General features: G+C 54.5%; 1 protein-coding gene across 2 annotated transcripts; it reads left to right on the forward strand.

The window, feature by feature from the left end:
* The first annotated feature begins 3,972 nt into the window (after window positions 1–3,972).
* NCLN (nicalin) lies at window positions 3,973–28,558 on the forward strand. Of its 2 annotated transcripts, none has more exons than XM_063110595.1 (15): window positions 3,973–4,235; window positions 11,331–11,521; window positions 12,058–12,202; window positions 12,997–13,091; window positions 16,444–16,524; window positions 18,177–18,280; window positions 22,944–23,032; window positions 23,137–23,276; window positions 23,621–23,799; window positions 24,834–24,921; window positions 25,002–25,040; window positions 25,125–25,288; window positions 26,234–26,287; window positions 26,391–26,469; window positions 26,611–28,558. In XM_063110595.1, the coding sequence occupies exons 1-15, from the start codon at window positions 4,052–4,054 to the stop codon at window positions 26,668–26,670; spliced, it is 1,692 nt and encodes a 563-aa protein (XP_062966665.1). In that variant the 5' UTR covers window positions 3,973–4,051; the 3' UTR covers window positions 26,671–28,558. The 2 variants fall into 2 exon arrangements, with proteins under 2 accessions (XP_062966665.1, XP_062966666.1); XM_063110596.1 differs by having other exon boundaries at window positions 25,128–25,288.
* Window positions 28,559–69,606: the final 41,048 nt, after the last annotated feature.

A 69,606-nucleotide genomic window follows, 5' to 3' on the forward strand; every position in this document is an offset into this window, starting at 1 on the left:
ACACACTAGCTATGTGTGCCTACTTAAAATTCGTTACAATTAAATGAAATTTAAAAATTCAGTTCCTCAGCGTGTTGGCTTCCTAGGGCTGCCGTAATAAAGTCCTATAGACCGGGTGGCTTAAATGACAGAAAGGTATGCTCTCTTGGCTCTGGAGGCTGCAAGTCCAAGATCAAGGCGGGGCAGGGCTGTTTCCTTCTGAAGCTGAGGAGAGACTGTCCCGGGCCTCTCCCCACCTTCTGGTGGCTGCAGCACTCTTTGGGGTTCCTTGGCTTGTGGAAGCATCACCCCAATCTCTGCCTCCATCTTCACACGGCCTTCTCCATGTGTGCGTGTCTGTGTCCAAATGTCCCCTTTTTATAAGGACACCAGTCATTAGATAAGGGCCCACCCTACCCCAGTATGACCTCTTCTTAACTAATTTCGTCTGCAATGACTCTATTTCCAAATAAGGTCACATTCCGAGGCCATGGAGGTTAAGACTTCAACATATGGATTTGGGGGGGGCGGGGGCATAGGTCACGCATAATACCCACACTAGTCACATCGCAAGTACTTGATAGCCACAGGTGACTCCTGCCTACGGTTTGGGATGACCTCGACACAGAACATTTCCATCACCACAGACAGCTCTATTGGACAGGGCTGAATAAAGTTCCAAGCACTTATCCAGGAGCACGATACGCTTCTGTTTTCCTGATTCCTGTTCTCTGTGTGTTTATCTGGGACCGCAGCCGGCAGAGCAGGGTCTTGGTGGGATTTGGGGTGAGTGGGGTCTGGGCCAGCCCCCAGCTCTCAGTCTAGGACCTGGGCTTGTGTGAGCCAGGCCTGTCGCCCCCTCTGCCCCTCAGGGCATCACCAGGTTTGCTTGGACTGAGCTGGGCTGCTCATTGCCCCCTCCAGAGTGGCCTGCCCGGCAAGTGCCTTCCCTCATCCTTCACTTGACATCCGCTTGCCTGTCCTTTGTGCCTTAGCTTTAGCATCACCTCCTCCAGGAAGCCTCCCCTGATTTCCCCTCTTCCCAAGGTTTCCTCCAGGTGCCCACAGCTGCCCATGTGTCCCCCATTACAGCCCTGCCTCTGCCTGGCACGTGCTTTCCCTCCTTCGTTATTCGACTGACCTCCTGCCCGTCCTTTGGGTCTCAGCTGTTGTATCACCTCCTCCAGGGAGCCTCCCTTGATTTCCTGTCCTCCCTAGGCTACCCCTGGGCTCCCACAACTGATTGTGTGTCCCCCATCATGGCTCTGATCACCCCTGTTCACGCACCCATCTACTCCTCTGGACCTCCAGCTCCGTGACAGTGGATATTGTGGTTTTGTCTGGATCATGGCTCTGGCCCCCAGCTCTCAGCACAGGGCCCAATGCATAGTAGGCACTCGATGACCCAGAGCCCTGGGAGAACTTCTGCTCAGCCTTAGAAACCTGCCTTTCCTCCTTTTCCACCCCAGCTGTCCTTCCTGACAGCGGCGGAACAGTCCCCAAGAATCCTGACTTCAACTCACGGGACGGCTCAGAGGTTAATGACAACCCATTTGCCAGTGTCCATAACTCATTAGCATCCCCAGATCTGCCGTGCACTGCAAGCCTCAGCTTTCTCATCTGTAAAATGAGGATACTGAGCCCTTCTGGGATGCTGTAAGGATTCAAACTATCATTTATATATTTTTTCTTCATGTGTACGTTTTTAAATGAATAATATTAACAACAAAGCCTTATATATCACTCAGTGCTGGGTGTTGTTCTAATCACTGGTGTATTAACCCATTTAATCCTCACAAAACCTCTAGGAGGCAGTTACCACCGTTAACTCCATTTTACAGATGGGCCAACTGAGGCCCGCAGTGGTTAGGTCACTTATCCAAGGTCACACGGCTGGGATTCAAACCCAGGCAGGTGGCTTCTTGGTTCCTGCTTCTCACTTCCTCTCTGACAAATGAACAAGTGCTTGAGTGAATGAATGAATATCAGTTCTTTCCTCCTTGGAATAGTCAGAACGCTCCGTTTCAGGCCATGGTTTCATCTCCGCAGAGCAGGATTAGTTGAACCTCCATTTGACAGACAGAAAAACCAAGGCTCAGGAGAGATGGCATGAGCAATGATACGGTCTGAGTCCTGTTATCTGATCCAAGCCCAGGCCCCCTTCTCGGCCTGACTCTGATGAGAGTGTGTGTATCTTGTGTGTTCGTGCCCCTGGTTTGGGAGAAAGGGTGGCAGATGGAAGAAATTGGTAATAAGCATTCGCTTATAAAGAGCACGCGGGCCAGAATTAGTTCTCATCCCTTGCCCTGTTCTGCCAGGTCACTCTTAACTCCTCTGGCCTAGGACCTCCCTGCGGAGGCGTGGGGATGTCCAGGAGCATGGGTCACAGCTGGGAGAGGTTGGCTGGTCTGTTGGGGCTTTCATTACTCATTCATTCATTCATTCATCCACTCACTTAACCATTGTGTGCCAGACTCTATTCTGGGCACTAGGGTTACAGCCATAAGCAGGCACAGGCTGGGTCCCTGCTCTCACAAAGCCACACTCTGCGGGGATGAGAATTAGCAAATGCCTCACTAAGAAATGCCCAACATCATTTCAGGAAGTGGGACATGTCAGGCCTTGAAGGATAAAAAGGGAGCCAGCCACGCAGAGAGGTGCCAGAAGCATGTTCCAGCAGGAAAATAAATGTAACAGCCCCGAGGCTGTGTGAGCTTGGTACATTGTCATGACAGCAACTCTTATTGAGTGCTTACTGTATGCCTAGCTCTTTCCAAGTCAGTTCTTGCAGATTATCTTGTTGAATTCACACACCCCTGTTGAGGGGTGAGCATGTTTGATGATTTGTCATCCTATTGGGTGGCTGAGGAAACCGAGGCTCAGAGAGTTGAAGTGAAAGTGACTTGCCCAAGGTCACACAGCTGGGAAAAGGAGGAGTTGGGATTAGGCTCTGTGGTCTTAATCAGCACAAATGACACTTCTCACTTGGAATAGAAAGGAGGCCCTAAGTCCTTAGGCAACCGTATTGGAGTCTTGGGATGTCAACTAGGTGAGAGCCAGGGCCATTGCCTTCTGCACCCTCCGACCTCAGTCTTTCCATCTGTACAAGGGGGTGAGAGTTATTGACGCTCATTAGGTAACTCTGGGTTCTCAGGGATGTCAGATTAGGAAATACAATATGGGACACCCAGAAATTAAATTTGAGTTTCTGATGAACGCCAAATAATTAAAAATTTTATTTTAAGTATAGATATGCCCCCAATACAAATAAGGATGAATAGAAATTCACCTGACGCATGAACTCCAGGCCCCAGACTACAAATCCCATAACCCACTGCGTCATCACTTTAAAAACTATCATGATTTTTTAATTCTGTTTTCATTCATTCATCTAAAAATTGTATAGACCACTCACAGTGTGCAGGGCCTTGTGCTAGGTTCTGAGGATACAGCAAGGCACCAAGCTGACAAAAGTCTTCGCCCTCATAGAGTTTAACATTTATATCCTGGGGAGTTTTAAGTGATTTTTCCCACGGAAACTTCTGCCTGGAAGACTACAACTCCCGTGAGCCTTTGTGCCTGTTCTGGGACTACAGTTCCCAGGAGACCTAGCGCAGAAAGCCGGATACTTCCTAATTCCTTCGTTCTCAACTTCCTTCCGGGTCGCAAGGTCACGTCCTGCCCCCGCCTGGCACCAAAAACGGGGTTTAAAAAAGTTCTGTTACAAATTGGTGTTTTGAAGTCTCTGTATTTCCTAAGTTGGAGTTTATGCGATATTTCAGCAGTGTCATCCAAACAATCCTCAGCGATTTCTTCTGAGGGTCCCCGAGTGTGGGCCTACAACTCCCAGGTGGCGCCGCGAGCGCCGGGCGGACTACAACTCCCAAGAGACAGCGCGGCAGCAGGGGCGGTCCGCGGCGGTGCCCGCAGGACCCCCGGGGCGGGTTCGGGCTGCCCGGCGCGGCGCCCGAAGGACCCCGGCGGCTACCCATGCTGAAGTGAGTCCGCGGGAGCTGCCGCCGTCGTCCCGTCCCCTTCGCCGCCGCCCCGCGCGGCCCCGCCGTCGGCCAGGATGCTAGAGGAAGCGGGCGAGGTGCTGGAGAACATGCTGAAGGCGTCGTGCCTGCCGCTCGGCTTCATCGTCTTCCTGCCCGCCGTGCTGCTGCTGGTGGCGCAGCCGCTGCCCGCCGCCGACGCCGCGCACGAGTTCACCGTGTACCGCATGCAGCAGTACGACCTGCAGGGCCAGCCCTACGGTGCGTGGACCCCCGGCCGGGCCCCGGGCAGGTCGGAGCCCGGCTGTCCTGCACCCCCGGGTCTCCCCGGCCCGCGCCCCGGGGACCCCCGCCCCCCGCAGCCCCCGGCCTTGGCTCTTGGTCCGGTGCCCGAAGTCGACCCCCCGTCGAGGCCCTGTTTCTTCTCGGGCTCTGGGCTCTGTCTGGTCCTTGCATCCCCCTAACCAAGCCTCCCTGGCCGCCTCCCACCTCCCAGTTCAGTCCCCTCGCCTTTGGACCCCACTTCTTGTCCCCTTCTTTGATGCATTCCTGCCCCCCTCAGCTCAGCCTCCGCACCCCCTGCTTCCCAGAACCCAGGATTTCTTGACTGCCTCTGACCCTGGGTCAGCACCCTCCAAGTTACAGTCCCCAGAACCCTCGGGCCTGGGTCCTGTCCAGCTCCCCAGCGCAGTCCTGACTCCGGCGCCCAAGTCATTCTAGATTCCCTTGTCTCCTCTTGGCTGGAGCTGTCTCTGGGATTCCAGAACCTTCTGGTCTCTGGTTTTTCTTCCTTGCAGCCTGACTCTGGTAGGTTCCTGAAAGTCAAGGCCTGACCTCCCTATGAAGGAGCCCCCCTCATTTCTGAGCCCCAGTTCTCTTGGGCTGGTTCCTCTTACTGGAATGTCTCAGGCCCAGCCTCTGTCCCCTGGACCTTGAGCCTCTGCCAGGCCGTTGGGGAGCCCCAGTTTCTGGAGACATACCCACACTTCCCCTAAGATCTCATTTCGCTCCAAAGTTATGTTGTTTCCATTTAGGGCAGTGGTTGTCAACCCAGGGGACATTGGGTGATGTCTGGAGACATTTGTGGTTGTCATGACTAGGAGGAGAGGGGGTGCTCCTGGCATGGAGTGGGTGGAAGCCAGGGGCGCTGCTCAGCACCTGCAGTCCCAGGACGCCCCACCCCAGGAAGTGATTCGGCCGCAAATGTCTCAAGTAGTGTCAAGGGGGAGAGACCCTGGGTTAGGGTGATGGTCTAGACCCAAGGCCCCAGGCTCTGGGGGGTGGGAGTAGAAGGCTAGGAGCCCCTAAAGTCGTGAGCACATTTTATGCGTTGTTTTGGCATTTTTCTGGGGAAAGGGTCAGTGCCGTCAGTAGAACTGTCTGCCCTGTGGATGTGGACGGGTTTGGTATCATCGCTGTTCGATATGGAGCCACCAGCCACAGGCAGCCTCTGAACCCTAGAAATGGGGCCTGTGCAGCTGAGGAATGGAATTTTTAGTGCTGTTAATTGTAATGAACCCAAATTGCCATGTGTTGCTAGCAACCACCAAGAGGGGCAGCACAGATGTAGAGCTTTTGTGGGACTTCCAGATGAGTCTGGAGTCCAGAGGGCCCAGCTCTGAGAACTTGAGATAACCTGTTTCTCCAGATCCTGTTCCAGTCTCTCACCCCCTCTGGTTCACACCCTCGAGACATTGCTTAAAGTCTCCTGTCCAGCCTCCCCAGCACACCCCGCTTCTCTTGGGCCCCGTGGGTGAGTGGGAGCTCCAGCCTGGACACCCTGAGATGCTCCTGGCTGGCTCAGACACTGTCCTGCGTGCAGCTGAAGCAGCCCCTTTCTCTCCCGCTCCAAACCTGCCCGTGGGTGTTGGCTGAATTTGTTGAGCAGACAGCACTCCTGCCTGTCTCCAGCGGGACAGGCTTCCCAATTTGTAGAAGTCGCAATTTCCCTCTGTTGGGATCCTCATGGGACCTTCCCTTCTGTTTCCCAGTCCCAATATGATGACCCGATTGCCTTCCCCTGTCCCTGGGCCCTTTTTTCTCAGCTCCTTCCCTTCTTTTCCCTAAAACTTTCTCTTTCCATCCTTTCTCTTGAGTCCTTTGCCCGTAATTCTCTCTCCCTTTCCTTCCCTGTTTCTGTTTCTGTGTCTCTCTGTGTCTCTCTCTCTTCTCTCTCTCATCTTTCCACATGGTTTCTCTACTTGGCATCTGCAGAATCCAGATTCTTTTCCTGACCTGGCGTCTTTCCCCACGGGCCCTCCTCCCTGGCCCCTAGAAACCCAGATGCTGCCTCCCCACATGGAGACCAGCTTCATCCAGCCAGTCCATAAAGACCATGGGCTCCGGGGGTGAGCAGAGGGGTCCTCGTGGGGTGACTAACCTTCCCAGCCTTAGTATTTCCCATCTTCAACTCTAAGAGGCAAAGGTCCAGCCCTTGAAGGTCAGACCAGGCCCCACGCGTGCAGTGGGGAGTGTGGCTTCCTGGGAGGGGCCGCACCTCCACAATGCTTCCATGTCCTCTGACAGCAGCCCAAAAACACCCAGTGTGGCACGGGCCACAGCCCTGGAGAGAAGAGCTGTTCTGCTCCATCACTCTGGGTCAGTTGCAAACTCCTGATGTCTTAAGCACCCTCTCTCCCGTACCCTGCCGCCCCTGGGCTCCCCCGCTGCCAGCCTCAACCCTTCCTGGCTGGGAACAACTTTCCCAACTTCCTTCTTGCCCCTGTTGAGAAATGCAGGGCCAGGAGGGTGCTCTTTGTACTTGGGTGAGGGCTGGGTCTGAGGATGATTAGGCTGCAGGGAGCCTTACCTTGCCCCCCCCCCAGGTGGACTCTGGTCCTTTTTAGGTGATCTGCTTTCTCTGTGAGTCTTTCTGGCTGTTCACAATAGGAGGCATTTGTTGAGCGCTTACTGTGTGTCCTGCTGTGTTTAGTGCTTCACGTGCCCCAGCCCTGTTAATCCCCACAGGGACCCACAAGGTGAGCCCTGCTTGGGAGCCCTGGCTCCTGGGACCCATGCTGACCAGACTTTTCCCAAGCCCCTTCATCTAGGAGCCCAGCTAGCCATAAGTCAAATCTGGCCCACCGCCTGCTGCTGTAAATAAAGTTTTATTGGCATGCAGTTACACCCACCCGTTGATGGCTGTCTCTGGCTGCTTTGTGCTGAAACGACAATCGCTGACTCCTGTTCAGGTGTGGGCCTGTTACTGGAACCAGTGACATCTGTCCAGGTGCCCAGTGCCCACCTTTGTGGCACCCACCAAGTGTAACTTCTACCTGTCCAGACGCAAGCTGATGGGGGTGGTGCTGATTGCAGCCTCATGCCTGCTGAGGGCTGTGTTTACACCCCTCCCAACCCTGGCGCCGGCTCTCGAGGTTGTACCCATGGGGTGCTCAGAGAGGGTGGAGAGACAGACCTTGTTATAGAAAGCCCACTGGGCCCTGAGCAGGGGAGGGGAGCGTGATCTCAGCTGGTACTGGTGTGAGGGGGTCTCATGGGGGTTGGTCTTCATCCTACAGACGAAACCCATGACCTTCAGGAAGTTCTAGGGGTGCTGACATGCACCCTTTCTGCCTCCGACATGCTGGGTGCTGCGGGCACCTCCCTTCCTGGGGAGCGGGGTCCTCAGTCCTACTCTGTAGAAGCTCTAGGCCCAATGAGACCCAGTGAGAGGATGCTCAGGCCTCTAGCTGGGCACACAGTAGGCTGGACGGGTGTTCCTCACCTCCCCACCCACATGAGGTGATATTTGAGCTGCCCTTGGGAGGCCAAGGGTGCCTGGGGGAGGGACACTCTGGGCATTCCAGGAACTCAAGGACTTCCCCGAGGTCTCCTCTGCCTTCTCCCTGCTGGGCCTCCCAGGGGACCCTGGAAGGGGAGCAGGGGCGGGGCCTGGCCTTGGGAGCTGGTTCTCTGCCACCACTTCCCGGTTGCACCTGGGACCACCTGCATCCCCGCCAGGGATAGGTGTCCCTTCCATGTCCTTCCTGCCCTCCCCCATCAGAACGCTGCCCTGGAGCCGGCCCCTCTGCCTGCCTCTCTGCCTGCCTCTCTGCCTGCCCCTCTGCCTGCCTCTCTGCCTGCCTGCTTCCCCAGATGGAACATTCCTGGAAAGCAGAAATGGGTTTGTGCTCCTGGCCCCCAGCCTGAGGCTCAGCACAGGCCTAGGTGAGGGTCTGCGTCTGTGAGGGAGTGAACTTCCTGCCCCTGGCAGCTCCCCCAGCCTCGACCTTGGTCGTTGGGCGGGCAGGCTGGCTCCCACAGGGAAGCACGATGGCTCTTTGTGTCGTTATTTTTGAGCGCTTCCTGCGTGGGTCCAAACTGGAGGCCCTGAGGGCCATGTCCACGCACGTGCGCTGGGGGTTGCCTGCTGGCTCCACACTGGCTTGCGTGGCACTGCACGTGGTTTGGACCCGATGCTTTCCTTTCACGTGTGGGTGATTTGACGTAAGGGTTAGGGTTTCTGGTGTCCCGATGTGGCCACCCGGGCCTGCATCCCAGTTGAGTGCTGGTGGCCCCAGGGAGGGCCCTGTGCTCTTGGGTGTCCTTCCAGTGCCACTTGGGTGGAGGTGGAGGCAGCTCAGTATGTGGCACAAGATCCATATGCAGAGTTACGAGGACGGTCCCTGCCCCACTGCCGTCTGGGGCGGAAGGTAAGGAGGACCTGCAGTTCATTGACGAGTGGATTCAGCCATTCATGAAGCCCCTGCTGTGTGCCGTGTCCCCCTCATGGGGAAGTAAGGCGGTCCCAGAGCTTAGGAGACTTTGTTTTGGAGGAAGCTGTCCTGATGGACACCAGAAGCAGACAGTGCACAGTGAGAGTTTTGTATTTGTTCGTTTATGCAGCCTTTGGGGGCCTTAAGTGGGTTAGATCCTGACATGAGCCCTGGAGGCCCAGGAGCATCCGGCTAGATCTGTACAGCCAAGGAGCTCCTGCAGGACCAGGGAGCCTGTGTCTCCAGAGCTGTGAGCTCTGATTCACTTCCTAGCCCCTAGAGGCCCCAGGGGACAGGCATGTTCTGGGTCCATCCGTTTAAGAGCTGAAGCTGACGTGGGGGAGGCTGTTATTCTGAAATAGCCAGGCATTCCCTGCCCTGTCATTGGGGGGCTGCCTGAGCCCATTTCCCACCCATCCACGGGGACAAATGGCCCCTGAGGGCCGGTCGCTTGCACCCCTTCAAGATGTCACGTACTTTAACAAAAAAAAAAAAAAATAAGAAAAAAGAGAAGGAAGCAAAAGACATCACATACTTTTAGGTTTTGGCTCCTCTCTCATGGCTCTTGTATTCCGCGTTCAGCATGGTGTCTTCCAGGTGACTTTCTCCAGCACAGTGTCCTCTTTTGTCCTCAAGGAAATCTCTCAGGCAGCCAGTGCTCACGTGCTCTGTGTCCCACCATCCTTACAGAGAAAAGTTCTGTGTGGTTCTGATTCCAGCCTGCCCCTTCTTTCTGGGTGGGGGCCTGAGATCGCACTCGAAAAGCTGGCGAGCTGGGGGTCCAGCAGCCTCTCGCTCCCTCTGATTGTCTGGGTCATTCTTAGGAGAGAGGTGGGAGATGGCACTTGGGCAGAGGGTGGTGGGTCTCACCTGGGGCGATTCTGCTCCCAGGGGACACTGGGTCATGTTTGGGGACATCTGTGGTTGTCACAACTGGGAGGAGCTCCTGGCATGGAGGGGTGGAGGTCAGGGACATTGCTCAGCACCAGCAGTGTCCAGGACGGCCCCATTACAGAGCGTGATCTGACCTTGAACGTCCAGTGCTGATGGGGAGACCCTGGTGTGTCTGGAGCTTTCTGAGGGGCCATGGGAGGGGCTTTGGCTTTTGTTCATTCGCTCAGCTGATGGTCGGTGCTGGGGACATACAGCTGGGAACAGAATCCCTGCCCATGGGAACCCCCAGTCTAGTTAGGGAGGTCAACACCAAGGAAACAAACCTGTTCTAGGTGATGTTGAGACCGGCCAAGGAGGCGAACAGTCCGAGCGAGCCCCGGCTGGTCAGGGAGGATGCACCAGGTGTCTGCATGGTGCCTGGGGCCGTGCCAAGGGCCAAACACAGCCTGGTCAGGGAGGAGGGCTGGGATTTGGTCAGCTGGCTGCCGTGGGGCCGATGCCACACCAGGCCCTGTGTCCGGGAGCCTGGAAGACTCCGATGGAGAGAGAGAAGGAGCTGGTCGCATTGGCTGCGGCCTTCCAGTCCCCATACTGCCCACTACTGACATTCTGCATGTCACATGTGGCCTGACCATGCGGGTGACGGTAGCAGCCCCGTAGAGAGGAATGAAAGCAGCTGGTCACCAGTAAAGAACTTGGCTCCAAAGCTGCCACGTCCCATCCCTCTCAGAGGGGAGTCATGCCGGTGAAGCCAGTGCCCCATAGCACCCAGAGCTTGGCAGCAGCCGGTGGATTCTCACAGGGTGCTGAGATGGATGGGGACAGACACACGTGAGGGATGATGGCTTTGATGGGGGAGGCCCAAGTGCACCTGAGCAGTGTCCTGCACACCAAGAAATGGGGGACCAGCATGCCAGGGGAAATGCCACAGCAATGAAAGCGGGAGCCCCGTGCTGGTTTGCAGAGCTGCAGCCAGTTCCGCCCAGTGAGGCAGTGGCACCTGGGCCTTTCCCCTGCGACTCTGTCCCCCATCCCCGCCTCAGAGACACATCACAGTGGGGGCTACTGGGCTTGTGCTGCCCCTGGATTTCAAAAAAACTTCAATTTCTGAGGTCATTAGGGTGGTGTCAGCGAGAACAGGTCCAAGGGGGCTCCGTTGTGATGTGGCTGCTTAGTGCAGGGGTTTTAACCTGGGGTCCAGGAGCAAGCTTCAGTGGGACTTCACAGGCTGAGAACACTCTAGAACAAGGGTTACAGAGTAAGTGCAGCCTGGGGGCAAGTCCAGCCCTCTCCTGTCTTTATAAATCAGGTACTGCTGGCACACGGCCACACCTGTCAGTTGACCTGCTGTCTGTGGCTGCTGGTGTCCTGCAAAGCTGGAGATATTTGTCCCCTGACCCTTTACAGAGAAAGTTTGCTGCCCTGGTATAGGATTGCAGGCGAACTTTTGCATGGGTCGGTAGGAGTGTGATTTCTCCAGAAGGTCTGTGACTCATTAGGGTTAAAAGTGTCATTAGACCCATGGGCAGTGGGGTGTGTGGGCTGTAACAGGACATGCACGTGACAGGCTGGGGTCACCTGGGAGGCTCCCGAGTCGGTGGTCCCCCAGGTGAGGGCCCCGTATCCAGGGAAGACCCATGTCTCGATCCGGGGCTGGGGCTGGATCCAGATGGATGCCTGGTCCTGGATCTGCCCCTCCCCTGCCTGGCCTGCCCGTCTGCTGAGGGTGACCCTGCCTCTCCCACAGGCACTCGGAACGCAGTGCTCAACACGGAGGCGCGCACCGTAGACGCAGACGTGCTGAGCCGGCGCTGCGTCCTCATGCGGCTGGTGGACTTCTCCTACGAGCAGTACCAGAAGGCCCTGCGGCAGTCAGCAGGTGCCGTGGTCATCATCCTGCCGCGGGCCATGGCTGCCGTGCCCCAGGACGTCGTCCGGGTGAGCCCCTGCCCCTTCGCCGCACAGGCTGGGGACCCCCGGCACAGGGTCCAGAAGCTCATGTTGGATTTGATGTCAGCTGTGTGACCTTGGGCAGGTCACTTCACCTCTCTGAGCCCTTCAGAAAGTGGGATGGTTGTTCCTTATCATTACTGGTCCTCTTCAGGGGTCAATTCTGTCCCCAGAGGGGCATTTGGAGAGGGGGTGCTCCTGGCGTGGAGTGGGTGGAGGCCAGGGACGCTGCTCAGCACCTGCAGTACCCAGGACACCCACCACATAGAAGGAGCTGGTCCAAATGTCAATGGTGCCAGGCAGGAGAGAGCCTGCTCTGAATGAACAGGCTGATAGGATCACACGGGAGACCCTGGGTTGGGGACGCTCTTGCAGATGACAGGGGCTTGGGGTAGGGGAAGCTCACGCTCTCCTGAGGCCGGCTTAGTGATGGGTGGTTCACTGGTGCCTGTGTGCCCTCCAAGTACAGCCGGGGGGCGCCCTGCCCTCCCGTGCCCTGGCCTAAATATGTGTCTTGTCTGCAGCAATTCATGGAGATCGAGCCTGAGATGTTGGCCATGGAGACAATCGTGCCTGTGTACTTTGCCATGGAAGATGAGGCCCTGCTGTCCATCTATGAGCAGACCCAGGCTGCTTCTGCCTCCCAGGGTTCTGCCTCAGCCGCAGAAGGTGGGCTGCAGGGACAGGGTGATGGGTGTCAGGGAGATTTCCTGTGCCAAGAACCATAGTCACCCAGTGTCCCAAAAGCCATGTCTCACTGTGTCACTCAGAGTGAGTGTGTGGCATCCCATCACCTGTGTTTCGTGGTGGAGATCTCTGGGCCCTGCCTTGGACCTGCTGTGTCATCATGTCAGGCTGGGGGCTGGGACCTGGGACTCTGCATTTTCACAGCCCTTCCTCTTCCACCCTGCCACTGATTCCTGTGCGCACAGTTCAGAACCGGTAATTTAGAGGAGACATTTCCCAGATTGTCATGTGGTTTACAAAAAACAAAGACATCTATCCATTTTTCTCTCTTGTCCATTCCACCTGCCAAGTAAATTCTGTGTCCCCAGCTTGCTCGAGCCCTCAGGGAGGATCAGCGACATTCTGAGAGAAAAGGACCAAACATTTCCTCCCCCAATGCATAAAGAACAGACGTGCAGACTCAAACTGGGGTGAACTCTGACATTCTCAGGGAGTCCCTGGCCCAAATGAAAAGTGCAGGGCTGTTGTTTAGTGCCCAAGAGCAGAGGATCACAGTGACACCGAGGAAGGATTTCAAGCAGAAACTCAGCTGCTCGTTGTATCTGAGTCTGTGTGGTCAGATCTGAGCACTGCCCAGTTGGTTTTCTGTGATTGAATCCCCAGAGTCTGGGGTGTTAGGGTGTTGGGGTGTGAGGGATGCTCTGGTCCGGGAAGACCCTGGTGGCTGGAGTGCAGACCCTGGGGCTCGGGCTCACCATTTCCTCTCTTGTCATTAGTGCTGCTCCACACGGCCACTGCCAATGGCTTCCAGATGGTCACCAGTGGAGTCCAGAGCAAGGCCGTGAGCGACTGGCTTATCACCAGCGTGGAGGTGAGTGTCCGCCCCGCTGACTGCTTTGGACCCACTTCTGTCCCCTGACCTGCCCAGTCCCTGCAGTTCAGTCCCACACCCAGCCAGGCCGCCGGCGCCTCCCTGACAGCAGGCCGGCTGCCTCACCACTGGTGCCCACTAGAGGGAGCTCCTGGCAGGGAGATGGGATGGAACCATCCGCCTGCTTTGCAAAGCGCTCAGTGCGGCGGGCCGGGAAGCCACTGCAGGGTGGTTGGGCCCCTGCTGGCTGCCCTGGCCGCCTCCTGCCTCCTGTCGCTGGCCAGGCCACACACCTTGCTGCCAGCTCGTTCCCCCCCCCCCCAGGGCCTTTGCACTGTCATCCCCTCCTCACAGGAAGCTCTCCCTCCAGGCCCTAGAGTGGCTGCCCCTTGTTGTCACGTAATGCTTAGACACCTTGTCCCCACAGACCCTTCCATGGCCACCCCATCTCCCCGTTGTCAGGAGCTCAGCCGAGCTGGGAGAGAGCACTGAGCTGCCAGGTGTCGAAGTGGCTGATCGAAGCTACAGGGCGGGAGTGAAAGAGTTAAGCCAAATCCCTTACTGCCTTCTGTGAGCACCTTAAAGACAGAGAAGGTGGCTTAAGTGCCTCAGGGTCTCCCCGTCTGTGAGCACCTTAAAGACAGAGAAGGTGGCTCAGGTGCCTCAGGGTCTCCCCGCTGGGGACGGCACACGAGCAAAAAGCGCCTGCGATTTTATGGACCTGGGGTGGTGGAGGGCTCAGGGCAGGAACATCCTGGGTACTGAGTCAGGGTGGGGACAGCGTGCTATGGTCCCCTCCTCCGCAGCCCCACAAGGAGGCCTTGGCCCCAGGCCCCAGATAGAGAGACTGAGGATTCAAATACACCAGTGCATCCAGTCACGAACAAGCTCTCTACCACAGCCCACTCCAGAGGCCATGGCGCATGTCACTGGACCCCAAGTGGCCTGCGGGGGCAGCTTCCCCCAAGTGCCGGCCAGGCAGAGCCTTGGTAGTTGCCCCTGGTCAGGCCTGAAGAACCACACACGGGTTTTAACCAGGAGGTGAACCCCCCACAGCACGCTGGATCTGTCACCAGCTTGAGTTTCTCCACAGTCATTGTCACCGTGTGCAATGGTCAGAACTCCTGACCTGCAACCATGTTCACCCTGGCCTCTGCCATGTCCTCAGATCCCCGCCCAGTGCCTGGCACACAGTGGCCCTCAGCACTTGTAGCTGACCACGGTGCCCCCCACCCGCCCTGTGCTGGAGCAGGTGTCACCGTCAGTGTTCATCAGGCTTCTGGGGCCACATCCTCGAGGGCTCACGGCACAGGGAACACTGCCGCCCCCTGGCGTCAGCACACAGGCTCGTTCCCAGCCGCCTTCCCCTCCAGGGCTGAGTGCCTCTGGGCTGGAGCGCTGTTTGGAGCAGGTCAGAATCCTGTGGTTTGGGGTGAGTGCTCTTGAAGCCCCTGCTGTGCAGGAGGCAGTGGGGAGCTAGATGCCACCCCTCCCTTGCAGAGCTCACTTCCAGCTGGGGGAGGTTGGAGGATGAGGAGCAACACGTGGAGTGACACAGGAGGAGGACTTGCTGGGGAGCCCTGCCTGGTGGGATGTCCCTGCCAAGAGGCCTGAGACCTGGCAAGGGGGCAGCAAGGAGGGGCCGCCATGCAGAGACCGGGTGGACGAGGCAGGACAGGTGGTCGGCAGAGCAGACGGGCCCGAGTGAGGAGGAGGGAAGCTGGCTGCAGTGTTAGAAAATAAGTTAAATAAGGTGAATGAGCTTAGGGTAAAGGACCGTCATTGAAAGCCGCACAAGGGATCACAGAGTTTGGGCATAGGAGCCGCACAAGATGGAGTCCTTCTCTGTCCCGCTCCCGCAGACCAGGGTGAACCACAGGTCGTCCAGTTTGCTGTGGTTGAGAGCAGGTGCGGTCCATGAGGGCCTGTTAGCCCCCTCTCACCATTTAAGGGTCTGTTGTGACCTGCCAGCCCTGCCTTTGGTTCTAGAAGCTTCTGTGTTACAGAGTGCCCTCTGCCATCCCCGTCACTCATGGGGCTGGGGGGCTGGGCAGGGCACGGAGGATGCAGAAGCCACTGGGGTGGGCCCGCTTCTCGTGGGAGGAGGCTAAGGCCACGGGGTCAGGGGTTAGGCAGCTCATGCATGGTCACGTGCCAGGATCCGCACCCACGTCCGACTCCCCAGACTTTGCCCCTCTTGCAGGAAGCTTGCTGTGGGTGGCAGCCAGGGAGTGCAGGTCCCCAGCAGCCTCCACCAGCAGGACAGGGCCTTGGGTGTAGGCAAGGGAGCCCCAGGAGTCCGATGAGGGGTGTGGCCCCCGCTCCTGCCGAGCTTGCGGCCTGTGGCTGTGTGCCGCAGGGACCAGCTCTGTGAATGGCCTCAGGCAGGGCGTGTCTGCTATCTCTGCACCCAGGCACCCAAGGGCAGTGCTCCAGACAGGAGAAGCGGAGGCCATGGAGTGTTGAAGGAGCGTCTGTCCCATCAGTTATCCCATTTGACTGTGGTGTGGGCCCGTGCAGCAGGTCCTGTTGACAGTGGCAGTTTATACATGATGAGACCCAGGGCTTGGCCTGCGTCACCCAGAATGGCGTGGGTGTGGGCCCTGGATCCCATGGGGCTCTTCAACTCCTGTCTTTGTGACTGTGCCATTTCTCCCCATGACCAGTCCCCTGGCTTCCGGACTTTGAGCTCAGCCTTCAAAGTATGGGTTTGATTTCCAAGTGGAAAAGCAACTTGGCTAGGCCAGGAGTCAGCCAAATGTGGCCCTTCACCTGCTTCTGTAAATAAAGTTTCATTGCACATGGCTTCACCTGTACATGCACCTCTTGCGCGTGGCAGCTGTGCTGAGTAGTCGCGACAGACGGTCTGGTTCCCACACTGAAAATACTCCCTCTCTGGCCCTTTATGGGAAGTTTATTGGCCCCCCAGCTAGAGCAGAATAGGGTGGGCACAGACCTTGGAGGGCCCAAGTGCTGGGGTGAGGGGCCTGATCTCTTTCCTACAGGAAAGTTGTTTTCATCACATCTCCCCCCGCTTTTGTTAACACTTTGTGAGTAGAACAGGGGGCCTGGGTGGGTTCCTCCCTGGCATCCACCTCTTCCCTGGGGGAGTTCCCTGGGGCTCCCAGAGTCTGCGGCAAGAGCTTCACGTGGGGATCTGGTGCCCCAAAAGGTGTCAGAACAAGGGCAGTCCTTGCTCCATGTGGCCGCTGCAGGAGGGGTCTTCCAGACCCACACTCGGGTCACTCCCTGCTCTGTCTTCCCACCGGGTGGGAACCAGGAGTGGCAAGGCCTGGGGGCAGCCCGGGCAGCCTCAGGCCCTGCTGGCCATTCACAGGCTGTGTCTCCACAGGGGCGGCTGACGGGGCTGGGTGGAGAGGACCTTCCCACCATCGTCATCGTGGCCCACTACGACGCGTTCGGAGTGGCCCCGGTATGTATGTGTGTCCCCCACGGGGCCGGACCCCATCTCGGTTCAGTCTGCAGATGCACCCACAGCGAGGGCCCTTGACCCGCCTTCTCAGGTCCCATGAGGACCCCCTGGATGGGTGTCATCGTGTCACTGACATGGAGGCTGAGCTACACGGGGGTTCTCTTGGCCAGGGTCCCACAGCAAATAGCTGGCCAGGCCAGGTAGTGAGCCCAGGGTGCCTGTGTCGGGGTCCCAGGCCCACCCCAGATGTAGAGATCCATAAGCAGGGGCACTCCTAGGATTCAGCTCAGTTTTCCCCTGGCTGTGGCTTATTACAGGGAAAGGACACAGAGCAGAGTCAGCACAGGGAAAAGGCGCGTGGGGTCGACTCGGGTGTCGGGGGTGGGGGTGTTCAGGTTCAGCTTCCAGAATCCTCCCCCAGAGGAGTCGCACAGGACGAATCCTGAGCAACACGTGTGAGGTGTCGTCCCAGGGAAGCGCACGGAGACCCAGGACCCGGGAGTCTTATGGGGGTGGGTCACGCAGCCCCCCTGCCTGACAGGTGCGAGATTCCAGACTCCTGAAAGAAGGCAGGTTGAGCTTAAACCACACTGTGTGCATGGACAGTGTCGGCCCAGGAGCCCCTCCTGCCAGACAGGGTGGGCCCCAAGGTCCAGGTTCCCCACACCAGGCAGCACCGGTCTCGTGGCCACTGTTCTGAATACACAGCTTCGGGCCTTCAGGGCCAGCTCTGTTCTGCAGAGCACCAGGTATAGTGAGGTCGGGGGCTCGTGCCGGAATGTAAATCAACATGTCCTGCTTCCGTCTTCCTGAAAATCTTGCTTTGAAAAAATCAGCTAGACCAAGCCCGTTCGTGCCGTGGACGGGTAAGAGGGACAAGCTTACAGTGAACAATTCAGTGACATTTATTTAGTACATTCACAAGGTTGTACAACCACCACCCCCTCTAGTTCCAGAACATTCTATTATCCAAAAGGTAGCCCATCAGAAGTCACTCCCCACCCCTTTCCCCCACCCCGGGCAACCACGAATCCACTTTCTGCCTCTGTGGATTGGCCTGTTCTGGACATTTCCTATAAATTGAGCGACACTCTGTATGGCCTTTTGTGTCTGGCATCTTCTACTAAGCACGAGGCTCTCCCATGAATTTTGATGCCACCATTACACCCCTTTGTACACTGTGACCTTGCGACAGTCCCAAGCCATCGCAGGATCCAGTTATATCTCCCTACGAATCATCATCACCCCATTGAGAATGTTGCTCTGAGACACGGTGGGGACTGAGGTGTCAGGCTGGAGGGATGACTGGGTCCCCACAGCCAGGGGCGCAAGGGTGGAGGGGCTGGTCCTGCAGGTGACCCCTTGCAGATGCTGGCACTGGGGGGACACTGCCCTTGGTGACCGCATCCACCTGCTGGGTGCTCAGCTCCAGGCTCTGGGCAGAGTCGCTGTGAGTGAGGGACCAGCCCTGCAGACCAGGGGTTCGAACAGAGGAGGGGAACGATCCCAGCCATGTCCTGGACAAGTTCTGGAGGCGAGATGGGGGTGGCAGTTCAGAGTTGACCACAGCCACCGTCAGGGACAGCAGGTCTTGGGGGCGTGGGATGCAGCACACAGGCGTGACAGCCGGCTCTGTCTCTCCCATCCTGCAGTGGCTGTCACTTGGCGCAGACTCCAATGGGAGCGGCGTCTCCGTGCTGCTGGAGCTGGCCCGCCTCTTCTCCAGGCTGTACACCTACAAGCGCACCCACGCCGCGTGAGTGCCACCGGGCGGGCGGGGGCCACGGGCAGCTCGGCACCAGCACGGTTATACCTGTTTTCTTCAGAGCCAGGGCCCCAGGGGGTTCTGACCCCAGGAATCAGGGAGTCTGTTAAGGGCTAGCAACGTGCTAGGCCTGCCACCAAGCTCCCCAGACTCTTATCTCTTCCAGTCCCACCACAAGACTGGGACAGCTGTCAGGCCTAGGAACTGGTTAGGGACACGTTCACCTGCGAGTAATGTTAACGCCCAACAGTTGCTGAAACCGTGTTCCTGCCTCTTGGCACCATGAGCATTGGGCTGGATCCTTCTCTGTGGTGGGGCGTCCTGGGCACAGCAGGTCCTGAGCAGCATCCCTGCCTCCACCCACTCTGTGCCATGAGCACCCCCCAGTTGTGACAACCTCAAATGTCCCCAGACATGGCCCAGTGTGCCCTGGAGGCAGAATCTCCCAGGGTGACACCTTCTGGGTTAGGGGATTCCATGGACCCCCAAGAGACTCTGCGTCCCATAATCACCTGCCCTACTGAGGTCCAGGAGGCTGCACACATTTAAATCCACACACCGATGGGGAGGGAGAGAGGAGGTGAGTCCCAGAAGCTGGGGTCACCTGGTTTGTACCGTCTGCCCCATCGGGAGTTTATCCTGGTGTCTGTTGTGAGCACGGATGTAAGTTGATTTTTTTCCACAATAACTAACCCAGGCTCTCCCCCTCGGCGCTGCTGACATGCAGGGTCTGATCACCCTCTGTGGCGGGTCTGTCCTGGGCACTGCAGGTGCTGAGCAGCGTCCCTGGCCTTCACCCACTCCATGCCAGCAGCACCCCCCAGTCATGACAATCACAGATGTCCCCAGGTATGGCTAAGTGTCCCCTGGGGGACAGAATCACCCAGGTGAGACCCTAGCTTAAAAAAAGGCAGCCGTGCACTTCTCAAAGACAAGGTCGCTGTGGGCATCGTTGGTCAGCAGTTCAGGGCTCAGGGGTGCTGTGTCAGATCTTTTTGGGCCTCCTTATGGTCACCAGTGACTGCCCAGCACCAGTAGTCACGTCCAAGTTGAGGCAGGGTGAAGGTGGGGGCGGGGGCAGCGAGTTCCCTCCTAAAAAGTGCCAAAGCAGAAGCTTTCTCCTCCGTCCTGTGTATACAGACCTCACAGCCCGCACAGTGTCCCGTGACCCTGCATGTCTGGCTGTCCCAGCCCCTGTGGCAGCACAGTCAGCAAGAGGGGCTGGGAATGACTCGGGTCCAGCCAGCTGCCAGTGCCTGCCACTGTCCACGATGCACAGGTGGGGTAGCCAAAGTGAACAAGTAATAATACAGGCTGCCTAGTGAAATGTGAGTTCCGTGTATACGTAGATATCAGTGTAAGTATGTCCTATGTGATATTTGGGATATACTTACATGACAGACCTTCCCAGGGTCTCTGCTCTGAGCTGCAGTCTCATCTGAAGTCACGTCTGGGCAAGAAATCTGTCTCTGGACTCCCTTGCAGGTGGTTGGAATGCGAGTCTCGCCTTCTTGCTGGCCGGCAGCTGGGGCTGCTCTCAGTTCCTGGAGGCCACTCTCTGTCCCCTGCCACATGGCCTGCTCTGTGGCTCGGTGTTTGTGCCTTGTAGGCCAGCAGGGGAATCTCACACTTGACCTGTCCATCTTCTTTGAGGGACCCACCTGACTAGGTCAGGCCCACCCAGGGTCACCTCCCTTCTGATGAACTCAGAGTTACCGCATTCGTCACCTGAACTCAGGGAGGGGACTACACAGGTTGTCTACACAGGGGGTGGGAGTCACGGGGCCAGCCTAGAATGAATTCTGCCTGCCACAGTGTATGTTGCAGGAAGCCCCCTCCTTTGATCCCCAGCACAATGCTGAGGGCAGGTGTACTGGGGAATGGCCCCAGCTGTCTGGTGTGTTTGTGGGGTGGGAGGGGGAGCCTGTTCCCAGAGGATTAAAAGCTACTTAGAAATTTTGAGGCCGTCTCCTGCTGCCTGCTCCAGCGCTTTGGAGCGAGCTTGCTGAGTCCAGGGCATGCTGATTGCCCCGCAGCGCCTGGTCTCGGGAAACTGGCCTCTGGCACTAGCATTTGTGTTTCCCCACTGATTTTCCTAAATCGTTTTTTGGTCGGTTGGTTGGTGTTTTTTTGGCTGATTGTTTTTTGGCAGCTGGCCACTACTGGAATCTGAACCCTTGACCTTGGTGTTATAACACCATGCTCTAACCACTGAGCTAACTGTCAGCCCTGATTTGTATAAATCTTGAATGGGAAAAATTTGCTTTCATTCTTTTTTTTTTTTTTAACTGCAGACACTCCCCTCCCTCCCCCTTCACCCAATAAAACCTTTTGAGAAGTCCATGACATCAGTCAGGTGTGAGCAGGACCAGTTGCTGCCAAGGTCAGGGACTTCTGGGCAGTTTGGGGAAAAGGCACCAGGGAGGGGTTGGGGAGAGTCGGGGGTCCAAATGTCAGACATTTGAAGGCTGGCGGAATCCAATGGCCAATGACCCAAGTGGTCATCTTAGGGATGTGCCCAGGCAGCTTCCTTCTTTCTTGCTTGCTTTCTTTTTAATTATTCATGTTTTTTGTGGCACTGGCCAGTATGGGGATCCGAACCCTGGACCTTGGTGTTACAAGGCGGTGCCCTGACCAGCTGAACTAACCGGCCAGCACATATTTATTCTTTCTTTCTTTTTTTTTTTAACATACCGGATTTGTGCAGACGGTATTGATCGATTATTAGTTTGAGTCCATAGTGTACGTTTGGGTTCATTCCGGGTGTGGGACATCCTATGTCTTTGGACAAACATGTAGTGACATGTGCCCACTGTTATAGGATCATACAGAGAAGTTTCACTGCCCTAAAAGTCCCCGGTGCCCCACCTGTTCCTCCAAACCCCACCGCTGGTGACCGCGGGTCCGTTCCCTTCTGCACAGCGTAGCCTCTTCCAGAGTGTTCTGCAGCTGGACTTTCACAGTGTGAAGGCTTTCCACGTGGGCTGTTTTCTCTCAGCGATGTCGTATGTGTTCCCCACGTCTGCCTGTGGCCTGAGGTCTCACTCAGCACAATGTGACATCCCCTGGTCAGGCTGCCCTGTGGTCGCCCCTGTGCAGTCCTGTTGGGGCTGTTCACGTCATGCCAGTCTCACACCCTCAACCCCTTGGGGGCAGGGGCAGGGGTCAGCTCTGAGGAGCTCCCTCCTGTCACTCACTCATGCCCTGTGGCCTGCCCATACCAGGCCTGTCCCTGCAGACGCAGTGCAAGGGTGACCACAAGGCGCACCAGCCCTGGCAGAGCAGGCATCGGGCAGGGTGTGGGCTGGTCCCAGCAAGATGAGGTGTAGCAGGGTGTCCAGGCTGCGGGCAAGAGCGGGACAAAGTGTGAGAGGACACTGTGGGGGCCACCCGTGTGAGGAGGGGTCGGTGACCTGCAGCCTGAGGAACAGCTGAAGTCGTCGTGGGAAAGAAGCAGGGGGCAGGGACAGCCCGGGCAATGTCCCCAGGACAGAAAGGGGCTCAGTGGGCATGTCAGTGTCCTGGCCTAAAACAGCAGAAGTGTGTTCTCCTGCAGCCCGTGAGCCAGAAGTCTAAAATGTAGGTGTGGCAGGGCCGCACTCTCTCCAGTGGCTCCAGGGGAGGGTCCTTTCTGCCTCTTCTAGCTTCTGGGGGCCCCAGGCGTCCCTTGGCTGTGGCTGTGTCCCTCTAGTCTCTGCTCCCGTCTTCATGTGGTTTTTTCCCTGGTGTATCCCTATATCGCCTCTCCTCTTCTGAGGACACACTCACTGGATCTAGGGCCCACACTACTCCAGTACCATCTCATCCTAACTAATGACATCTTCAAAGACCATTTCCAAGGAAGGTCACCTTCTTAGAGGTTCCGAGTGGACGTGATTTTGGCGGGGCACCGTTCACCCCAGTACAACCTCAGATGTCAAGCAGGGGGGACTCTGAGGGGGGAGTGACGTCTGGGGCCGGCGAGGAGCCTGCATGGTGGGGCCTTGCTGGAGAGCTGCAGGCAGGGCGGCCGAGGCTCCTGAGCCCCCGTCACAAGCTCCCGTGCACCCATGACCACGTCCAGCTGCTGCAGAAATGGCAGGGCCGTCAGAAAAGCATGCTGTTGCCCTGGCAGGCTGGGAGGACTCAGGGGCCAGGCAGGTTTGGGGCCCTTCAGGACAGCCCTGGCTTCAGTCCTGTCGGGGGAGGTGGTGTTGAGGTCCTTCCACTTTTTGTAAAGAGGGTCCCGTTTATCTTCCTGGTGTCTGTTTCCTGATCGCTTCCTCCTGGTTTCCAGAGAACTCGGAAAAGCCTCTAGAGCAGGGGTCTCACCAGGGGGATCCTGCCCCCAGTGCACACTGGGCCATGTCTGGAGACATCTGGGGTTGTCACGACTGGGGGAGCTCCTGGCACAGAGTGGGTGGAGGCCAGGGACGCTGCTCAGCACCTGCAGTGCCCAGGATGGCCCCAACACAGAGTGACCCGTCCCCAGTGTGCACAGTGCTGAGGGGAGAGACCCCACCCTGAGGGGCTGGTCACAACTTTGTGCTTTTGAGGAGACTGTTTCTGAGCTTGCCGTGCCCCTCTTTGTGGACCTACGACCTGGCCCTTGTCTCTCCTTCATCCCAGGACACTCTTCTGTCAAAGCTAACGCCCCGGTCCTCCCCCCCGCCAGGTACAACCTGCTGTTCTTTGCTTCTGGAGGGGGCAAGTTTAACTACCAGGGCACGAAGCGCTGGCTGGAAGACAACCTGGACCACACAGGTGAGCGGCCCGTGGGGCTGGGGAATGAGGGGTCAGGGGGCACCGAGGGGTGGGGCCACCTCCCCGTTCTGGCTGCTCCCCCAACAGCTCTCGATGTCCTACAGACTCCAGCCTGCTGCAGGACAATGTAGCCTTCGTCCTGTGCCTGGACACCGTGGGCCGGGGGAGCAGCCTGAACCTGCACGTGTCCAAGCCGCCCCGGGAGGGGACCCTGCAGCATGCCTTCCTGAGGGAGCTCGAGACGGTGGGTGTCCCCGGGGCCGGGCAGGGGGACTAGGCATGTGCCCACTCTGCAGACAGGCCCCCGAGGCTCTGAGGGTCTCCAGCGGGCTCTCTATAAACTCAGGGTCCTTGAGCAAGCCTCAGAGTGGGCTTCCAGGGGGCAGGTGGGTTCCCCTGCTTTCTGGCAGGCCTCCAGGCATTTGCGGTGACACACCTGGTCCTAAAGGCCGTGTGGGAGCGTTCGGGGAATGAGCCAGGGCCTGTAGGGGCCAGCTCTACAGAGTCTTGCAGGGAGCTCAGCTGGAACTTCAGGGTAGGTGGACAGACTGCTGCCCCTCTGGGTCCTGACTGTGTACTCGGCCGCAGGTGGCCGCCCACCAGTTCCCCGAGGTGCGGTTCTCCATGGTACACAAGAAGATCAACCTGGCCGAGGACGCGCTGGCCTGGGAGCATGAGCGCTTTGCCATCCGCCGGCTGCCTGCCTTTACCCTGTCCCACCTGGAGAGCCACCGCGACAGCCAGCGCAGCAGCATCATGGACGTGCGGTGAGGCCTGGGAACAAGCCGCCTTCAGGACCTTTCTTAGGGGGCAGGGTCAGAAGTAGACGTGGTGTGGCTCCAGTGGGCCACACCAGCAGTGGGCAAGTGCCCGGTGACACAGGAGGGATGGGGGCGGGGGTGCCCATCCAGCGTAGCCCTCACCAAGTGGGGGCATCGAGCAAGCTGCTCTGCCTGTAATGGTGCCATGTGCCTGTAAGAGGCCGGCCGGAGGCCTGGGGGCACAGCCCTCAGTGTTGTGTCCTGGGGCTGGCACAACAAAGCTCCATTGACTAGGGGACTTCAAACAATAGGAAATGATTCTCTGTCCATCTGGAGGCCGGAAGTCTGAGGTCCAGCTGTACCAGGGCCACGCTGCCTGCTGAGGCTCCAGGGAAGGGTCCCTCTTACCTCTTCCAGCTTCTGGGACTCCAGGTGTCCCTCGGCTTGTGGTCATCCCTGTAGTCTCTGCCTCCACCTTCTCATGGCTTCTCTGTGTCTGTGTCCAAACTTCCCTCTTACAAGGACACCTGTCATTGTACTTAGGGTCCACCCCCATCCAGTATGACCTCATCGTAATTATGTCTGCAAAGCCCCTCTTTCCAAGGAGGGTTCCATTCTGAGATTCCAGGTGGACGTGAGTTTGGGGTAGGGGACCCCACTCACTCCACTATGGAGGGTTCCAGCCACTGGGCCCTCAGCAACCCTGGGAGGCGGGGGCTGTGGTCACCCCATTTTCCAGGTGGAAAACCGGGGTGCAGGGCATCCCCGTCGTTGAAGGTGGATGCAGGGCAGGGGAACAGCATGCCAGGCCAGATCCTTCATGCTGCACAGATGACCCAGTCAGGGCGCTGGGTAGCCCGTGAGGAGGGACACCGGGGCCCCCATTTTAAAGAATCCGAGGCATGGAGAGGCGCCTGCCCATGCCTGGGAGAGATGTTGCTTTTCCTGTTTTTATTATTAGAGATTCAGAAGATTCTTTACTTTTTGATTGTTGTACATAATGCTGATTCCCTAAAAAAAATTTTTTTTTAATCTTGAAGGTCCCGGGTTGATTCTAAGACCCTGACCCGCAACACGAGGATCATCGCAGAGGCCCTGACCCGGGTCATCTACAACCTGACGGAGAAGGTAAGCCCTGCCGTGGCCGTGAGTCCCCCAGCCCTTTGGCAGGCCTGGGCTCAGGGCCGTGTCCCCTCGTCTCTCTGCAGGGGACGCCCCCGGATATGCCGGTGTTCACAGAGCAGATGGTAAGGGGTCGGGTGGGCAGGAGGGAGGGGTGTCTGGGAAGGCGGGTGGAGACTGGCCTGTGACCGCGGCCGCCGTCCCTGCAGCAGATCCAGCAGGAGCAGCTGGACTCGGTGATGGACTGGCTCACCTACCAGCCGCGGGCCGCACAGCTGCTGGACAAGGACGGCACGTTCCTCAGCACGCTGGGCCACTACCTGAGCCGCTACCTGAAGGACGTGAAGCAGCACCACGTCAAAGCCGACAAGCGGTGGGTCCGGGCCCCACCCCTGTCCTCAGGGCACTGCGTGTGGTCCCCTTCCAGTCCCGGGTTCACTATGGCAGACGGGACTCGCCTGCACTGGGTCTTCTAGAATCTTCTCGCCCCACTCCACCCCCGGGGTGTCAGATGGAGCAAATAAAAATACAGGACAAAAAATAGAACAATAACTGGAAAGTATGGGTGCCCGTTCAATTTGAGTTTCAGATAAGTGACACGTCGTTTTCAGTGTAAGTGTCCTATGCGGTATTTGGGATGTACTTATGCTTAAGATGTATTTGTTGTTTATCGAAATTCACAGGTCGTGGACGTCCTGTGTTTCATCTGGCTGCCCTGCACCCCCACCCGCTGTCGGTGGCCCTTTCACGCTCTATGCATCCCCTGAATGCCCTCGGGATGTTCCTCCCGTCTGCAGGCCCCTGGGTTTTATCTTTTGGGTGTTTGGGGCTCCTGAGCTCCTCCCCAATTGGGCCGAGCAAGCATGTTGGGCCTTGTAGGAGAGGCGCCCACAGCTGTCTGCAGGCAGGAAACGTCCCCTGAGGCTGCTCAGTGCCTTCCTCCTGACTTACCAGTGCTCACAGCTGGTCCAGGAGACAAAGATCTTGGACAGAAGAAGAAACCGAGGCTCAGAGTGGACCCACAGCTGTGGAGCCAGGGTCTCATACCCATGCTGAGGTTGCCCTCCCTCTGTAGATAGAAGCCCTTCCCAGTCTAGTATAATTGCTACAGTCATCCTATTTCATTTTTAAAGAGGTTTAACATCCAAAAAAGTAACAGGGAGGTCACTTCAGTATAGATGACAGTCCTTTCCCAAAAGGGGCACTTGACAGCTGTGGGAGTTCCTGGTAGCAGCTGCCCTGCCCATCACAGTCTCTGCAGAGGGGCTGTGGGGACAGGACGTGCGGCGAGCCCCCTGAGAAAGTGCTTTCTCCCCAGGGACCCCGAGTTTGTCTTCTATGACCAGCTCAAGCAGGTGATGAACGCCTACAGGTGAGTTGAGTGGCAGGCATGGGACCAGGAGCCCCTGTACCCCTGGGGGATGGCCGTGCGGCCCACGCTACCCTGACCACACGGGTCCCCACGTCTTCCCCAGGGTCAAGCCGGCCATTTTCGACCTCCTCCTGGCCGTCTGCATCGGCGCCTACCTCGGGATGGCCTACACGGCAGTCCAGGTGAGCAGGTGCCTGGGGGAGAGGGCTGTGGGCTGGGGCAGATGCAGCATCTCCCCCAGGCCCCCAGTCCCGGCCTAGTAGCAGGTTCTGCAGGTGGCCTCCTAGTGTCCCCCGGGCTCACCCAGCCCCCGCTGTCCACAGCACTTCGACCTCCTCTACAAGACAGTTCAGAGGCTGCTCGTGAAGGCCAAGACACAGTGACATGGTCCCCCAGGGCCCCCGCTGCCTGTCGCCCCCACCACCCCAGCCGGCAGGCGCTCTAGTGAGTGGACGCATCCCCACCGCCACCTCTGCAGGACCTGGCCTCCCCTCCCCCGCGGTGGCCGAAACACTGAATTACAGAGGTGTCCTGTGTTGCTTTTTAGGACTTGGGGGATTCTTGCTTTTTTCTTTTCTTTAACTTCCTTGGAGGGGAGCTTGGGGGAGGTCCTGGGGTCAGGACACGGACTTGGGGACAAGTCAAGTCCGCGGATGAGCCCCCAGCCCTAGAGACGCCTCGGCTCGCCTAAGGGAACGTTCATACTAAGGAGGAAATGCCAGGATTCCCCTGCTGGTGACAGCCTTGGCCGTGAGCCCTGCACCCAGGGACTGCAGTCCTCAGACATGTGGGACCAGCCCTCAGATGTCCCTGTCCTGATTCCTGCCCCTGTGACTTATTTATCTTTTTCCTCTTGCCTGAAGAGGATAGCGCCAGCCTCTGGGTTTCCAGGTTCTGTCCCCTCCAAAGCCCTTGTCCCTCTCCAGTGTGGAATCCCCCTCCCTGGGAGGTCTGCTCAGAGTGTAGCCTGAGTGTCCCGTCTCCCCCTGAGCCTGGGGCAAGCATGACCAGCCCTGGAGACACAGGGTACTCCCCTGCCACGTTGGGAGGTCACGCTGCCCAGCCTTCCCCTTTTCCCACCACCGGGATCTGTCAGTGGCAAGCAAACGTGATTGTCACCAGGGTGTACTGGTGGGGCCATTCCCTGAGCACGTGTTCCTGCCCCCACACCACACTCTCCTGGTCATTCCTGCATCTCTCCTCCTCTGCCTGTTCCCTCATGTCCCTTGGGGGTGGCAGAGCCCAGGCTTTCTCCCCAGGCTGTGTCTCCAGCTTCTTCACCGTGGCCCCTGGCTCCCTGCCCAGTTTTTGGCATTAAGTTTTCCCACGGCTGGCCTGTCCTCTTGGGGACGTGGCAGAAGGCAGCCGTGGAGGCCTCCCAGCCCCAGACTCCTCCCCTAATGCACTTCCCAACCCGGGCACAGTTTCCTCATCTTTAGAAAGGAGGGTGCCTTCCGGGGGGACGTCCAGGTGGGCGTCCAACGAGAGTGTTTGCTGTGGCCTGGGGGCTGCTCTTCCCAGGACCTGAAGCAGAAAGGCGTGGGAGCCATCGACTGAGCCTGTATCCCCACAAACCAGGCGCCCTGTGGGGCGTGAGCCCCTCGCAAGGGAAGGGAGGGGGAGGGGCCTCCAGTGCCGGGGCCGGACTTGACCTCAGGGAGACCAAGGTGTATCAATTCATTAGCAATATAATCAATTAGGTGTTCGCAGGGGGAGGATCAGCATGGGGGGAGTCCAGGCCCCGGCACCTGCTGAGGCCTCCAGGGAGGTCTTGGCCTGTCAGATGCTGAGGGGGACGAGGGCCAGCCCATTGGAGCCAAGTGTCTTGGACCCTCTGTGGCTCTGGCCGCCCATTCCTTGGCTGCCACCTCTGCCCTTGACACAGCCTTTGGCCACCATCCTCGGTGATGGCCCACCCCCATCCTGTGCCCAGCCTGCACAGGGACCCTCTTTTCCATCCTCACTGGCCGGGTGGCCCGCCTCCCCCAGAGACTGTTTCCCGAGGGCCCAGTCAGCCCGGCCCACCTCTGAGCCTTTGTGCCCGGGCAGCCAGACCCTGATACTGAGGCTGGTGTCTCCCCACTGCCTGAAGGACTTGGGGCACGCGAAGTGCCAGCGAGCTTCTGGCTGGTCGAGCTGTCCAGGCCGGTGTTCCCAAGCAAGCTTCCTTCCTTCCCGGGCAGGTCACTGGGATGGACCGGCCATCTGGAGCTCAGGCCGGTTGTGGGACACTGTTGGCCCCATCACAAAATAAAGCCATATTGAACGATGGCCACCAGTGTCTTGTCTGGGAGCCTCGCGGTTTCAATTTGCTGACTTTTAAGGTGGTTTATGTTTCTCCGTGGTCTGGTAGTGGGGGCACAGGGGTCCATGTGAAGAGCCCTCCACTGGGATGAGGGGCCAGCCCTCCCGTGGGCCAGTTCTGTGTCTGCAGTGGCCAGAGCCAGCCATGCGGGACACCAAGGCCCCGAGCGCTACCCCCTTGGCTCTTCCAGGCAAAAACCTGCTCACTATGTTCCGGGTCCAATGGGATAGGTGGGTCCCTTTCCTTGGGCTGCCATTACAAAGTGCCACCAGCTGGGGGCTTGAAGCTACCGACATATGTCCTCCCGCAGTCCCGGAGGCCAGAGGTCTGACACAAGGTGTGTCAAGGTTGGGGCTCCAGGGAAGCTCCTTCCTGCCTCTCCTAGCTTCTGGTGGTGGCCGGCAGCCCTTGGCGCTCCTGGGCTTGTGGTCACATCGCTCAACCTCTGCCTCTGTCCCCATGGGGCCACCTTCTCTCTCTCTCACCTTAACTAATGGCATCTGCAAAGACCCTGTTTCCAAATGGCATATTCTGAGGTTCAGGGTGGATGTGAATTTGGGGGATGCTATTCAACCCCATACAGGGGGCAGGAGGCTGGTGAAGGCCCCACCATCCAGGCTCCAGTGAGGTCCCTGCATTTGGGTTTCCAGAGTCTGGTTCTGTGAGGTTCATGGGATCCAGCCTGATGCACCGGGGGCTACAGGGTGGATGTAGATCTAGAGCTTGTCCCTTCTGGCCAGATGCCTTGGAGACGCGCTCCGGGGTCTGCCCACTTCTCTGACTCAGTCAGCAAACTCCAGCTGAGCTGCTTCTGTGGGTCCAGCTCTGGGAACAGGCTGAGTCCCTCCCTCACAGATCTGGGGAGGGAGGGCAGGCGAGGAGAAGCTGGGGAGGAAGAGAGGGAGGGAAGGAGGGCAGGGTCCCCGGGTGCGATTTAGATAGGGGGATGGGGGGCCCTGGGGGAGCCGAGGAATGGAGCTGTGAGGTGGCTCACCCCAAAGGAGGTGGGAGCCTGGAGGTGACACTTGCTTAGAGACCTGAATGTTGAGCCAGCCAGGGTGAAATCTGCAGGCAGAGGACACAGCCTGTGCAAAGGCCCTGGGGCAGGACCGAGCCTGACATGGAGGAACAGCGAGGAGGCCCGTGTTGGTCTGGTTGCTGATTTTATCGCTGTGATTATCATTATTACTGATGACTTCCCTCCTCAAGAGCTGAGCTCGCCTCCTGCAGGAAAGCGCTGGGCTCCAGCGGCGCGGCCTCAGTTGCCCCGGGCGCGGCCGCTGGGGGCGCTGCGGAGCTGCCTCTGTGGCGGCCGCCGGGGCGGGGGCGCGTCTGCCGCTGCAGCTGCAGGTCGCCGCCGCCGCCGCCGCCGCCGTTCCCGCGCCCGCCATGGCCCTCCTGACGGAGAGCGAGGCCCGCCGGCAGCAGCAGCAGCTCCTGCAGCCGCAGCGCTCGCCCGTGGGCGGCAGCGGCGGCCCGAGCCCCCGGGGGCCAGCCCGACCGCAGGAAGGACCTGGACGCCATCCAGCTCTTCGTGGCCAGATGGATCCCGCGCACCCTCCAGCCGCTGTTCGTGCTCACGGGCCCCAGGACCCCTGCACCGGCTGCACAAAGGTGGCTGCAAAGGAAGACGGGCTGGGGGCGCGGGCCGCTGAGCCAGTCTTGGGGGAAGCGCCAGCCTCGGGTGGGTGAAATGCTCCCGTCTGCCCACCCCCGTGCCCACCCTCTGTGGGGATCAGGACCCCCTCCCCAGGCCTCTGCCCTCGCCCTTCCCTGCCTCCACCTTTGGCTCAAGTTAAAACTGGCCGAGCCTGTTAGCCATGTGTTGGGGTCCGAGGCCAAAGACAATGAACGTGGACTGTCCGTCTGGGCAGAGCCCAAATCCTGGGGTGGACAGGGGGCAGGAGGAAGGCGTGGGCGACCTCGGAGCCCAGCAGCGGCGGCAGCTGGGGGGAGGCCTGCCTGCCTGCCTCCCACCACCTGATCCTCTCTGATGGCATCCCGGAGCGGGTGCCCAGCCGTCGTGGCCCCAGCCCTTGGCCCAGCGTCTGAACTTGGGTGGCTTTGACAGCTTCCCTGTCAGGTGCTGGGGACAGGAAAGGCTTTGTGCTGGACACCCCTGGTCCCCATCCTCCAGCAAGACCCAGGAGGGGCCCTGGGGGTGGAACGGGGCTCGTGACCTATTTCAAACCCAATTTGTCCCCGTCTCTCCCTGGGCATTGCATGCACAGTGATAAACATGAATACGTGTTTGTCGAATGAATGAATCGGTGAGCGAATGAATGAATAAATGAATGAATGATGGGTCAGGACAGGTCATAGGGAGGGTCTGGTGGGATGGATCTCAGGCTGTCACTCCAGCTAGATCCTCCCGCTGCTGGCATCTTGAGGGGGAGGAAAGAAACCCCTCCCATCCCCCACTTCATTGCAAAACCAACTATCACCAATACTACTAATAATAATAACCGGACCTGACAAATCTAACTCCTCCTGGTGGCCTAGGAGGGCAGAGGGGACACACTCAGCCATAAGTCAAGCTCTGGGTCTCCATTGGCACGCCCCCACCCTCTGGTGTGTCTGAAGCACCCATTTCTAGAAAGATTCTGATGACAGTGGGGGGGTGTCCGCATGGCCCCCACACGTTGAATTGAAAGGCCTTTGCTGAGCTCTGGGTTCAGGGAGACAGATGGGCGGAGGGGGGCTGGCTACGCCCCGTGGCTGTTCCCCTCTTTTTCTTAATTTTTATATCTTCCCTGGAAATCCTCAGCAAGGAAGAGGTGAGGGGTGAGGGAGGGGCCGGGGCTGGGATTTTAACCTGGGCCTGAGCCTCAGTTTCTCTGCTGTTAGCGAAGCAGGACCCGATGAATATGGAGTTATGTTTTTCTGGTTGGAGAATGTGGGGATCCTTGGGCACCTCGGGGTCTTTCCCATTTGCAATCTTTCTTGGAGGGTGAAAATTAGGAAGCGGAGTGTCCATGACAGCCGGTGGTCACCCTCCACTCTTTGAGGGGTCCTGAGTCAGTCTGTGATCTGGATGCAGGGGCTGGACATCATGACAGAGGGGCCCAGCTCCCCAGTACCCTTAGGGCAATGGATCCTCACCCACGCTGGGCCTGGCTGGACTTTACCTGGTTTTTACCTAAGCTGCTTGGCAGGAAGGAGCGGAGGGGCAGGCAGGAGGTGGGGGCATCTCCTGGGCCAGTATCTGGGATGGAGGCTTGCATTTGGGGGACTGCAGTGTGACTTCTGGCCAGTGGCCGCCCCTCTCTGGGCCTCAGCTGAAGGGAGGTGGAAAAATGAGTGGGAAGTCAGGATTCGTGGCCGGGGAAGAGTCCAGGCACCTCCTGCCAACACTGATCTTATTTGGCTTCGTTTCTGGGGAGCCAACAGGGTACAGAAGTGCCCACCATTGGTGCCAGCTCAGAGCAACAGGGGTGGGCGTGTGGACCCCAGGGGATGGAGAAAGATCCCTCCCCAAGGCAGAAGATCTTCCAAGAGCCTCCAGGTCCCCGGGTGCTGGGGGGTCCTGTGAGGCTGCGCACGAGCTCTAAGGGCTGGAGAGGGGTGGAGTCACAGCCACCGTGACACCTGCCACCCGGCATGGAGAGGGTCATCTAGCATTGTCATTATTGTCAGCATCACTATCCCTTCCTTAACTTTCACTCTCAGAGAGTTGTTTAATCCCCCACTGAAGGGATTACCTGAAGTGGGCTTTGGAGCCTCAGCACATTTTGAGGAAACTGAGGCCCAGAGGGCCATGCATTGCATCCCAAGACTGACCAGACCTAGGTCCCCTTCACCTACCCACCTCCCTCCCAGGCAGGGGATGTGGAAAGATATCTATGTGACAAAGGGGTGACAGGTCCCCTCGGCTGAGGGTGAGGCCCCCAATGATGGGGTTGAGGAGGGGAGGGGGCTGGGACACCTGGAGGCCACAGCCAAGGGTGGGGTCGGGGCAGCCCCATTCCGAGGAGCCTGCGCTGAGATGGAGCCAAACCTCTGGCTCTGGGAATGGGGCAGGGGCCGGGGGAGAGGGTGGGGGTGACGTTCCTCCAAGAGGGCAGGCCCACGGTGCTGGCTTTTTTTGATGCATTTTGTTTTTTAAGAGAGGTAGAGACAGAGAGAGACAGAGGGAGGGACAGAGATAGAGAGACAGAGCAGGAGTCTAGAAGGAGAGAGATACACAGAGATCTGAGAGAGACAGAGACAGAGACAGGAGAGCGATGAAGAAGGGAGGGGGAGCAGGGAGGCCACCAGCCCCGCCCCATACCCCAGATCTGTGTCTCATCCTGAGAAAGGGGTCTCTCCGGGGATCCCCATCCCGGGCTAGGGGCTCAGGCTAGGAACTGGGGCTGGGATTGGCGCTTCCAAGGCTCCCCTGCAGGTGGGGACCGTCCCTCTGCGGTGCTCTCTCCGATTGGGGCTGCATATTAATGGGCAAGGTTCTGATCGTGCTGGTCCGTGTGCAGGGGCCCCCCATTTATGGTAATCGCATATTCATTTGCATGTTAATGACAATATTTGTCTTAAAGCGGAGGTTGTGCGGGGGCGGGGGGGGGATGGTGCAGGGTCCCGGGTGGGGGCCCGCGGTTTCCATGGGAGCAGCAGCTGCCGGCTCCGGGCAGGAGGAGAGGAGGCTGGAACCAGTGGGGCTCTGAGGCGTGACATTCTGAGTGTGACACGCTAGCCCCAGGGGGCCGGCCTGGCAAGGGGGACAGAGGGAGCAGTTGGCTCTCCCGGCGGTGGCGGAGGACAGGACACTGGCAGGGGGCTGTGGCCTCTTATCGGGGCAGCTGGAGGCACTGACGGATGCATCTAGGGTCTAAGTAACGCAGCTCTGAGCTTGATGACTTGGAGTGTTTGAGGATTACTCCAATAGTAGGAAAGACTTCCAGACACTAGGGCATGAGTCGCCCGAGACAACGTAGAAAACATTGCACTATGACAACAAAAAGGTAGAAAGCAAGCATAAACGTGAGAAGTTCCTGGAAGCCCGATTCCCACTCGTTTGTTGTTAACTAGGAGATTAACTCACTCCTGACAATACTTGGTTGAATTATGGACTGTGCTGAAATGTGAGTCTGGTTATTGTGATGAGGATTTCGTGGTTCAGACATTTTGGTAGAGTGGCCATTTGATCAGCATTGCTAATCCCAAATCCGAGAAGTGTAAATAACATTACTGACAGCTCCTTGATTAGCTAATAACTAATCAAGGACCAGTTTATTTTCAAAAACCGTTCTTGCCAAGGTTCCCTGGCCTTGTGTTTCTCTGTGTCTATGTCCAAATTTCCCCTATGTCTTCTCATAGGGACACTAGTTAATAGATTTAGAGACCACCTTAATCCAGTGTGACCTCATCTTAACTAATCCCATGTGCAATGACCCTATTTCCAAAGGAGGCCCCATTCCCAGGTATGGCAGTGGGAGCAGGTTGGGAGGTGCTAGGACCAAGTGAATCTTTTGGGGGGACAAAATTCTACTCACAGATCAAAAAAAAAACTAAGTAACTATAGCAACTCAATGCTCCCATCAACCCTGATATCTCCATTATACAGAAGAGGAAACTGTAGCCCAGAGAGGTTAAGTGACCTACTCGGGATCACGCAGGACTAAGTGGCTAAATGAGGATTCTAACCCGGGCCATCTTGCTCTGGGTCGTATGCTCCTAACCCTTACACCCTAATACCAAGACCCAATTAGGTTCCCACCTTGAACTCTCCACGTGAGATTGGACCTCCAGGGCCCAAGTTTGGAGGAAGGTGCATCCGTTCCAGAAGTGGGCTTTGGATCTCCTGGACCCGGCTCTCCCCTTGGAAGAAACCCAGATGTACTAGTCAGCTATCACTGCATAATACAATGCCCCCAAACTTATGGCTTGAACTGTGGCTTGAAAGCAACCCACATTTATTGACTTGCAGTTTCTGGTGGTCAGGAATCTGGATTGCTAGTGAATGATTATACAAATTTGAGCCTTTGATTTTCCCTTTTTCAATTGACCACCTTCAGCCATCAGAACCAATATTTTTTGTCGGCTGGCGGGTATGGGATATGAACCCTTGACTTTAGTGTTACAACATCACGCTCTAATCAGCTGGGCTAACTGGCCAGCCCTCTCACACTTCCGTCACTGTCTCTCCTGCATCCACAATTGCACTCACCCCCCTGGGATGTTTTCTTGTTTATTCCGTCGTTCCTTGTGTGTCAGGATGTGCTGCATAACTGACAGCTGGAAGGATGGCTGAATGCAGGGCACTTGAGTCCATCCATGCACACTTTTTCTTTTTGGTGCTTATTTTCCTTGTAAGTCACAGTTGGGGGTTCAAGGTGGCTTTATCCCCCCTGTCCCCAGAGGCCCAGCATTCCTTCTGGACACTTGTCCTTATCTGGGCTGGGCAGGGCAGGGTGGTGTGAGATTGTCAGATGGGCTCGGGGACCAGGTTTTGGGTATTTGTCTCTGAGTTGTGGGAAAAGGGCTGGGGTCTTAAGACGGTCGAGCCATGGCTCCCTGACACATTCATAGATGCTCAGTCCCAGTTTACAGTTTGTGGGGGAAGAGCTCTACCTCTAGGACTTGGGGAAGGAATGGAACTTGCATGATATGTCATCACCAACTCTTCCTGGCCTTCCCGTGGTTGAGACTTGACCATCAAGCCAACTCATATAAATTTAGGACAAAGTGTGGCCACCGTTGGTTAAACACATTTTAGGCTACAGACGGCAAATTCCCAGTTGGCCAGTTGTTAATTCGAATGGTGTCATCTGTTTCTTTGGCAGCTTGCAGGTACAGGGATCCGAACCCTTGACCGTGGTGTTACAACACCACACTCTAACCAACTGAGCTGAGCAGCCAGCCCCGAATGGTGTCGTCTAATGAAGGGGACGGCTTTATCCCGGTGAGATCTCCCCAGGATGCCTTCTTGAGGGTCCATTTCATTCCCTCTGTAAGGTGGGAAGATAAACTGTCTCTATTAGACCAAGTCCCCCCCTGGGCTGGCTCTGGGTTGAACTTGTGGCCTCTGGCACCCTCTGTAGGTAAAACTTTTTATGACACCTTCATTGAAATACTTTACACACGTCAGGTCACCCATTTCAAGCACACTGTTGGATGACTTTGGTAAATGTGTCCAATTGCACAACCATCACCAAAATCCAATTATATTTTATTCTTTTATTTTGACTTTTGGTGGCCGGCCAGTACAGTATCTGGGGTAACCCCCCATGGCAAGTGGCACCTGCTCTCATGTTTCCTCAATATGTAGCACATATGAGCTTCCTGATGGACACCTCCACACCCCTGCCACGTGCCCAGCAAAAACCGCTTTCTCCCACCAGACCCGTTCTTCAGTAATTCCCAGTTACCTAAGGTGAGGTAAAAATTTCCAATGTAAAGATAACAGCAGAGGACCGTATTGTGCCCCCGCACACAAGGGTCATCTCTACTTGGCCCTTCGCCACCCCCAGCCACAACCATATCCATGCATTCTGACCTCTCTTGGCCTTTGTATTTATGTAACTATGAGTCAGTCTTTCCACCCACCAGATGTCATCGACTTGCCATGTGCTATGGAAGTAAACAAAGAGCACTCAGATGAGAACAGGCAGAGGCTGTTTGTTTATTCAGAGGTGGCTACAGCAAGGGAGTCAGCCACCATGGCTTGTGTGTTGCTGCAGATTGAAAGGCAGGCGAAGGAGTGGGAAAGTTTGATGGTGGAAGAAGGGGAAAGCTTCAGGCGTGCCCTGGTTGGATACAGCTGGGAATCCTGGGATGGGTTAGGGAGGGCATGTTTGGCTTTCTTTGGTTCATCCTAAGTTGGAAGTGGAGACCAAAGAAAATCAATTGTTAATCAAGTCCGGGTTGTTTGGGGCCAATTGTTACAGAGGTTATTGTCTGGCTTCCTGGATTGTTTGCTAGAAACAGCAGTCTGACCACCTGCGAGTGTGACTTACACACAATAGCCTGGCTTCATGGACTGGTTACTATAAGTAATGGGTTGGTTTTCTGGGCTGGTTGCTGCACACTGTGGGTCAGAGTTCTATTGTGTTGGTCAAAGGAAACTTATTCCATTTTCTTAACAAATAACTGGCAGAAATTTGTAATTATGCAACATTCTTCAAAGAGTACAGCCTCAAGTGAATGGTTATGTTCAACGCTGGCCCTGTGCTGCGTGTCCTTGCTTGCGGGTATGAATTGGACAATAGGCTTTGACTCAAGAGACACCTGTGATACAACAATGAAATCTAGAGTTGGAGACAGTCTTTCTGGATTGTGTAATGTCAATGTGGATAATGTCAGAAACCGCATTTGCCAGAATCCCTTCCCTTTCTGCTTCCACATTTGAACTTACCAACAGCTCACTTGCATGAGATGTAGAAGGGAGGAATGAAGAAGTCGTTACTGTTGTTAAGGTCCCAATAAATGAAAATAGACAGATGCATGTGGGCTTTGTGGGTAGAATCCTTCAGCTTATTTTCTGGATTCTTGGCCCTGCCCATCAAGAGTGTCATGAAATCAAACAGCAAGTGCTTGATGTCCATTTTCTCAGAGGTGCAGCCTTCCACAGACTTCTCCATGAGCTTGGTGACAAGGATACATCTGTGTGGCGAGACACCCACAGTCTGAATTTTCCTGCAAACCCTACCTATCCTCAGACCACTGACTCAGACTGTCATGGTTGCAGTCTCGGATGTTCTGAGTCCCCTCTAGATCTTAACACATTTGTATAAGGTCTAATTTTTATGGTGGGCGTCTTCTTCTCTTAACACTTCTAGGGGCTCTGTGACTCTGATTCCACCAAGAGAAAGCTACAATGATGACACTTGACCCACGTGGGGGACAGAGCTGATCACACTTGGCCCATGCAGGGGACAGAGAAACCGGGGAAGAATTGGTTGGTCCCTCAGGACTGGTGCTGGGGTGAGAAATCACACAAATCGAGAAGCACCGACACGGTCGGTGTTTTCCACAGGACATCGTCTGTGTTCTGGGGATGAACATGGAGGACTGAGGAGCCAGGCAAAGGGTTCCTAAAAGTCAGAGTAAAATCTGCCTGAGTCTCAAAGTGCCTGGGAGATAATGTTTCCCCAGAGGGACAGGCCTGCTGATGGGTCCCTCAAGATTTTTGCCACATTTGAAAGCTGCAGGGAGTGGGCGCTGAAGGCGCAAGCTGAGACCTCCAAAGGTCACGAGTGGATTTGCCAGTCTTTCATGCTTGACCAGTGACCTACTGGAATGTTCATCCAAATCCCTGATGGGCCTTCCCTGAGGAAGACAGGAGAAGCAGAGATGGACAAGCCTCATTACAACTGCGTGTGTGTAGAGAGAGCGGAGAGAGAAGGGGGCAGAAGCCATCCCTGAAGGTGTGATGCCTGAGGGTTTCCAAAATGGGTATAATACGTCAATCCACAGATTGAAGAACCAAACCCCAACTGGGAATAAAAAAGAAAAGAGAAAATCATACTAAAGTCCATCGTAGTTAAATTGCTGAAACGAAGGAGATAAAGTCAAATTTCTTTTCTAAAGCAAATTCCCACCCGTATATGTCATGATTACATAATAAATATCAAACTATTCTAGAACTACTTATTCATCATAAGAAAATAACGACAAACCTAAGATTCACAGGAGAATGGATATACTGAACACACACAGAAAAATGAAATCAAATGATCCAGAGAGGGGAAATGACAGAATTGACAGACTAATAAATCTGAAAGCTGTTTATCTGAAAAATAAAAATCAAACAAAAACCATGTATTCACTTTCAGTCTTTATTTTAATTAAATAAATATGACTCAAATAAAAATACACAAATGTGGGAGTGGAGAAAAACGTAAAGTAGATTCTGAAGAAACTACAAAAATAAGGATAATTACTAAAATAGATATTTTATGAATAAGTTTGATACTTGAATGAAAAAGAAAATTTTCTGGCCAAGTATAAATGATAAAACATTGCTAAGTGCCTCCCCCCCCCCAGCCAACTCTCTGGACTGCCTTTCCACTAAGGACCCCCCTCGAATGGCCTACCTCAGGGCACCCTTCCGCTAAGGGCCTGCCAGGCCTGCCCCAAGTGCTTCCTTGGCCTGCCCCAGCATTAAGGGGCCCCCTGACTGGCCTGCCCAAGGGACCAATTCTACTGGTCTTCCCCTATGGGTCCCTGAGGCTGGACTACTGGTGAGGGCACCCTGCTGCTTTCTTTCTTTCTTTCTTTGTTCTTTTTGTTTTCTTACATATTTATTTTTGGTTTTTCTTTTATGGTTTTTTTTTTCTTTTTCTCTCTTTTATTATTTTTCCTGTTTTTTTTTTTGTTATTGTTGTTGCTCTTGTTTGTTTTGCATTTTTTGATTTTTGTATATTTCTGTACATTTTTGTACATTTTTGTACATTTTTTAGGGGGTTTCTTCTTTTGGATTTTTATTTATTTATTTCTTTATTGTTAGGGTTTTCTTCTGTGTGGATTTTTTTTTTGCTGGGTTTTTCTTTTTGTGGGAGTTTACTTCTTGGGGAGTTTTTGGTTTTCTTCTTTTGGGGGGTTTTCTTTTTGGGGGTTCTCTTTTGGAGTTTTCCTTTTGTTGGGGATTCCCTCTTTGGGGGTTTCTTCTTTTGGGGCTTTTTGGGGGGTTTTCTTGTTTTCCTGGGGGGTTTTCTTCTTTCTATTGGAGTTTTTTCTATTTGGGTGTTTTTTTCTTTTATGGGGTTTTTCTTTTTGTTAGGGTTTCCTTCTTTGGGGGTTCTCTTTTTGGGGTACATGGTTTCTTCTTTTTGTTGAGTTTTTCTTCTTTTCTGGAAGTTTTTCTTCTTTTCAGAGGTTTTTCTTCTTTGTAGAGACTTTTCTTTTTTGTGGAGGGTGTTTCTTCTTTTTGTTAGGGTTTTGTTCTTTTCATTGGGATTTTCTTCTTTGGGGGCTTCCTATTGCTGGCACTTTCTTCTTTTTACTGGGGTTTTTCTTCTTGTGGGATTCTTCTTTTATTGTGGGTTTTTTCGCTTTGTTGCTGTTTTCTTCTTCTGGGGGGGTTTCTACTTTTCCAGTTTTCTTTTGGGCGGTTTCTTTTCTGAGAGGTTATCTTCTTATCAGTGGGGTTTTATTTTTGTTGGGGTTTCCTTCATGTGGGGTGGTTTCTGCTTTTTGTTGGGGTTTTCTTATTTTGGGGGGATTTTTCTTCTTTCTGTTGGGGTTGTCTTCTTTTGGGTTTTGTCTTTTTCTTCTTTTGGGCAGTTTTTCTTCATGTTTCGGTTTGATTCTTTTTGAAAAGGTTTTCTTCCTTTTTGGGGGGTGTTTTCTTCTGTGTGTTTTTTTTCTGGGTTGTGTGTTTTCTTCTTTTTGGTGTTTTCTGGGTGTCTTCTTTCGAGTATTTTCTGCATGTCATCTTCTTTTGGGTGTTCTCTTCTTTTCGGTGTTTTCTTCTTTTGGGGGTTTTCTGGGTGCTATCATCTTTAGGATGTTCTCCGGGTGTTGTCTTTTTTGGGTGTTCTCTGGATGTTGTCTTCTTTTGAGTATATTCAGGGCATTGTCTTCTTCTTTTCAGTGTTTTCTGGGTGCTGTCTTCTTTTTTTGTTTTTTTCCTTTTTTAAGTTTTTTTTCATTTTTTCCTTTTTTTGTTTTTTTTTTTGGATTTTTTTTTTTTTTTTAAAGAACAGGGGTCTTAACATGATAAAAGGGTGACTGGGAAGGAGTGGCAGGGACAGGGTGGCAGGGACAAGGTGGAAGGAAGAGGGTGGCAGAGACATGGTGGCAAGGACAGGGCAGCAGGAACTGGGAGGGGGCAGAGCCCTGGGCCCCACATCTCAGATGTCCATGATGTTACTGTCACAATACTTTTCTGCTCGATAAAACAATGGAAAGCAGAGATTGTTGCTGAAGCCTTGGTTCTCCTGGCATTTCTGTATGTTCTGCGGCAGCTGTGTGGTCAGAAGGAAGGGAGCAATGAATAGTCACAGGACTGCAGTGCATGACTGGGGTCACCTGTCCCCCAGGCTGGAGCTGCCTCTGTGCTGGCTCTGGAACCCCCCCTCAGAGGCTGGTGCCTGTCTCCTAGCCCTTCCTGAATGGGGCAGGGATTCCCATCTCCTTTAGGTCTCCCAGCTTCTCACGAAGCTGGCCCAACTTCTCAGCCAGCTCCATCTTCACGTGCTGCCCTGAATGCAGTGCACTGGGGACCTCCATGTTCTAATTGGTCTGGATGGAGAGAAGCAGTCGGTGGCCACCTGATGCAGCCGGAGACCCACGGCACAGGGAAGGGGCACGGCACAGGCACACAGGGGGCCCTCCCTGTACCATTTCGTGTGAGGTCTCCAGCACCCCATTTTAGAGGTGGGGGAACAAAGGCCCAGGGGGTGAGTGCGGAGGACACGCAGGCAGAATGGGTGACATGCCAGCCCGATGACGCGAGCCTGCAGCTCAGCTTGAAGTGTGCACCTGCCCAGAGCACAGGGGCATAAGCCGTGTAAGGAGTGGCTGCAGGAGGGACAGGCTGCCACCTTCCTCTCTACCCCACGACCATAAAACCCACCCCCTGGGCTGCAGCCACTCACATGGTTTGGCAGGAGCTTGGATGTTGCGAGTGTTTTCGCCTGGACCTGTAAGGCCGCCTTCTCCATTTCAAGGACGCGAATCTTGCCCTTCAGCTGGGCCTGCTGGTACTTGAGGACTTCATAGTTGTTCCTGTGGCCAGAGGTGGTGGAGAATGTAAAGAACGAGGAACAGAAAGGACGACTTTTGTCATCAATGCACTGACTTTGCCACGCAACCAGAGGACTATGGCATGGGAAGGGGACACCTGGACTCTCAAGTGCCTGTCCACAGAGAGGAAATGAATTGCCTGAGGCCACACACGAGTCACTGGCACACCTGGGGCCACAGCTTGGCTCTGCACGTGTCCAAACCTGTGCGTCCCCCTCATCGTGCTCACCTCTACCCTCCCACCTCCCACCACATCACCCGTGCCGAGGACCCCCCAGACCTGCCACCCACCGTCCCCCTCCTACTTGTTGTCCTCCAGCTGAAGGAAGAGGGCATCTCGCTCGCTCTTGAGGTTGCGGTAGGACTGCAAATACAGAAAGGCAAAGTCAGGATTCGGCAGGGAGAAGATGGAGTCGGGGCACACGAACACCGACACCTACAGCAACCGTTCAGCGGTGACCTTTCCGCCCCCTGAATCACACTTGACACCTTTTCCAAGGCATTTCCAAGCCCATGTTCTCAGTTGCTTTTCCTAAGACCTCAGTAAGGCTGGAAGAGGCGGGGAAAGAGATCTGATTGACAGCTGGCCGACGGAGGCCCAGGGATAGCCTGTCACGTTGCCATTGTTAGGACTGTCATCACCATCGTCTGACTCTGTATTGCGTGCGGCACCAGGCACCGTGCTAACAATCCATCGAATCCTCACAACCACCACAGGAGGGAGTTACTGTCGTTAGCTCCATTTTGTAGATGACATGCAAGGTATTAGAGGTTAAGTGCTAAGATCACGTACAGCCGGGATGTGAACATCCAGGTCTATCTAATTCTCTAAGCCCATTTTTCCCCCTGGGGGTGGAGGCGCAAGCGTGAGGGCAGGTGGCTGGACTCACCCTCTCGGCGTCCTCCTGCCCTGTGGAGAAGGCGGTCAGACTCCCCTGCAGCTGTTGGATCTCTTTTTCCCGGGAGTCCAGGCAGGTCCGCAGATGTTGACATTCTCCTGGAATGACAGAGGTCAAGATGGAACCCAAAGGACTCCCCTGAAGGCCTGCCAAGGCACCAGGTTGAGGGAGGAAGGCTGCCCAGATCCACACCTGCTTTCTGCCGGGCTTCCTGACGAGCATCGGCCAGGGCTCTCTCCATCTCTTCCTTTTCGGACTTTAAGATGGCATTGGTCCGAATCTGAGCCTTTGGGAGAAAAGCCAAACAGGTGGTGAGAGAGGGACAGGAAGGTTCTCTAGGGCACATGAGGGATGCCATAGAGTCCACTCACCTGCAGTTGTTCCCGCAGGGAGTCCAGCTGCTGACACGGACTCTCCTTCTGTAGGAAGAGGAAAGAAACCTCTCTTACCAGGGAGGCAGAGATGGAACAGCAAGGGACGGGCCCCAGGAATGCCACCAATGGCCCAGGACAGGCCCACCAGGGAGACCAGATCCTCGGGGACCCCGTGGTGCTGAGGGTGGGGTGCAGGGGGGAGCCTTCTCCAGGTTGGGAGTGGGCAGGACGAGCCTGCGGCCTCTCCATCTCAGTCTGTCCCCAAACCCATCAGACATGGAAGGAGCGAACAAAGAAATCATGTCCCTCTTTCCGCTTCATCCAGTTTCCTGGTGCCAGATTTTCCATGTGGAGAGTCACGGGAAGGTGACTGAGGTTGTCCCCTCAGGTTCATTCCCCAGACTGGGAAGTGGTGGGGCCAGGAATGGATTTTCAAGGAAAAGCTCTCAGACCCTATGGGGACGCACATGGACAAACTGTCCTTGAACTCCCAAGGAAAGAGAATTGGGGTCTTTGTTGGATTCAGAGCTGAACATCTGAATCCTGATTCTCTTTACATGACAACCACAGAAACCTCTAGAAATGGAGGCTGAGAAAGGAAAGACTACCCTTCTCCCAGCTTGTGATTCACAAGGGTGCCTGTATTCACCATGAACCACACACTAAGGACAGGGACTGATCTTAATAGCAGGGATCCAGGAATGAAAAGGACAGGCAAGATCCCTGTCTCCCTGATGTCTCGTGTGTGCCTAGAAATCTTTCATTCTTAGAGCTGCAAGGGACCTTTGACACCCTCTAATTCTATCTCAGGACACTCAAGCCCAGGCAGGAGAGGGGGCTTGTCCAAAACCAAAGACCAAGCAAAGCAGGAACTAAGTTAGGGTGGGAACACGGGGCTCCTGACAACTGTCAGCCTAGTGTTTCCAACAGGGCAACAGCCCAGAGCCCATGCGGCAAGGACTCAAGCAGGGGTGTCTGGAGAAAAGAGAGTGGGCAGGCAGGTCAGCAACAGAAAGAGCCATGCTGCATGGTCTGGGGTCCCTCCTGCTGAGAACTAGGCCACCGAGCACCCCATTCTCCCTTGGCACAGGAACCCCCAGCCCCATTTCTTCAAAGCCCCAAGTGGAAATTGGAGCCCAGGATTGGCAGCGTGGAACCAGGGGATGCCACAGGACTCTTACCAGTTCCTGCACCACACTCTCTATATATTTCTTTACTGTATAGGTGGAGTCCAGGACTGCCTGCAGAACTAGGCACCGGCTCTGTGGCACATGAAGAGAGGAGGAGTTGGAGGAGGGTTGGGAGAGAGGTAGAGAGAGCGATCATTAGGGGTGGGGGTGTTGGCTGTTTCAGCTGGCAGCGTGGCCCCCAGCCCCCAGCATGGGAGGTGGTCGGGGGGCTGGCCTGGAGGGCACTTACCTCCAGCTCCTTAATGTAAGTTGAAGTCCTCAAGGCCTCCCCAGTGATGGATGATGGGGGCTGGAAGAGATGAGAGCACACATGGAGGTGCTCTGCCCCTCAATGGCTAAGCCCTCTGCTGTCCTTTCTTCCTACCCTGAACCAGGCCCTCCTCCTGTAGCCCCTCTGTGCCCACTTCTCAAGGTCTCACTTCCCCATCGTCCCTCCGCTCCCGAGCACCTCTCATCCTGCAATTTTTTTTTTTTTGGTGGTGACCATTACAGGGATTGAGCCCTGGGCCTTGGTGTTGTCAACATTGGGTATCGGCTGTCTCAGTTGGCAGGGGGGCCCCCAGCCCCCAGCATGGGAGGTTGTAGGGGACTGGCCTAGAAGGCACTTACCTCTAGCTCCTTACTGTAAGTTGAAGTCCTCAAGGCCTCCCCAGTGATGGATGATGGGGGCTGGAAGAGATGAGAGCACACATGGAGGTGCTCTGCCCCTCAATGGCTTAGCCCTCTGCTGTCCTTTCTTCCTAACCTGGACCAGGCCCTCCTCCTGTAGCCCCTCTGTGCCCACTTCTCGAGGTCTCACTTCCCCATCATCCCTCCGCTCCCGAGCACCTCTCATCCTGCACTTTTTTTTTTGGTGGTGGTCAGTACAGGGATTGAGCCCCGGGCCTTGGTGTTGTCAACATCATCCTGTGCTTCCTGCAGCAGGATCCAATGAGACAGCCAAGCTCGTGCTCCATCTGTGTGCACAGCTTCAAGGGAGAAGCTCAGAGAAGAGTCCTATGTCATATCCCGAGCAGAGGGAGACATAGGATTCAAACCCAGACTTCTTACCCAGTCCCTGACACTTCTTCCATGGTCATTACCATTACCCCCTACTGCCCCTTGAGGCCCCCGTTCCCAGGAGCCTGACCAGCCAACACTCACCTCCTGAGGTGACTGGCACCTCCCACAAGTGCTGGGCTGGGGCCTACTGCCAGTTAGGCCCCTTTTTTGTTGGAACTCTCTTAACTGTGAAAAGGAAAAGCCGTAATACTCAGGAGATGTGGAAGCCCCTATGTTTGTCACCTACTTTACAGGTTTTACAAAGTATTCTTACTTGTACCATCTGATTTAATGCCACCAGCAACCCTATAAGGTGTTGTCATGATCACCAAACGGCTGAAGCAATGGACCGATAGCATGATTAGAAAAAGGCAAGAATGGAATTGAACTTCAGTCTTCTGGGGCTTTGTCATGAATCAGCAGCTGCTGGCGGGCCAAATACAAATCAGACATCGGGGCCCTCCCTCACAGAGCTTTGAGAGCTGCACCCCAGTACTTCTCAAACGTTTTTGTCAATGTACCCTAATGGCAGAAGTCATGAGGGCACACCCCTAGGGATCTGGGGACCTCACAAAAAGAGGACAACCCAAGCATCATTTCAGAGAAGTCCATTATGATCTTACAAATCCAGGTGAATGTCACCCCTAAGTACATTAAGAGGATTTTTCTCTTTCAAAAGAATCAAGCAAATCTGATGCTTCAGAAAGAGGCCCCCTGAGTCCTGTGGCACCCCAGATTGACAGGATCTGGGCAAGATTCAAGCTGTGAAGTTCAGTTGCCCAGGATTTATCCCACAGAAGATAAGCACATCTCCCTCCAGAGAGTAGTGACTGAAAGGAGCTCTGGTCCCAGAATCCTAGGGAATTCTAAGGTGAGATCCAGACTCAGAAATCAATTGTTAAGTGTCTCTAGAGAGTAGAAACCCAGGAAAAAAGCAAACCGAACCCGTTCTCCCAATGGTCACCCAGAGATACTGTCAACATTTTGAGCTCACTGGTGAAGTGCAGGCTTTTTAGGTAGGCAATGTCTAAGTAAAGGGGGGAAGGGGAACCAGAAACCTCCCAGGCAGTAATGACAGTTCCTGAGGGATTGTGACACCTCCCAGGGGGATTGGGACAGTTTGGAATGGGATTGTGAGGTGACAACATTCCACTCCTTCCTACCAATGTCAGAGTCACTGCAACACTGTGGGGAAGTGGAGCACAGAGCCAGGACCGAGGTCCTTGGAGACGGGAACGCAGGGGACCCAGGGAGCCCAGGAAGGTCTGGTTTGGGGTAGCAGGAGGCCAGGGCTGAGTCCAGGTGGGGAGCCCTGGAAGTAACCTTACTGGCCAAAGTCACCCGGGGACAGCCGGCAAGGGCAGGGTCTGGGCAGCTGAGGGGGCAGGGATGGCTGAGAAGACTTTGGTGGGGGGAGTCAAGAGGCACAGAGGGGCAACCCCCGTGTGCCTCAGAAGTGACACCGAGTCCTGCCCCAGTCCCACCATAGGAGGGGCCTCGGGCTGGCTCCGGGGCTGCGACCCAGCATGTTATACCTTCTTCTTGGCCCTCGCCAATTTCTCCTGTCGGATTTCCTCCGACATTTCGGGGCAGGGAAAAGGAAAGGGGTACTTCCGCCTTATCATGGCTAAGCACTGGACAGTCACTCCCTCCAGCTAAGGCACGGACCAGCGACTGAGCCAGAGCAGCTGGGAGCGGCCGGTGCTAGGCAACAGGTAGGTGGGCGTGGCCTCAATGCTCACAGCCCATTGGTGGATGAGAAAGATGGACGGAATGGGGGCGTGGCCAGAACCCAGGGAAGGGTGGAGTCACAATGAAAGCCGGCCCCGCCCACCCCAGGGAGGGGCCCCTCGGGGAAAGGGGCGGGGCTGTCACTCGGTGCCCATGCAGCTTCTGTGTGACCCTTCACGGTGGCCGTCACAGAATCTGAGGCACCTGGCAGAGCAGAGAGGCCGTCCTCCAGCCCCCGCCCTGGACCCTCCTGTTCCCGTTCAACCCCTGACCTGGGGCCTCAGGACCCAGGGCTCAGGAGGTGGGCGAGGAATGGACAGCAGGGAAAAGTGTGTCACTTCACGGTCCCTTTCCAGACTCCTCACAGCTCTGCCCCAGACTTTCTCATCCCACAAACCGCCTCCAAAGACCCCCGTCCAGTCCTCCAGGTGCCTCTCCACTCGCCCCCTTCCTCAAGGGTGTCTTCACTGATCCCGGGAGCTGAAAATAGGTGTAGCTGGCAGCGGTAGCTTTCCTGTCGGGGAGGGCCTTGAGGAGGGGCCTGAGGCTTTGGGGAGCGGTTGGAAACCCTGAGGCACGTCTGGAAACCCGGACCCAGGGAAACTGAGCACCTCCTGTCTCCCGGTGTGGCTGGCGTTTTCCACAAGACATTCTGTGTGTTGTGGAGAAGAACATGGAGCATGAGGAGACGCGCCAAGGGTTCCTACAAGTCAGCGTAAAATCTGCCTGAGTCTCAAAGTGCCTGGGACAGAATGTCTCCCCAGAGGGACAGGGCTGCTGATTAGTCCCTGATGGAGTTTGGATGTGTCGTCCCCTCCAAAGCGCATGTGGAAACCTCCTCTCCAATGTGGCAGTGTGGAAAGTGATTGAGTCATGGGGGCGGATCCCTCATGAATGGATTCATGCTCTCCCTGGGGGAGGGGGATTAATGCGTGAGTTCTCGCTCTATGAGTTCTCGCGAGAGCTGATTGTTTAAAGGGCCCTGGCACCTCCCCTCTCTCTCTTGCTTCCTCTCACCATGTGATCTGCTTGTGCTCGTCAGCTGCTGCCACTTTCCGCCACGAGTAGAAGCAGCCTGAGGCCCATGCCAGATGCAGCTGTCCCAGAATCGTAAGCCAAATAAACCTCTGTTCTTTATAAATTACCCAGTGTCGGGTATCATTTTAAAGCTGCAGGTCATGGGGGCTAAAGCAGCAAGCCGAAGCCTCCAAAGGTCACGAGTGGATTTGCCACAGTCTTTCATGCTTGACTAGAGCTACCCACTAGACTTTCCATCCGAGTCTCTGATGGGCCTTCCCTGAGGAAGACAGAAGAAGCAGAGCTGGACGAGCCTCATTACAACTGCGTGTGTGTAGAGAGAGCGGAGAGAGAAGGGGGCAGAAGCCGTCCCTGAAGGTGTAATGCCTGAGGATTTTCCGAAATGGGTGCAATACGTCAATCCACAGACTCAAGAAACTCCAAGTAGATTGGCAAACCCCAACTAGGATTAAAAAAGAAAGGAGGAGAAAATCATACTAAAGTCCATTATAGTTAAATTGCTAAAAGGAATTAGATAAAGTCAAATTTCTTCTCTAAAGCAAATTCATTCCCTTATACGTCATTACTAAACAAAAAAAATTAAAATATTCTAAAACTATTTATTCATCATAAGAAATTAAGAAAATAATAAGAAACCAAAGATTCACAGGAGAATGGATATACTAAACATAAAAAAAAAAAAATCAGATTATCAGGAGAAAATGGTAGAATTGACAGATTAATAAATCTGAAAGCTTGTTCTTTGAATCATAAAGATCCATCAAAAAACATGCCCTCACTGTCAGTGTTTATTTTTATTAAATAAATTTGATTCAAATAAAAATACACAAATGTGGGAGTGAAAAAAAATGATGTGCCTACAGATCCCAAGGAAACGATGAAAATAAGGATACCTAAGAAAGAAATATTTCATAAATAAATTTGATATTTGAAAGTAAAAGTTAACTTCCTGACCAAGTATAAATTATAAAACTTGACAAAGGGACCCTTATTTGGCCTGCCCCTATTGCTGCCTGGGTTGGCCTGGCCTGGCACTAAGGGAACCGATGGCCTCACCTGCAGCTAAGGGTCCCCCTGATCAGGCTTGCCATAACCGGACTTGTAATGTAAGTGTCCAGTTGTAATGTAACTGGACTTGACTTTTGGCACCTAATCTGTCACCTCAGTGGCTGTACAGAGACCGCTTCCCACTGAAGAAAAATATCTGGTGTCTTCCAAGGTCACAGGTGACAAATGTGACCCATGGCAGTCTTACAAGTTAAAATGTCTGGCTGGGCCAAGAAGCCCCCAGCCTCCGTAACTCCTATGTAACTCTCAGCTTAAACACCTTCCATGATACCGCTGATCTGGTTTGGGGCCTGGTGGGTTTATACTCTCTCGGCACTCTATAGGTTCCCAACTTCCAAAAACATGTCATATGCTTGTCAGTTGATGAATGAATAAATAAAATATGGTGCATCGACACACTGGAATATGACCCACCCATGAAAAGGATCAAGGCTCTGACACACGCTACCACGTGGGCAAACCTTGAACACATCACGCTCAGTGAAAGACGCCAGACACAAAAGGCCACACAGTGTAGGATTCCATTTATATGAACGCGCCAGTCCACGAGACCGAAAGTGGGTTCGTGGTTGCCAGGGGCTGGGGGAGGGGATGGGAGAGTGACTTTTAATGGATGTGGGATTTCTTTGTAGGGTGATGAAGATGTTCTGGAATCTGATAGTGGTGATGGTTATACAACCCTGTGTATATAAAACCACTAAAACCCACTGAATTGCATGCTTTCAGTGAGTGAATTGTATGGTATATGAACTATCGCTCCAGGAAGCTGTTATTAATTTTAAAAGCACCATAATTGCAATGAAAAGTTTGGTTAGGATCTGTCTGTCTGATTCTAAGTTCCTGGAGGGCTGGTATAATGTGAGTTTTACTCAGTACCGCATCCTCCGAAGGCCGAGCCCTTAGTAGGTGGCTCATGAAATCTCTCAAAACGAGCTACGTTTACACCAGGGTCTCTCCCCCTTGGCACTGCGGACCTTGTGGCTGGATCACGCTCTGTGGTTTGGCTGTCCTGCACGTGCTGAGCAGCGTCCCTGGCCTCCACCTACTCCATGCCAGGAGCACCCTCCTCGTCAGTCCTGACAACTACAGATGTCGCCCGACATTGCCTAGTGTCCTCTGGGGGCAAATTGCCCATGGCTGTGAAACATCCATTTAGAGGTACCAAGGTTTTGAATTTGGGGTGCTGCGTGGGACTTTAGAAGTTGCCACGTAAAGCCTGGCCCCCAGGGGGACGCCGCAGGGACGTGCAGGCCTTGGCTGTGTCAGCAAAACCTCACCCAGCCAGGAGGTGGTGAGCAGGGCTCCCAAACCCACCCGACCGGGGCAAAAGGTAAAGCCACCCTCTACCAAGAGGGGCCGCAGGCAGAAGGGGACGGGCAGGTGAGCCCACAGGACCGAAGGACCAGCTCCCGAGAGGGGAGCCTCAAAGACCGCCTTCACGGCCGGCCTGGGGTGCAGCGACCCCACATCCGAGAGGTCAACGGGAAGACGGGCTGAGGAAGGGGCGGGGCCACGACGCAGGGCGGGGCGGGAGGCAGAGACCCCGGAGGCAGAGTCATTGAAAGGAAGGTCCCGTCTCCGAGTCGGGGCGGAGCTTGTGGCGTGGGCGGGGCTTGAAGAGAGAGCGGGCGTCTGACTGGGGAAGGAGGAGGGACTCCGGGTAAGGGGCGGGGCCTGCAGCTCCGGGCGTGTCCGTGACGTCACGGGCCGGCGGCGCTCGGGGGACTCGCGAAGATGTCGGCCGGCGGTTATTATGGCTTCGCGCGGGGCGCCGGCTCTTACCTCATATCACGGCCCCGCAGCGCCGCCCGCGCCCGGCCCGGCCCTCCTTCCGCCCCGAGCCGCGCCGCGAGGAGCCGGCGGGGCGGCGTCTTGTGCGAACCGGCTCCGATGGCCGCAGAGCGCACTCGTGTCTGTCACGGGGGGCAAGAAGGGGCTCCTGACGTGGGAGCGGGCGCCGGGCCTGTGGGGGGAATGGAGCCCAAACCGTGCGGGTGGAAGTCAGTCCCTGAGGGGACCGCCCCGAGGAGGCTCCGGCGCCAGCTGAAGCAGGGACAGGAGACAGACGGGAGGGCGCCCGGCCGGGCGGGGGAGGGGCGCGAGCTGACCCCTGATGGGGGAGGGGCGCGAGCTGACCCCTGATGATGGGGGAGGGGCGCGAGCTGACCCCTGATGATGGGGGAGGGGCGCGAGCTGACCCCTGATGCTGGACGGGGGGCGGGAGCTGAGCCCTGATGATGGGGGGAGGGGCGGGAGCTGACCCCTGATGATGGGGGGAGGGGTGGGAGCTGACCCCTGATGATCGGGGAGGGGCGGGAGCTGACCCCTGGTGATGGGGAGCGGCGGGAACTGACCCCTGATGCTGGACGGGGGGGCGGGAGCTGAGCCCCGATGATGGGGGGAGGGGCGGGAGCTGACCCCTGATGATGGGGAGGAGGCGGGGGAGGGGCGGGAGCTGACCCCTGATGATGGGGGAGCGGCGCGAGCTGACCCCTGATGGGGAGGGGCGGGAACTGACCCCTGATGCTGGAGGGGCCGGGAGCTGACCCCTGGTGATGAGGGGCCCTTTATGGGAAGTTTATTGGCCCCCCAGCTAGAGCAGAATAGGGTGGGCACAGATCTCGGAGAGCCCAAGTGCTGGGGTGAGGGGCCTGATCTCTTTCCTACAGGAAAGTTGTTTTCATCACATCTCCCCCCGCTTTTGTTAACACTTTGTGAGTAGAACAGGGGGCCTGGGTGGGTTCCTCCCTGGCATCCACCTCTTCCCTGGGGGAGTTCCCTGGGGCTCCCAGAGTCTGCGGCAAGAGCTTCACGTGGGGATCTGGTGCCCCAGAAGGTGTCAGAACAAGGGCCGTCCTTGCTCCATGTGGCCGCTGCAGGAGGGGTCTTCCAGACCCACACTCGGGTCACTCCCTGCTCTGTCTTCCCACCGAGTGGGAACCAGGAGTGGCAAGGCCTGGGGGCAGCCCGGGCAGCCTCAGGCCCTGCTGGCCGTTCACAGGCTGTGTCTCCACAGGGGCGGCTGACGGGGCTGGGTGGAGAGGACCTTCCCACCATCATCATCGTGGCCCACTACGACGCGTTCGGGTGGCCCCGGTATGTACGTGTGTCCCCCACGGGGCCGGACCCCATCTTGGGTTCAGTCTGCAGATGCACCCACAGTGAGGGCCCTTGACCCGCCTTCTCAGGTCCCATGAGGACCCTCTGGGTGGGTGTCATCGTGTCACTGACATGGAGGGTTTCCAAAATGGGTATAATACGTCAATCCACAGATTGAAGAACCAAACCCCAACTGGGAATAAAAAAGAAAAGAAAAAATCATACTAAAGTCCATCGTAGTTAAATTGCTGAAACGAAGGAGATAAAGTCAAATTTCTTTTCTAAAGCAAATTCCCACCCGTATATGTCATGATTACATAATAAATATCAAACTATTCTAGAACTACTTATTCATCATAAGAAAATAACGACAAACCTAAGATTCACAGGAGAATGGATATACTGAACACACACAGAAAAATGAAATCAAATGATCCAGAGAGGGGAAATGACAGAATTGACAGACTAATAAATCTGAAAGCTGTTTATCTGAAAAATAAAAATCAAACAAAAACCATGTATTCACTTTCAGTCTTTATTTTAATTAAATAAATATGACTCAAATAAAAATACACAAATGTGGGAGTGGAGAAAAACGTAAAGTAGATTCTGAAGAAACTACAAAAATAAGGATAATTACTAAAATAGATATTTTATGAATAAGTTTGATACTTGAATGAAAAAGAAAATTTTCTGGCCAAGTATAAATGATAAAACATTGCTAAGTGCCTCCCCCCCCCCAGCCAACTCTCTGGACTGCCTTTCCACTAAGGACCCCCCTCGAATGGCCTACCTCAGGGCACCCTTCCGCTAAGGGCCTGCCAGGCCTGCCCCAAGTGCTTCCTTGGCCTGCCCCAGCATTAAGGGGCCCCCTGACTGGCCTGCCCAAGGGACCAATTCTACTGGTCTTCCCCTATGGGTCCCTGAGGCTGGACTACTGGTGAGGGCACCCTGCTGCTTTCTTTCTTTCTTTCTTTCTTCTTTTTGTTTTCTTACATATTTATTTTTGGTTTTTCTTTTATGGTTTTTTTTTTCTTTTTCTCTCTTTTATTATTTTTCCTGTTTTTTTTTTGTTATTGTTGTTGCTCTTGTTTGTTTTGCATTTTTTGATTTTTGTATATTTCTGTACATTTTTGTACATTTTTGTACATTTTTTAGGGGGTTTCTTCTTTTGGATTTTTATTTATTTATTTCTTTATTGTTAGGGTTTTCTTCTGTGTGGATTTTTTTTTTGCTGGGTTTTTCTTTTTGTGGGAGTTTACTTCTTGGGGAGTTTTTGGTTTTCTTCTTTTGGGGGGTTTTCTTTTTGGGGGTTCTCTTTTGGAGTTTTCCTTTTGTTGGGGATTCCCTCTTTGGGGGTTTCTTCTTTTGGGGCTTTTTGGGGGGTTTTCTTGTTTTCCTGGGGGGTTTTCTTCTTTCTATTGGAGTTTTTTCTATTTGGGTGTTTTTTTCTTTTATGGGGTTTTTCTTTTTGTTAGGGTTTCCTTCTTTGGGGGTTCTCTTTTTGGGGTACATGGTTTCTTCTTTTTGTTGAGTTTTTCTTCTTTTCTGGAAGTTTTTCTTCTTTTCAGAGGTTTTTCTTCTTTGTAGAGACTTTTCTTTTTTGTGGAGGGTGTTTCTTCTTTTTGTTAGGGTTTTGTTCTTTTCATTGGGATTTTCTTCTTTGGGGGCTTCCTATTGCTGGCACTTTCTTCTTTTTACTGGGGTTTTTCTTCTTGTGGGATTCTTCTTTTATTGTGGGTTTTTTCGCTTTGTTGCTGTTTTCTTCTTCTGGGGGGGGTTTCTACTTTTCCAGTTTTCTTTTGGGCGGTTTCTTTTCTGAGAGGTTATCTTCTTATCAGTGGGGTTTTATTTTTGTTGGGGTTTCCTTCATGTGGGGTGGTTTCTGCTTTTTGTTGGGGTTTTCTTATTTTGGGGGGATTTTTCTTCTTTCTGTTGGGGTTGTCTTCTTTTGGGTTTTGTCTTTTTCTTCTTTTGGGCAGTTTTTCTTCATGTTTCGGTTTGATTCTTTTTGAAAAGGTTTTCTTCCTTTTTGGGGGGTGTTTTCTTCTGTGTGTTTTTTTTCTGGGTTGTGTGTTTTCTTCTTTTTGGTGTTTTCTGGGTGTCTTCTTTCGAGTATTTTCTGCATGTCATCTTCTTTTGGGTGTTCTCTTCTTTTCGGTGTTTTCTTCTTTTGGGGGTTTTCTGGGTGCTATCATCTTTAGGATGTTCTCCGGGTGTTGTCTTTTTTGGGTGTTCTCTGGATGTTGTCTTCTTTTGAGTATATTCAGGGCATTGTCTTCTTCTTTTCAGTGTTTTCTGGGTGCTGTCTTCTTTTTTTGTTTTTTTCCTTTTTTAAGTTTTTTTTCATTTTTTCTTTTTTTTGTTTTTTTGTTTGGATTTTTTTTTTTTTTTAAAGAACAGGGGTCTTAACATGATAAAAGGGTGACTGGGAAGGAGTGGCAGGGACAGGGTGGCAGGGACAAGGTGGAAGGAAGAGGGTGGCAGAGACATGGTGGCAAGGACAGGGCAGCAGGAACTGGGAGGGGGCAGAGCCCTGGGCCCCACATCTCAGATGTCCATGATGTTACTGTCACAATACTTTTCTGCTCGATAAAACAATGGAAAGCAGAGATTGTTGCTGAAGCCTTGGTTCTCCTGGCATTTCTGTATGTTCTGCGGCAGCTGTGTGGTCAGAAGGAAGGGAGCAATGAATAGTCACAGGACTGCAGTGCATGACTGGGGTCACCTGTCCCCCAGGCTGGAGCTGCCTCTGTGCTGGCTCTGGAACCCCCCTCAGAGGCTGGTGCCTGTCTCCTAGCCCTTCCTGAATGGGGCAGGGATTCCCATCTCCTTTAGGTCTCCCAGCTTCTCACGAAGCTGGCCCAACTTCTCAGCCAGCTCCATCTTCACGTGCTGCCCTGAATGCAGTGCACTGGGGACCTCCATGTTCTAATTGGTCTGGATGGAGAGAAGCAGTCGGTGGCCACCTGATGCAGCCGGAGACCCACGGCACAGGGAAGGGGCACGGCACAGGCACACAGGGGGCCCTCCCTGTACCATTTCGTGTGAGGTCTCCAGCACCCCATTTTAGAGGTGGGGGAACAAAGGCCCAGGGGGTGAGTGCGGAGGACACGCAGGCAGAATGGGTGACATGCCAGCCCGATGACGCGAGCCTGCAGCTCAGCTTGAAGTGTGCACCTGCCCAGAGCACAGGGGCATAAGCCGTGTAAGGAGTGGCTGCAGGAGGGACAGGCTGCCACCTTCCTCTCTACCCCACGACCATAAAACCCACCCCCTGGGCTGCAGCCACTCACATGGTTTGGCAGGAGCTTGGATGTTGCGAGTGTTTTCGCCTGGACCTGTAAGGCCGCCTTCTCCATTTCAAGGACGCGAATCTTGCCCTTCAGCTGGGCCTGCTGGTACTTGAGGACTTCATAGTTGTTCCTGTGGCCAGAGGTGGTGGAGAATGTAAAGAACGAGGAACAGAAAGGACGACTTTTGTCATCAATGCACTGACTTTGCCACGCAACCAGAGGACTATGGCATGGGAAGGGGACACCTGGACTCTCAAGTGCCTGTCCACAGAGAGGAAATGAATTGCCTGAGGCCACACACGAGTCACTGGCACAGCTGGGGCCACAGCTTGGCTCTGCACGTGTCCAAACCTGTGCGTCCCCCTCGTCGTGCTCACCTCTACCCTCCCACCTCCCACCACATCACCCGTGCCGAGGAACCCCCAGACCTGCCACCCACCGTCCCCCTCCTACTTGTTGTCCTCCAGCTGAAGGAAGAGGGCATCTCGCTCGCTCTTGAGGTTGCGGTAGGACTGCAAATACAGAAAGGCAAAGTCAGGATTCGGCAGGGAGAAGATGGAGTCGGGGCACACGAACACCGACACCTACAGCAACCGTTCAGCGGTGACCTTTCCTCCCCCTGAATCACACTTGACACCTTTTCCAAGGCATTTCCAAGCCCATGTTCTCAGTTGCTTTTCCTAAGACCTCAGTAAGGCTGGAAGAGGCGGGGAAAGAGATCTGATTGACAGCTGGCCGACGGAGGCCCAGGGATAGCCTGTCACGTTGCCATTGTTAGGACTGTCATCATCATGGTCTGACTCTGTATTGCGTGCGGCACCAGGCACCGTGCTAACAATCCATCGAATCCTCACAACCACCACAGGAGGGAGTTACTGTCGTTAGCTCCATTTTGTAGATGACATGCAAGGTATTAGAGGTTAAGTGCTAAGATCACGTACAGCCGGGATGTGAACATCCAGGTCTATCTAATTCTCTAAGCCCATTTTTCCCCCTGGGCGTGGAGGCGCAAGCGTGAGGGCAGGTGGCTGGACTCACCCTCTCGGCGTCCTCCTGCCCTGTGGAGAAGGCGGTCAGACTCCCCTGCAGCTGTTGGATCTCTTTTTCCCGGGAGTCCAGGCAGGTCCGCAGATGTTGACATTCTCCTGCAATGACAGAGGTCAAGATGGAACCCAAAGGACTCCCCTGAAGGCCTGCCAAGGCACCAGGTTGAGGGAGGAAGGCTGCCCAGATCCACACCTGCTTTCTGCCGGGCTTCCTGACGAGCATCGGCCAGGGCTCTCTCCATCTCTTCCTTTTCGGACTTTAAGATGGCATTGGTCCGAATCTGAGCCTTTGGGAGAAAAGCCAAACAGGTGGTGAGAGAGGGACAGGAAGGTTCTCTAGGGCACATGAGGGATGCCATAGAGTCCACTCACCTGCAGTTGTTCCCGCAGGGAGTCCAGCTGCTGACACGGACTCTCCTTCTGTAGGAAGAGGAAAGAAACCTCTCTTACCAGGGAGGCAGAGATGGAACAGCAAGGGACGGGCCCCAGGAATGCCACCAATGGCCCAGGACAGGCCCACCAGGGAGACCAGATCCTCGGGGACCCCGTGGTGCTGAGGGTGGGGTGCAGGGGGGAGCCTTCTCCAGGTTGGGAGTGGGCAGGACGAGCCTGCGGCCTCTCCATCTCAGTCTGTCCCCAAACCCATCAGACATGGAAGGAGCGAACAAAGAAATCATGTCCCTCTTTCCGCTTCATCCAGTTTCCTGGTGCCAGATTTTCCATGTGGAGAGTCACGGGAAGGTGACTGAGGTTGTCCCCTCAGGTTCATTCCCCAGACTGGGAAGTGGTGGGGCCAGGAATGGATTTTCAAGGAAAAGCTCTCAGACCCTATGGGGACGCACATGGACAAACTGTCCTTGAACTCCCAAGGAAAGAGAATTGGGGTCTTTGTTGGATTCAGAGCTGAACATCTGAATCCTGATTCTCTTTACATGACAACCACAGAAACCTCTAGAAATGGAGGCTGAGAAAGGAAAGACTACCCTTCTCCCAGCTTGTGATTCACAAGGGTGCCTGTATTCACCATGAACCACACACTAAGGACAGGGACTGATCTTAATAGCAGGGATCCAGGAATGAAAAGGACAGGCAAGATCCCTGTCTCCCTGATGTCTCGTGTGTGCCTAGAAATCTTTCATTCTTAGAGCTGCAAGGGACCTTTGACACCCTCTAATTCTATCTCAGGACACTCAAGCCCAGGCAGGAGAGGGGGCTTGTCCAAAACCAAAGACCAAGCAAAGCAGGAACTAAGTTAGGGTGGGAACACGGGGCTCCTGACAACTGTCAGCCTAGTGTTTCCAACAGGGCAACAGCCCAGAGCCCATGCGGCAAGGACTCAAGCAGGGGTGTCTGGAGAAAAGAGAGTGGGCAGGCAGGTCAGCAACAGAAAGAGCCATGCTGCATGGTCTGGGGTCCCTCCTGCTGAGAACTAGGCCACCGAGCACCCCATTCTCCCTTGGCACAGGAACCCCCAGCCCCATTTCTTCAAAGCCCCAAGTGGAAATTGGAGCCCAGGATTGGCAGCGTGGAACCAGGGGATGCCACAGGACTCTTACCAGTTCCTGCACCACACTCTCTATATATTTCTTTACTGTATAGGTGGAGTCCAGGACTGCCTGCAGAACTAGGCACCGGCTCTGTGGCACATGAAGAGAGGAGGAGTTGGAGGAGGGTTGGGAGAGAGGTAGAGAGAGCGATCATTAGGGGTGGGGGTGTTGGCTGTTTCAGCTGGCAGCGTGGCCCCCAGCCCCCAGCATGGGAGGTGGTCGGGGGGCTGGCCTGGAGGGCACTTACCTCCAGCTCCTTAATGTAAGTTGAAGTCCTCAAGGCCTCCCCAGTGATGGATGATGGGGGCTGGAAGAGATGAGAGCACACATGGAGGTGCTCTGCCCCTCAATGGCTAAGCCCTCTGCTGTCCTTTCTTCCTACCCTGAACCAGGCCCTCCTCCTGTAGCCCCTCTGTGCCCACTTCTCAAGGTCTCACTTCCCCATCGTCCCTCCGCTCCCGAGCACCTCTCATCCTGCAATTTTTTTTTTTTTGGTGGTGACCATTACAGGGATTGAGCCCTGGGCCTTGGTGTTGTCAACATTGGGTATCGGCTGTCTCAGTTGGCAGGGGGGCCCCCAGCCCCCAGCATGGGAGGTTGTAGGGGACTGGCCTAGAAGGCACTTACCTCTAGCTCCTTACTGTAAGTTGAAGTCCTCAAGGCCTCCCCAGTGATGGATGATGGGGGCTGGAAGAGATGAGAGCACACATGGAGGTGCTCTGCCCCTCAATGGCTTAGCCCTCTGCTGTCCTTTCTTCCTAACCTGGACCAGGCCCTCCTCCTGTAGCCCCTCTGTGCCCACTTCTCGAGGTCTCACTTCCCCATCATCCCTCCGCTCCCGAGCACCTCTCATCCTGCACTTTTTTTTTTGGTGGTGGTCAGTACAGGGATTGAGCCCCGGGCCTTGGTGTTGTCAACATCATCCTGTGCTTCCTGCAGCAGGATCCAATGAGACAGCCACGCTCGTGCTCCATCTGTGTGCACAGCTTCAAGGGAGAAGCTCAGAGAAGAGTCCTATGTCATATCCCGAGCAGAGGGAGACATAGGATTCAAACCCAGACTTCTTACCCAGTCCCTGACACTTCTTCCATGGTCATTACCATTACCCCCTACTGCCCCTTGAGGCCCCCGTTCCCAGGAGCCTGACCAGCCAACACTCACCTCCTGAGGTGACTGGCACCTCCCACAAGTGCTGGGCTGGGGCCTACTGCCAGTTAGGCCCCTTTTTTGTTGGAACTCTCTTAACTGTGAAAAGGAAAAGCCGTAATACTCAGGAGATGTGGAAGCCCCTATGTTTGTCACCTACTTTACAGGTTTTACAAAGTATTCTTACTTGTACCATCTGATTTAATGCCACCAGCAACCCTATAAGGTGTTGTCATGATCACCAAACGGCTGAAGCAATGGACCGATAGCATGATTAGAAAAAGGCAAGAATGGAATTGAACTTCAGTCTTCTGGGGCTTTGTCATGAATCAGCAGCTGCTGGCGGGCCAAATACAAATCAGACATCGGGGCCCTCCCTCACAGAGCTTTGAGAGCTGCACCCCAGTACTTCTCAAACGTTTTTGTCAATGTACCCTAATGGCAGAAGTCATGAGGGCACACCCCTAGGGATCTGGGGACCTCACAAAAAGAGGACAACCCAAGCATCATTTCAGAGAAGTCCATTATGATCTTACAAATCCAGGTGAATGTCACCCCTAAGTACATTAAGAGGATTTTTCTCTTTCAAAAGAATCAAGCAAATCTGATGCTTCAGAAAGAGGCCCCCTGAGTCCTGTGGCACCCCAGATTGACAGGATCTGGGCAAGATTCAAGCTGTGAAGTTCAGTTGCCCAGGATTTATCCCACAGAAGATAAGCACATCTCCCTCCAGAGAGTAGTGACTGAAAGGAGCTCTGGTCCCAGAATCCTAGGGAATTCTAAGGTGAGATCCAGACTCAGAAATCAATTGTTAAGTGTCTCTAGAGAGTAGAAACCCAGGAAAAAAGCAAACCGAACCCGTTCTCCCAATGGTCACCCAGAGATACTGTCAACATTTTGAGCTCACTGGTGAAGTGCAGGCTTTTTAGGTAGGCAATGTCTAAGTAAAGGGGGGAAGGGGAACCAGAAACCTCCCAGGCAGTAATGACAGTTCCTGAGGGATTGTGACACCTCCCAGGGGGATTGGGACAGTTTGGAATGGGATTGTGAGGTGACAACATTCCACTCCTTCCTACCAATGTCAGAGTCACTGCAACACTGTGGGGAAGTGGAGCACAGAGCCAGGACCGAGGTCCTTGGAGACGGGAACGCAGGGGACCCAGGGAGCCCAGGAAGGTCTGGTTTGGGGTAGCAGGAGGCCAGGGCTGAGTCCAGGTGGGGAGCCCTGGAAGTAACCTTACTGGCCAAAGTCACCCGGGGACAGCCGGCAAGGGCAGGGTCTGGGCAGCTGAGGGGGCAGGGATGGCTGAGAAGACTTTGGTGGGGGGAGTCAAGAGGCACAGAGGGGCAACCCCCGTGTGCCTCAGAAGTGACACCGAGTCCTGCCCCAGTCCCACCATAGGAGGGGCCTCGGGCTGGCTCCGGGGCTGCGACCCAGCATGTTATACCTTCTTCTTGGCCCTCGCCAATTTCTCCTGTCGGATTTCCTCCGACATTTCGGGGCAGGGAAAAGGAAAGGGGTACTTCCGCCTTATCATGGCTAAGCACTGGACAGTCACTCCCTCCAGCTAAGGCACGGACCAGCGACTGAGCCAGAGCAGCTGGGAGCGGCCGGTGCTAGGCAACAGGTAGGTGGGCGTGGCCTCAATGCTCACAGCCCATTGGTGGATGAGAAAGATGGACGGAATGGGGGCGTGGCCAGAACCCAGGGAAGGGTGGAGTCACAATGAAAGCCGGCCCCGCCCACCCCAGGGAGGGGCCCCTCGGGGAAAGGGGCGGGGCTGTCACTTGGTGCCCATGCAGCTTCTGTGTGACCCTTCACGGTGGCCGTCACAGAATCTGAGGCACCTGGCAGAGCAGAGAGGCCGTCCTCCAGCCCCCGCCCTGGACCCTCCTGTTCCCGTTCAACCCCTGACCTGGGGCCTCAGGACCCAGGGCTCAGGAGGTGGGCGAGGAATGGACAGCAGGGAAAAGTGTGTCACTTCACGGTCCCTTTCCAGACTCCTCACAGCTCTGCCCCAGACTTTCTCATCCCACAAACCGCCTCCAAAGACCCCCGTCCAGTCCTCCAGGTGCCTCTCCACACGCCCCCTTCCTCAAGGGTGTCTTCACTGATCCCGGGAGCTGAAAATAGGTGTAGCTGGCAGCGGTAGCTTTCCTGTCGGGGAGGGCCTTGAGGAGGGGCCTGAGGCTTTGGGGAGTGGTTGGAAACCCAGAGGCACGTCTGGAAACCCGGACCCAGGGAAACTGAGCACCTCCTGTCTCCCGGTGTGGCTGGCGTTTTCCACAAGACATTCTGTGTGTTGTGGAGAAGAACATGGAGCATGAGGAGACGCGCCAAGGGTTCCTACAAGTCAGCGTAAAATCTGCCTGAGTCTCAAAGGGCCTGGGACAGAATGTCTCCCCAGAGGGACAGGGCTGCTGATTAGTCCCTGATGGACTTTGGATGTGTCGTCCCCTCCAAAGCGCATGTGGAAACCTCATCTCCAATGTGGCAGTGTGGAAAGTGATTGAGTCATGGGGGCGGATCCCTCATGAATGGATTCATGCTCTCCCTGGGGGAGGGGGATTAATGCGTGAGTTCTCGCTCTATGAGTTCTCGCGAGAGCTGATTGTTTAAAGGGCCCTGGCACCTCCCCTCTCTCTCTTGCTTCCTCTCACCATGTGATCTGCTTGTGCTCGTCAGCTGCTGCCACTTTCCGCCACGAGTAGAAGCAGCCTGAGGCCCATGCCAGATGCAGCTGTCCCAGAATCGTAAGCCAAATAAACCTCTGTTCTTTATAAATTACCCAGTGTCGGGTATCATTTTAAAGCTGCAGGTCATGGGGGCTAAAGCAGCAAGCTGAAACCTCCAAAGGCCACGAGTGGATTTGCCACAGTCTTTCATGCTTGACTAGAGCTACCCACTAGACTTTCCATCCGAGTCTCTGATGGGCCTTCCCTGAGGAAGACAGAAGAAGCAGAGCTGGACGAGCCTCATTACAACTGCGTGTGTGTAGAGAGAGCGGAGAGAGAAGGCGGCAGAAGCCGTCCCTGAAGGTGTAATGCCTGAGGATTTTCCGAAATGGGTGCAATACGTCAATCCACAGACTCAAGAAACTCCAAGTAGATTGGCAAACCCCAACTAGGATTAAAAAAGAAAGGAGGAGAAAATCATACTAAAGTCCATTATAGTTAAATTGCTAAAAGGAATTAGATAAAGTCAAATTTCTTCTCTAAAGCAAATTCATTCCCTTATACGTCATTACTAAACAAAAAAAATTAAAATATTCTAAAACTATTTATTCATCATAAGAAATTAAGAAAATAATAAGAAACCAAAGATTCACAGGAGAATGGATATACTAAACATAAAAAAAAAAATCAGATTATCAGGAGAAAATGGTAGAATTGACAGATTAATAAATCTGAAAGCTTGTTCTTTGAATCATAAAGATCCATCAAAAAACATGCCCTCACTGTCAGTGTTTATTTTTATTAAATAAATTTGATTCAAATAAAAATACACAAATGTGGGAGTGAAAAAAAATGATGTGCCTACAGATCCCAAGGAAACGATGAAAATAAGGATACCTAAGAAAGAAATATTTCATAAATAAATTTGATATTTTAAAGTAAAAGTTAACTTCCTGACCAAGTATAAATTATAAAACTTGACAAAGGGACCCTTATTTGGCCTGCCCCTATTGCTGCCTGGGTTGGCCTGGCCTGGCACTAAGGGAACCGATGGCCTCACCTGCAGCTAAGGGTCCTCCTGATCAGGCTTGCCATAACCGGACTTGTAATGTAAGTGTCCAGTTGTAATGTAACTGGACTTGACTTTTGGCACCTAATCTGTCACCTCAGTGGCTGTACAGAGACCGCTTCCCACTGAAGAAAAATATCTGGTGTCTTCCAAGGTCACAGGTGACAAATGTGACCCATGGCAGTCTTACAAGTTAAAATGTCTGGCTGGGCCAAGAAGCCCCCAGCCTCCGTAACTCCTATGTAAGTCTCAGCTTAAACACCTTCCATGATACCGCTGATCTGGTTTGGGGCCTGGTGGGTTTATACTCTCTCGGCACTCTATAGGTTCCCAACTTCCAAAAACATGTCATATGCTTGTCAATTGATGAATGAATAAATAAAATATGGTGCATCGACACACTGGAATATGACCCACCCATGAAAAGGATCAAGGCTCTGACACACGCTACCACGTGGGCAAACCTTGAACACATCACGCTCAGTGAAAGACGCCAGACACAAAAGGCCACACAGTGTAGGATTCCATTTATATGAACGCGCCAGTCCACGAGGCCGAAAGTGGGTTCGTGGTTGCCAGGGGCTGGGGGAGGGGATGGGAGAGTGACTTTTAATGGATGTGGGATTTCTTTGTAGGGTGATGAAGATGTTCTGGAATCTGATAGTGGTGATGGTTATACAACCCTGTGTATATAAAACCACTAAAACCCACTGAATTGCATGCTTTCAGTGAGTGAATTGTATGGTATATGATCTGTCTGTCTGATTCTAAGTTCCTGGAGGGCTGGTATAATGTGAGTTTTACTCAGTACCGCATCCTCCGAAGGCCGAGCCCTTAGTAGGTGGCTCATGAAATCTCTCAAAACGAGCTACGTTTACACCAGGGTCTCTCCCCCTTGGCACTGCGGCCCTTGTGGCTGGATCACGCTCTGTGGTTTGGCTGTCCTGCACGTGCTGAGCAGCGTCCCTGGCCTCCACCTACTCCATGCCAGGAGCACCCTCCTCGTCAGTCCTGACAACTACAGATGTCGCCAGACATTGCCTAGTGTCCTCTGGGGGCAAATTGCCCATGGCTGTGAAACATCCATTTAGAGGTACCAAGGTTTTGAATTTGGGGTGCTGCGTGGGACTTTAGAAGTCGCCCCGTAAAGCCTGGCCCTCAGGGGGACGCCGCAGGGACGTGCAGGCCTTGGCTGTGTCAGCAAAACCTCACCCAGCCAGGAGGTGGTGAGCAGGGCTCCCAAACCCACCCGACCGGGGCAAAAGGTAAAGCCACCCTCTACCAAGAGGGGCCGCAGGCAGAAGGGGACGGGCAGGTGAGCCCACAGGACCGAAGGACCAGCTCCCGAGAGGGGAGCCTCAAAGACCGCCTTCACGGCCGGCCTGGGGTGCAGCGACCCCACATCCGAGAGGTCAACGGGAAGACGGGCTGAGGAAGGGGCGGGGCCACGACGCAGGGCGGGGCGAGAGGCAGAGACCCCGGAGGCAGAGTCATTGAAAGGAAGGTCCCGTCTCCGAGTCGGGGCGGAGCTTGTGGCGTGGGCGGGGCTTGAAGAGAGAGCGGGCGTCTGACTGGGGAAGGAGGAGGGACTCCGGGTAAGGGGCGGGGCCTGCAGCTCCGGGCGTGTCCGTGACGTCACGGGCCGGCGGCGCTCCGGGGACTCGCGAAGATGGCGGCCGGCGGTTATTATGGCTTCGCGCGGGGCGCCGGCTCTTACCTCATATCACGGCCCCGCAGCGCCGCCCGCGCCCGGCCCGGCCCTCCTTCCGCCCCGAGCCGCGCCGCGAGGAGCCGGCGGGGCGGCGTCTTGTGCGAACCGGCTCCGATGGCCGCAGAGCGCACTCGTGTCTGTCACGGGGGGCAAGAAGGGGCTCCTGACGTGGGAGCGGGCGCCGGGCCTGTGGGGGGAATGGAGCCGAAACCGTGCGGGTGGAAGTCAGTCCCTGAGGGGACCGCCCCCAGGAGGCTCCGGCGCCAGCTGAAGCAGGGACAGGAGACAGACGGGAGGGCGCCCGGCCGGGTGGGGGAGGGGCGCGAGCTGACCCCTGATGATGGGGGAGGGGCGCGAGCTGACCCCTGATGATGGGGGAGGGGCGCGAGCTGAGCCCTGATGATGGGGGGAGGGGCGGGAGCTGACCCCTGATGATGGGGGGAGGGGTGGGAGCTGACCCCTGGTGATGGGGGAGGGGCGCGAGCTGAGCCCTGATGATGGGGGGAGGGGCGGGAGCTGACCCCTGGTGATGGGGAGCGGCGGGAACTGATCCCTGATGCTGGAGGGGCCGGGAACTGACCCCTGATGCTGGACGGGGGGGCGGGAGCTGAGCCCCGATGATGGGGGGAGGGGCGGGAGCTGACCCCTGGTGATGAGGGGCCCTTTATGGGAAGTTTATTGGCCCCCCAGCTAGAGCAGAATAGGGTGGGCACAGATCTCGGAGAGCCCAAGTGCTGGGGTGAGGGGCCTGATCTCTTTCCTACAGGAAAGTTGTTTTCATCACATCTCCCCCCGCTTTTGTTAACACTTTGTGAGTAGAACAGGGGGCCTGGGTGGGTTCCTCCCTGGCATCCACCTCTTCCCTGGGGGAGTTCCCTGGGGCTCCCAGAGTCTGCGGCAAGAGCTTCACGTGGGGATCTGGTGCCCCAGAAAGTGTCAGAACAAGGGCCGTCCTTGCTCCATGTGGCCGCTGCAGGAGGGGTCTTCCAGACCCACACTCGGGTCACTCCCTGCTCTGTCTTCCCACCGAGTGGGAACCAGGAGTGGCAAGGCCTGGGGGCAGCCCGGGCAGCCTCAGGCCCTGCTGGCCGTTCACAGGCTGTGTCTCCACAGGGGCGGCTGACGGGGCTGGGTGGAGAGGACCTTCCCACCATCATCATCGTGGCCCACTACGACGCGTTCGGGTGGCCCCGGTATGTACGTGTGTCCCCCACGGGGCCGGACCCCATCTCGGTTCAGTCTGCAGATGCACCCACAGTGAGGGCCCTTGACCCGCCTTCTCAGGTCCCATGAGGACCCTCTGGGTGGGTGTCATCGTGTCACTGACATGGAGGGTTTCCAAAATGGGTATAATACGTCAATCCACAGATTGAAGAACCAAACCCCAACTGGGAATAAAAAAGAAAAGAAAAAATCATACTAAAGTCCATCGTAGTTAAATTGCTGAAACGAAGGAGATAAAGTCAAATTTCTTTTCTAAAGCAAATTCCCACCCGTATATGTCATGATTACATAATAAATATCAAACTATTCTAGAACTACTTATTCATCATAAGAAAATAACGACAAACCTAAGATTCACAGGAGAATGGATATACTGAACACACACAGAAAAATGAAATCAAATGATCCAGAGAGGGGAAATGACAGAATGGACAGACTAATAAATCTGAAAGCTGTTTATCTGAAAAATAAAAATCAAACAAAAACCATGTATTCACTTTCAGTCTTTATTTTAATTAAATAAATATGACTCAAATAAAAATACACAAATGTGGGAGTGGAGAAAAACGTAAAGTAGATTCTGAAGAAACTACAAAAATAAGGATAATTACTAAAATAGATATTTTATGAATAAGTTTGATACTTGAATGAAAAAGAAAATTTTCTGGCCAAGTATAAATGATAAAACATTGCTAAGTGCCTCCCCCCCCCCAGCCAACTCTCTGGACTGCCTTTCCACTAAGGACCCCCCTCGAATGGCCTACCTCAGGGCACCCTTCCGCTAAGGGCCTGCCAGGCCTGCCCCAAGTGCTTCCTTGGCCTGCCCCAGCATTAAGGGGCCCCCTGACTGGCCTGCCCAAGGGACCAATTCTACTGGTCTTCCCCTATGGGTCCCTGAGGCTGGACTACTGGTGAGGGCACCCTGCTGCTTTCTTTCTTTCTTTCTTTCTTCTTTTTGTTTTCTTACATATTTATTTTTGGTTTTTCTTTTATGTTTTTTTTTTTTCTTTTTCTCTCTTTTATTATTTTTCCTGTTTTTTTTTTTTGTTATTGTTGTTGCTCTTGTTTGTTTTGCAATTTTTGATTTTTGTATATTTCTGTACATTTTTGTACATTTTTGTACATTTTTTAGGGGGTTTCTTCTTTTGGATTTTTATTTATTTATTTCTTTATTGTTAGGGTTTTCTTCTGTGTGGATTTTTTTTTTGCTGGGTTTTTCTTTTTGTGGGAGTTTACTTCTTGGGGAGTTTTTGGTTTTCTTCTTTTGGGGGGTTTTCTTTTTGGGGGTTCTCTTTTGGAGTTTTCCTTTTGTTGGGGATTCCCTCTTTGGGGGTTTCTTCTTTTGGGGCTTTTTGGGGGGTTTTCTTGTTTTCCTGGGGGGTTTTCTTCTTTCTATTGGAGTTTTTTCTATTTGGGTGTTTTTTTCTTTTATGGGGTTTTTCTTTTTGTTAGGGTTTCCTTCTTTGGGGGTTCTCTTTTTGGGGTACATGGTTTCTTCTTTTTGTTGAGTTTTTCTTCTTTTCTGGAAGTCTTTCTTCTTTTCAGAGGTTTTTCTTCTTTGTAGAGACTTTTCTTTTTTGTGGAGGGTGTTTCTTCTTTTTGTTAGGGTTTTGTTCTTTTCATTGGGATTTTCTTCTTTGGGGGCTTCCTATTGCTGGCACTTTCTTCTTTTTACTGGGGTTTTTCTTCTTGTGGGATTCTTCTTTTATTGTGGGTTTTTTCGCTTTGTTGCTGTTTTCTTCTTCTGGGGGGGTTTCTACTTTTCCAGTTTTCTTTTGGGCGGTTTCTTTTCTGAGAGGTTATCTTCTTATCAGTGGGGTTTTATTTTTGTTGGGGTTTCCTTCATGTGGGGTGGTTTCTGCTTTTTGTTGGGGTTTTCTTATTTTGGGGGGATTTTTCTTCTTTCTGTTGGGGTTGTCTTCTTTTGGGTTTTGTCTTTTTCTTCTTTTGGGCAGTTTTTCTTCATGTTTCGGTTTGATTCTTTTTGAAAAGGTTTTCTTCCTTTTTGGGGGGTGTTTTCTTCTGTGTGTTTTTTTTCTGGGTTGTGTGTTTTCTTCTTTTTGGTGTTTTCTGGGTGTCTTCTTTCGAGTATTTTCTGCATGTCATCTTCTTTTGGGTGTTCTCTTCTTTTCGGTGTTTTCTTCTTTTGGGGGTTTTCTGGGTGCTATCATCTTTAGGATGTTCTCCGGGTGTTGTCTTTTTTGGGTGTTCTCTGGATGTTGTCTTCTTTTGAGTATATTCAGGGCATTGTCTTCTTCTTTTCAGTGTTTTCTGGGTGCTGTCTTCTTTTTTTGTTTTTTTCCTTTTTTAAGTTTTTTTTCATTTTTTCCTTTTTTTGTTTTTTTTTTTGGATTTTTTTTTTTTTTTTAAAGAACAGGGGTCTTAACATGATAAAAGGGTGACTGGGAAGGAGTGGCAGGGACAGGGTGGCAGGGACAAGGTGGAAGGAAGAGGGTGGCAGAGACATGGTGGCAAGGACAGGGCAGCAGGAACTGGGAGGGGGCAGAGCCCTGGGCCCCACATCTCAGATGTCCATGATGTTAGTGTCACAATACTTTTCTGCTCGATAAAACAATGGAAAGCAGAGATTGTTGCTGAAGCCTTGGTTCTCCTGGCATTTCTGTATGTTCTGCGGCAGCTGTGTGGTCAGAAGGAAGGGAGCAATGAATAGTCACAGGACTGCAGTGCATGACTGGGGTCACCTGTCCCCCAGGCTGGAGCTGCCTCTGTGCTGGCTCTGGAACCCCCCTCAGAGGCTGGTGCCTGTCTCCTAGCCCTTCCTGAATGGGGCAGGGATTCCCATCTCCTTTAGGTCTCCCAGCTTCTCACGAAGCTGGCCCAACTTCTCAGCCAGCTCCATCTTCACGTGCTGCCCTGAATGCAGTGCACTGGGGACCTCCATGTTCTAATTGGTCTGGATGGAGAGAAGCAGTCGGTGGCCACCTGATGCAGCCGGAGACCCACGGCACAGGGAAGGGGCACGGCACAGGCACACAGGGGGCCCTCCCTGTACCATTTCGTGTGAGGTCTCCAGCACCCCATTTTAGAGGTGGGGGAACAAAGGCCCAGGGGGTGAGTGCGGAGGACACGCAGGCAGAATGGGTGACATGCCAGCCCGATGACGCGAGCCTGCAGCTCAGCTTGAAGTGTGCACCTGCCCAGAGCACAGGGGCATAAGCCGTGTAAGGAGTGGCTGCAGGAGGGACAGGCTGCCACCTTCCTCTCTACCCCACGACCATAAAACCCACCCCCTGGGCTGCAGCCACTCACATGGTTTGGCAGGAGCTTGGATGTTGCGAGTGTTTTCGCCTGGACCTGTAAGGCCGCCTTCTCCATTTCAAGGACGCGAATCTTGCCCTTCAGCTGGGCCTGCTGGTACTTGAGGACTTCATAGTTGTTCCTGTGGCCAGAGGTGGTGGAGAATGTAAAGAACGAGGAACAGAAAGGACGACTTTTGTCATCAATGCACTGACTTTGCCACGCAACCAGAGGACTATGGCATGGGAAGGGGACACCTGGACTCTCAAGTGCCTGTCCACAGAGAGGAAATGAATTGCCTGAGGCCACACACGAGTCACTGGCACACCTGGGGCCACAGCTTGGCTCTGCACGTGTCCAAACCTGTGCGTCCCCCTCGTCGTGCTCACCTCTACCCTCCCACCTCCCACCACATCACCCGTGCCGAGGAACCCCCAGACCTGCCACCCACCGTCCCCCTCCTACTTGTTGTCCTCCAGCTGAAGGAAGAGGGCATCTCGTTCGCTCTTGAGGTTGCGGTAGGACTGCAAATACAGAAAGGCAAAGTCAGGATTCGGCAGGGAGAAGATGGAGTCGGGGCACACGAACACCGACACCTACAGCAACCGTTCAGCGGTGACCTTTCCGCCCCCTGAATCACACTTGACACCTTTTCCAAGGCATTTCCAAGCCCATGTTCTCAGTTGCTTTTCCTAAGACCTCAGTAAGGCTGGAAGAGGCGGGGAAAGAGATCTGATTGACAGCTGGCCGACGGAGGCCCAGGGATAGCCTGTCACGTTGCCATTGTTAGGACTGTCATCACCATCGTCTGACTCTGTATTGCGTGCGGCACCAGGCACCGTGCTAACAATCCATCGAATCCTCACAACCACCACAGGAGGGAGTTACTGTCGTTAGCTCCATTTTGTAGATGACATGCA

Source organism: Cynocephalus volans, chromosome 10 (genome assembly GCF_027409185.1).
Source record: "Cynocephalus volans isolate mCynVol1 chromosome 10, mCynVol1.pri, whole genome shotgun sequence".
Classification (NCBI taxonomy): Eukaryota; Metazoa; Chordata; class Mammalia; order Dermoptera; family Cynocephalidae; genus Cynocephalus; species Cynocephalus volans.

What these genes read in the sequence shown, in the direction of transcription:
- NCLN (XM_063110595.1), top strand. Translation starts at nt 4,052, where the DNA reads ATGCTAGAGGAAGCGGGCGAGGTGCTGGAGAACATGCTGAAGGCGTCG. An exon ending in CCTGCAGGGCCAGCCCTACG is followed by an intron (nt 4,236 to 11,330) that starts GTGCGTGGACCC and finishes CCTCTCCCACAG; the next exon opens with GCACTCGGAACGCAGTGCTC. An exon ending in TACAAGCGCACCCACGCCGC is followed by an intron (nt 18,281 to 22,943) that starts GTGAGTGCCACC and finishes CCCCCCCGCCAG; the next exon opens with GTACAACCTGCTGTTCTTTG.